The sequence below is a fragment of the Engystomops pustulosus genome, chromosome 4, assembly GCF_040894005.1.
Source record: "Engystomops pustulosus chromosome 4, aEngPut4.maternal, whole genome shotgun sequence".
Taxonomy (NCBI): Eukaryota; Metazoa; Chordata; class Amphibia; order Anura; family Leptodactylidae; genus Engystomops; species Engystomops pustulosus.
In genome coordinates, this window is record NC_092414.1 from 207,631,635 (window position 1) to 207,702,476 (window position 70,842).

The window sequence follows — 70,842 nt, forward strand, 5'->3', positions numbered from 1 at the left end:
CGCAATGAAAACGCGACCAAAACGCAACGTGTGAACGTGCCCTGAGGGTGAAGACACACATGGCGTTTTTGGGCCGTTTTTGGGCCGTTTTTACTAAGTGCGTTTTCAGATCGTAAAAAACGCATGCGTTAAAAAACGCATCCTTTTTTTAAAAACGCATGCGTTTTTTGAAAACGCATGCGTTTTTGTCAGTTTTTCATTGCGCAATTTCGGGAAACGGACAAAAACGCACGGTTTTCAAAAAACGCATGCGTTGTAAAAAAATGGATGCGTTTTTTAACGCATGCATTTTTAACGATCTGAAAACGCACTTAGTAAAAACGGCCCAAAAATGGCCCAAAAACGCGATGTGTGTCTTCACCGTAAGGGTGAAGACACACGTGGCGTTTTTAGGCTGTTTTTAATTAGTGCGTTTTCAGATTGTGAAAAACGCATCCATTTTTTTACGGTTTTCCGAATTTGCGCAATTAAAAGGGACAAAAACGCATGTGTTTTTAACAATCTGAAAGTGCACTAACTAAAAAGATTGATCTCTGCATTATCCCTGTGCCTCTTCTTCTACTGGTATATGTAGCACAGCCGGCTCTCTGCATTATCCCTGTGCCTCTTCTTCTACTGGTATATGTAGCATAGCCGGCTCTCTGCATTATCCCTGTGCCTCTTCTTCTACTGCTATATGTAGCATAGCCGGCTCTCTGCATTATCCCTGTGCCTCCTCTCCTACTGGTATATGTAGCATAGCCGGCTCTCTGCATTATCCCTGTGCCTCTTCTTCTACTGGTATATGTAGCATAGCCGGCTCTCTGCATTATCCCTGTGCCTCTTCTTCTACTGGTATATGTAGCATAGCCGGCTCTCTGCATTATCCCTGTGCCTCTTCTTCTACTGCTATATGTAGCATAGCCGGCTCTCTGCATTATCCCTGTGCCTCCTCTCCTACTGGTATATGTAGCATAGCCGGCTCTCTGCATTATCCCTGTGCCTCTTCTTCTACTGGTGTATGTAGCATAGCCGGCTCTCTGCATTATCCCTTTGCCTCTTCTTCTACTGGTATATGTAGCATAGCCGGCTCTCTGCATTATCCCTGTGCCTCTTCTTCTACTGGTGTATGTAGCATAGCCGGCTCTCTGCATTATCCCTGTGCCTGTTCTCCTACTGGTATATGTAGCATAGCCGGCTCTCTGCATTATCCCTGTGCCTCTTCTTCTACTGGTATATGTAGCATAGCCGGCTCTCTGCATTATCCCTGTGCCTCTTCTTCTACTGGTATATGTAGCATAGCCGGCTCTCTGCATTATCCCTGTGCCTCTTCTTCTACTAGTATATGTAGCATAGCCGGCTCTCTGCATTATCCCTGTGCCTCCTCTCCTACTGGTATATGTAGCATAGCCGGCTCTCTGCATTATCCCTGTGCCTCCTCTCCCACTGGTATATGTAGCATAGCCGGCTCTCTGCATTATCCCTGTGCCTCTTCTTCTACTAGTATATGTAGCATAGCCGGCTCTCTGCATTATCCCTGTGCCTCTTCTTCTACTGGTGTATGTAGCATAGCCGGCTCTCTGCATTATCCCTGTGCCTCCTCTCCCACTGGTATATGTAGCATAGCCGGCTCTCTGCATTATCCCTGTGCCTCCTCTCCTACTGGTATATGTAGCATAGCCGTCTCTCTGCATTATCCCTGTGCCTCCTCTCCTACTGGTATATGTAGCATAGCCGGCTCTCTGCATTATCCCTGTGCCTCTTCTTCTACTAGTGTATGTATCATAGCCGGATCTCTGCATTATCCCTGTGCCTCTTCTTCTAGAGGTATATGTAGCATAGCCGGCTCTCTGCATTATCCCTGTGCCTCTTCTTCTAGTGGTATATGTAGCATAGCCGGCACTCTGCATTATCCCTGTGGGGATAGCCGGCTCTCTGCATTATCCCTGTGCCTCTTCTTCTTCTGGTATATGTAGCATAGCCGGCTCTCTGCATTATCCCTGTGTCTCCTCTCCTACTGGTATATGTAGCATAGCCGGCTCTCTGCATTATCCCTGTGTCTCCTCTCCTACTGGTATATGTAGCATAGCCGGCTCTCTGCATTATCCCTGTGCCTCCTCTCCCACTGGTATATGTAGCATAGCCGGCTCTCTGCATTATCCCTGTGCCTCTTCTTCTACTGGTATATGTAGCATAGCCGGCTCTCTCTCCATAATCCCTGTGCCTGTTCTCCTCCTGGTATATGTATCATAGCCGGCTCTCTGCATTATCCCTGTGCCTCTTCTTCTACTGGTGTATGTAGCATAGCCGGTTCTCTGCATTATCCCTGTGCCTCTTCTTCTACTGGTGTATGTAGCATAGCCGGCTCTCTGCATTATCCCTGTGCCTCTTCTTCTACTGGTATATGTAGCATAGCCGGCTCTCTGCATTATCCCTGTGCCTCTTCTGCTACTGGTATATGTAGCATAGCCGGCTCTCTGCATTATCCCTGTGCCTCCTCTCCTACTAGTATATGTAGCATAGCCGGCTCTCTGCATTATCCCTGTGCCTCCTCTCCCACTGGTATATGTAGCATAGCCGGCTCTCTGCATTATCCCTGTGCCTCTTCTTCTACTGGTATATGTAGCATAGCCGGCTCTCTGCATTATCCCTGTGTCTCCTCTCCTACTGGTATATGTAGCATAGCCGGCTCTCTGCATTATCCCTGTGCCTCTTCTTCTACTGGTGTATGTAGCATAGCCGGCTCTCTGCATTATCCCTGTGCCTCTTCTTCTACTGGTATATGTAGCATAGCCAGCTCTCTGCATTATCCCTGTGCCTCCTCTCCTACTGGTATATGTAGCAGAGCCGGCTCTCTGCATTATCCCTGTGCCTCTTCTTCTACTGGTGTATGTAGCAGAGCCGGCTCTCTGCATTATCCCTGTGCCTGTTCTCCTACTGGTATATGTAGCACAGCCGGCTCTCTGCATTATCCCTGTGCCTCGTCTTCTACTGGTATGTGTAGCAGAGCCGGCTCTCTGCATTATCCCTGTGCCTGTTCTCCTTCTGGTATATGTAGCATAGCCGGCTCTCTGCATTATCCCTGTGCCTGTTCTCCTACTGGTATATGTAGCATAGCCGGCTCTCTGCATTATCCCTGTGCCTCTTCTTCTACTGCTATATGTAGCATAGCCGGCTCTCTGCATTATCCCTGTGCCTCCTCTCCTACTGCTATATGTAGCATAGCCGTCTCTCGGCATTACCCTGTGCCTCTTCTTCTACTGGTATATGTAGCAGAGCCGGCTCTCTGCATTATCCCTGTGCCTGTTCTTCTACTGGTATATGTAGCATAGCCGGCTCTCTGCATTATCCCTTTGCCTCTTCTTCTACTGGTATATGTAGCATAGCCGGCTCTCTGCATTATCCCTGTGCCTCTTCTTCTACTGGTATATGTAGCAGAGCCGGCTCTCTGCATTATCCCTGTGCCTCTTCTTCTATTGGTATATGTAGCATAGCCGGCTCTCTGCCTTATCCCTTTGCCTCTTCTTCTACTGGTATATGTAGCATAGCCGGCTCTCTGCATTATCCCTGTGCCTCTTCTGCTACTGGTATATGTAGCATAGCCGGCTCTCTGCATTATCCCTGTGCCTCTTCTGCTACTGGTATATGTAGCATAGCCGGCTCTCTGCATTATCCCTGTGCCTGTTCTTCTACTGGTATATGTAGCATAGCCGGCTCTCTGCATTATCCCTGTGCCTCTTCTCCTACTGGTATATGTAGCATAGCCGTCTCTCTGCATTATCCCTGTGCCTCCTCTCCTACTGGTATATGTAGCAGAGCCGGCTCTCTGCATTATCCCTGTGCCTCCTCTCCCACTGGTATATGTAGCATAGCCGGCTCTCTGCATTATCCCTGTGCCTCCTCTCCTATTGGTATATATAGCATAGCCGGCACTCTGCATTATCCCTGTGCCTCTTCTTCTACTGGTATATGTAGCATAGCTGGCTCTTTGCATTATCCCTGTGCCTGTTCTCCTACTGGTATATGTAGCATAGCCGGCTCTCTGCATTATCCCTGTGCCTCCTCTCCTATTGGTATATATAGCATAGCCGGCACTCTGCATTATCCCTGTGCCTCTTCTTCTACTGGTATATGTAGCATAGCCGGCTCTTTGCATTATCCCTGTGCCTGTTCTCCTACTGGTATATGTAGCATAGCCGGCTCTCTGCATTATCCCTGTGCCTCTTCTTCTACTGCTATATGTAGCATAGCCGGCTCTCTGCATTATCCCTGTGCCTCCTCTCCTACTGCTATATGTAGCATAGCCGTCTCTCGGCATTACCCTGTGCCTGTTCTTCTACTGGTATATGTAGCATAGCCGGCTCTCTGCATTATCCCTGTGCCTCTTCTCCTACTGGTATATGTAGCATAGCCGTCTCTCTGCATTATCCCTGTGCCTCCTCTCCTACTGGTATATGTAGCAGAGCCGGCTCTCTGCATTATCCCTGTGCCTCCTCTCCCACTGGTATATGTAGCATAGCCGGCTCTCTGCATTATCCCTGTGCCTCCTCTCCTATTGGTATATATAGCATAGCCGGCACTCTGCATTATCCCTGTGCCTCTTCTTCTACTGGTATATGTAGCATAGCCGGCTCTTTGCATTATCCCTGTGCCTGTTCTCCTACTGGTATATGTAGCATAGCCGGCTCTCTGCATTATCCCTGTGCCTCCTCTCCTACTGGTATATGTAGCAGAGCCGGCTCTCTGCATTATCCCTGTGCCTCCTCTCCCACTGGTATATGTAGCATAGCCGGCTCTCTGCATTATCCCTGTGCCTCCTCTCCTATTGGTATATATAGCATAGCCGGCACTCTGCATTATCCCTGTGCCTCTTCTTCTACTGGTATATGTTGCATAGCCGGCTCTTTGCATTATCCCTGTGCCTGTTCTCCTACTGGTATATGTAGCATAGCCGGCTCTCTGCATTATCCCTGTGCCTCTTCTTCTACTGGTATATGTAGCATAGCCGGCTCTCTGCATTATCCCTGTGCTTCCTCTCATCCTGGTATATGTAGCATAGCCGGCTCTCTGCATTATCCCTGTGCTTCCTCTCATCCTGGTATATGTAGCATAGCCGGCTCTCTGCATTATCCCTGTGCCTCTTCTTCACTTGCATACAGCTTTAGGACCTCATTGCTTAGGGTTACAGGCATGTAGAGGGACAATGAAGGGATAGAGGCAATGCTCTCTAATGGCAGGTTATGAAAATATATTTAGTTTAAGGGGTTAATTTGGGGGGTTCCCTTTAAAGCTCTTCTGAACCCCCTTGGATCCCCCTCCCATGAGGACCTGTACAGTAGTGGAAGTAGAATTTAGTAAACTGTTTTTGAACCTTGGACAATAAAACTCCCTTCAAAGTTCTCGTTTTCCGCAATGTTCTTTATACAAGAAACCAAATCAGGACTAAGCAGGGGCGGCCGTGGAGGGGGCAATACTAGGTTTTTAATGAAAACATCCGGCATTGCTGAGCTCCTCTGAGAATTCGTACAAGTTATCGCACCGCGCTGTGTTTTCTGGATCCTGACATTCTCTGTCATTTGGCCACCACTCGATCCAAGTGTCTCTCCCGATCAAATAGGAGAAGCTGAAACATACAATGGAGAAAAGATTAGAAAATGTCATTTACATCATTCAGGCACCTAAAATGTCCCCAAATTTCTGCTTTCCCAATGTTTACACTGAGCTCATTGCATTCTGGGAAGTTTTTTTTTTTTTTTACCAGACGTGTAGGTTTTCTGACATAGGAAACCCTGACTATGCACTGACATTATACGAGCTTACCGGTATATAAGTTATGAGGCACATGTCTTACAACAAACTCATCTGAAACAACCAGTAGAAAGTAACAGTAGTGTGGTTTATGTACACAGTGGGGCCGCATTTTTTGACGTTTTTGGGGATTGCGCCGCCTGGACAGGGATTTAGAAGGCGATTGAATTTTTGCAAAATTGCACCAGCTTTCATGTGACACAAACCGGCGGGGGGGGGGGGGGGGGGGGGGGATAGGGGGCGTAGCGCGACGTATTTGGACAAACCATGGGATTTAACTTAAAAATTGTGTCGCAAGACAAGCACTTACATACACCGGGAGGAAGATGGTGAACTCTCGGGGAAGCGACACATTCAGGAAATAGAGCGCACGATCTAAGTGAATCGCTGCAGAGTTCATTATCGTCGGACATTCCCGATCAGGGATTGAGCAAGGGACAGGTAAGTAAATGTGTCCCAGTGACTGCACCAGCAGCAGAATAGTGAGTGCATTCTCATTCTGCTGTGAGCTGTTGGAGGGTGTGGTTGTGTGCTGCAGAGCTCCTGAACCACCTGGAGCAATCTCCATCCACCCAGGCCTGCTCTCTCCTCCCCAGGGAGGGAGTGGGTTACTGGGATGCAGGGCCGGTTCTAGACAAAGTGGGGCCCTGGGCAAAACTAAAAGTGGGGCCCCAAAATAAAACTATTTTATGACCAGTCACAGTCAGCAAGAGGCTCCTTTAGTATGGTAAAACAAACTGTAATATGGGAGAATTTTATAGGCGATAGATAAATGATAGGGAGATTTATGGGCAGCATGGTGGCTCAGTGGTTAGCACTACAGCCTTGCAGCGCTGGTCAACATCTGCAAAGATTTTGTATGTTCTCTCTGTGTGGGTTTCCTCCGCAATACAGCGGTTTAAACACTAACAAAAATAAGCTCCGGCACCAGCTCACCCTGAGCTGGTGCTCGGTGTTTCCATCTGAAACCTGCCACTTCAAGTGGTAGGTTTCCTTTAAGAACACTCGACTTCTATACGACCCATAGTTACAAACGGACCTCTGAATTATTGTACTTTAGTCCCAGCCTACAAAAATCAGCTTAAACAGTTATCACAGGTTTCTGTAATGAAGCTTTAGTGTTAATATTGATTCTTATGACAACCAAACATTTTTAAAATCAAATTGTCACAGAGACCAAAAAAGTTCTGTCTGGGATTACAATGATAAATATACAGTTCCGACTTACATACAAACTCAACTTAAGAACAAACCTACAGACCCTATCTTGTATGTAACCCGGGGACTGCCTGTATATCCATAAACCTCTCTAATGAGATAATAAAAGTCACTTTTAGATGTGCGCCAATGTATTAGCTGCACAATAACAGAACCCTCCGCGCTTCATAAGAATGAGAGTGAGAACGTCATAACATAGGTGTAAATAATAGAGGATGATGGGAAATAAAAACTTTATTCCAGGACATGTGTGTGTTTTTGGTGTTACATATAACTTTATGGACATGTTCTGGTCGCGGTGTAGTCACATTCGGCGAAGAGGATTGAATGTTCATCGTATCAGTCAATTTTCCCAACAAAAAATAACTATCACAAAATAAAAGGGAATAAGAGAGAATGGGCCACATTTATCACTTTTGTGCGCCTAAGTGTAGTAGTTGCGCCTAAATTCTGGTGCACTGTTTTCCAGAATTATCACAAGCTACAACCATCTGTGATAAGTATATTTTCTGCCTCTTATTAATCACTTTACTTTAACACAGTTTAGGCGCAATTTTGGAGCAGTTTAGGCGCAATGTTAGATTCGGGCACTTACATGTCATCCTGCTACAAGCTCCTCTCTGCTTCTCCCACAGCCCAGAATGAAGATAACACTCACAGCAGCACCCAGGTGTGTGACACCCTGCACCCAGTGACCTCCTCAGCAGGGGCTTCTCCTGGAGGGGATCCCCCAGTGCTGGTCTCCTGCTGGGCCCCTGTAATTCTGCACAGTATCCCCCTCAGACACACTGGTGATACTGTGCAGAATTACTTGGGGGACACTTGTCAGTACTATGTGCAACATTCTGTAACGTTCTCTTCTCTCCTACTCTGAGCTCAGGATTCTGCAGAATGCTTTGTAAATAGAAGGTGATGAACTGTAAATAGAGTCTGCAGCTCCTGTCTGCAGTGTATGTAATGTCTGTATTATCTGTACTAGTGTCTGCAGAGTATCTCATGTCTGTATGATCTGTTCTAGTGTCTGCAGTGTCTTGATGAGCTTTGCTGCTAGAAATGAGCTGTTCTGCACAGGGGCTCAATGCTTTCTTCTCAGATAACGCCACCTTCGGGCTGGAGTGTTTTTGCGCCCGTTTTTGCGCCTAAATTAAAAAAGTCGCAAATGATGAATATCATTAGGCGCAGCAAAACATCTGGATTGGTAAGATAGATGAGGGAAAGCTGGTTATTTTTGCTGCGCGGCTAGTTTGGCGTTTAGTCGCAAAAATGGCACAAAAACAGTGCGCCTGAATGAAAAGGCACAAAAACAACAGAAAAAAACGATTGATACATGTGGCCCAAAGTGTTTTCTTAGATAGTTCTGCATAGAGAAGGGTTAAAAACATGAATATTAGTTGATATTATCCCTTCTCAAAATGCAGTAACATATAAAGTGAATATTTCCATTATCTGTGAGGTGCAGCAGCTCCTGTGTGCAGCAAATTCTCCCTGCAGCCTGATGGCTAAGAATCTGGAGGGGGGGGGGGGTACGCTTCAGGGGGCTGTATCTCTGGCTCTGTGACACATAGAACATCACTTCTTTTTTCTTATGAAAGAAGAGAGTCTCCTCTTTTATATGAATCTAAATGTGTTTCTAAAATGTAGGAAAACGGAGATATTAACTGTTAAACTGCCGTTGGGAGTGATTTTTATATATAAAAATGGCACCTGATATTCTCACTTTAAACCTGAATATCTCTGGATCCAGGGCACCTAGAAACACAATTCAAGATTCATTTGAAAGAAGAGATTCTCCCCTTTCTCCCAGGGGCCCTGGGCAATTGCCACCTTTGCCTACCCATAGCGCCGGCCCTGCTGGGATGAGTGAAGCAGGAAAGTCCCAGGCTCCTGTCTCCCAGACCAGGCCGGCGGGGGGCAGGAGAAGGCAGTTACCGGCCAAAACGGAGGGTGTAAGAAGATCTGCCCGGAGCCAAGGACGCAGCGATGTGACCTCGGCTGCCACCCCCAAGACCCAGGGAAGCTGCAAGGTCTCCGAAACAAAGAAAGCCAAGGCAAGTGACATCAGCCAGACTGCTCCTGGAAAGCTGGGTGTCTGCGCGGGAAAGCTGGGTGATTCAGCTGGAAAGCTGGGTGCTCACGGAGGTGTGGAAAAGGCATGGGGTGATCTTAAGGCCTGGGAGTCTGCTACCATCTATGGCTCCCGGATTGCTGAGCACCTCCGTGAGTACGAGGAAGCTGGCAAAGCGCTGAGGAGGCTCCAGGAGGAGATACGGGAGACCGTGGCCCTAGCGGGGGTGGCCACTAAGAAGAAAAAGTCTGATCTTCTTACCACCATCAACAGGCTTAAAGCCAAGGTTACCGCTCTGCAGGAAAAGCGTCATCTAATCCGTGAGCACAGCGGGCCCTTCCGAGAAAAGCTGGAAAACGACGCCAGATTTGAGGAGATGCGAAAGGAGAAGCTAAGAAAGGTGAAGGGGCTTGAGTTCCAGGCGGATGATGAGGAATATCAGCCGTGTCCGTCTGGTGGCCTGCACCAACACCAGCAGGCCTCGCACGACAGGTTGTCTGCAGAGCAAACGCTATTACCATCAAGCTGCGGCTCTGCCAACCTGGAGGAGGAAAGTGATGACAGCGGCCGAGGGGTGGGGGGGCGCTAATGGCTCAGATCCGACAGCTTGAGTCCCCAGTTCACCTCCAGAACTTCTCCTTTGGTGATGATATCCCAGATGACGACCAGAGGAGGAAGAAGAGACCCAAGAAGACCAAGGCGTCTCAGGAGGTGAGCTTGGTGTTTCGTCCCCTCCCTGTTTCCTCCGGGCGGGCAGCAGTGCCAGCCTGTCGTGTAGGCCCCGTTACCCAGCCCAGCACTAATCCTGCAGTGGACTCGGTGCCAGGGTGCGGGGAGATTGCAAAGCCACGTTCCATCATGGCGCAGAGCACCAGCCTTGTTTGTAGTAGTAAGGATGGTGCAGGGAAGGCATCGGCCGAAAGACCGGACAGTGGGGGCGATGCGACAGGTCCTGGTACTGTGCGCTGCCCCCCAGTGGGAGGGGGGGCGGTGGCTCCTGTGGCCCCTAGTGCTGTGGCTGCTGCTAGCTCCGGTGAGCAGCGGCAGTGTGATGGGGCTGCTGGGGCTTGTGGTGCGGCGCCTCCCAAGCGTCCTGTGCAGCCTGCGGGAAAGGGCGCAGGAAAAATGTTATTTTGTATCGGTGCATCAGACCCTGGAAATGGCGATAAGAGACTCTCCGGAATTAATAAAGATAAGAGACTTCTTGCATCCAGCGAGCAGCGGTGGACAAACATTAAAAGAAAAGCTGGACAACAAGGGGTTAATGCCAATGAGGCAAGGGGCACAAGTAAGATCGGGGTTGGAGCTGCCTCTTCTCAGGTGGCTCTACCCCCAGTGTCCAGTGACGCCGAGACAACCCCAGGTCCTCCTGGCCCAGCTGGTGTGACTGATGCAAGGAAGCGAGGCAGTAATGTACATAGTGTGGTGAATGTGGGGGTGGTGAATGGTGCTGAGGGGGGTGATCCTGGTATGAGTGCTGGACCATCTGCACCCCCAGTGGTGGCTGCTCCCATAAGGAGCTATGCGGTTGTCACCGCTGGGGCAAGTGGGGTTAACTCCTTGTCTCCTGGCTCTGGGAATAGCATTTTGCAAAGGCGTCTTCTGGAGGCTCTCAGGAGAGGGGAAAAGTCAATCAATGTAGAGGGGAGAGAGGTTGATCTGTCCTTCTGGACAGACAGGCATGGCCTGGCAGCCTTCCAAGAGCAAAGGGGGGGAGAGACTGTATGGTCTTTACCCACATCTGGGCCCGGAGCTTCCCGTAGAAATGTGGTTCGTCTTCGCTGGAGGGGCGGTGATGCATGCCCACCCAGGTCATGGGTGGTGGAGCTCCTCCTGAAGATGAACTTCAGGGCTAGTGACATCTTTGCCCTGATACATCCTTATGGTACTCCGGAGTTCGATGTCAGCTTTGTTCGGCCAAAGGGCTTAGAGCTCTTCTGGTCGAATTATGAGCTGGCAAAGAAAGAGCCTGGCTGGCGAGACTTTGCTGTGCAAGCAGTGTCTCGCCAAAACGCAGTCAAGAAAGTGACCGTTTTGGCCCGTAACGAGTCACTTTCTTGCATGGACATCATGACTTGGCTCAATCGTTATGGCGAAGTAGTTCAGGTACCTCAGAAAAACTGTGATGAATTTGGCATTTGGTCTGGGGCCTGGACCTTCATGATTAAGTTGAAGTGTTCAGGCAGCACAGTTGCCCACATTCCCTCTTCAGCCTTTCTTGGGCGGGACAGAATCCTGATTTTCTACTAGGGGCAGCCTAAGGTTTGTTACAGGTGCGGTGACCCCACACACTTTAGCGCCAGCTGCCAAGTGCAGAAGTGCGCTTTGTGTGGTGGGCTAGGTCATCTCGCTGCATCCTGTAAGGACATTAGGTGTAACCTGTGTGATGAGCTCGGTCACCCTTTCAGCCGTTGTCCTCCCTCTTTTGCCAATGCGGTTGTGACCCCAGTGGAGGAGAGCCATGAGGTTGCTTCTGCTGGGGAAGGTACCAGCAGAGGTGGAGGAGCTGAGGGGCCTGTGAAGAAAAGCAAGAATAAGTCACCTTCTCAGTTGAGGCGGTTTGAAGCCAGACAAAAAGGGAGAGACCTGGGGAAGCCTCAGGTTGCTGGGCTGACCCTTGGTCCTTCCTCAGAGGCTGTTCTTGCTACTGAGGCCCTGAGGGATGATGAGTTGGATGAGGAGGTCAGGAGGATGGAGCGCGAGAAAGGTGCCATGTCCTCCACGTTCTCCCATTATGAGAGTATGGATGAGGATAACAGGATTTGGCTAGAAAATAAGCGCAAGCAGAAAAAGAAAAAACGCACCTAGATTTGCGGCCTTTGATTTTCTCGGCCGCGTTGAAGCTGACATTTTATTTTTGCAGGAGCCCAGGCTGCCAGATTTGGCGGCTGTGTTTAAAGCTAAGAGGGAATGGAGACACGGGCCTTCCTATTGGTCTCTTGCGGCCGAGCCGTATAGCGGAGTGGCGGTCCTTTTTACCGCACCGGTAGAATGCCGACGAGTTATTGAGTTAGAAATGGGGAGGTGCCCTATCCTGGATGTCCTCATGAAGGGACAAGAACTTCATCTTATTAACATCTATGGTCCCCAGTCCAAGTGGGACAGGAAGTGTCTCTTTATGAGGATCAAGCCCTACCTTTTTACAAGTCGGCAGGTGGTCTTTGGAGGGGACTTCAATGCTGTCACGAGGTCCCAGGATAGGGGAGGTTCCAGAGACAAGCTGACTTATGATAGCGTCGCTCTTAATAGCATAGCTAGTGAGGCTCGCCTGGTGGATGTCCACATCCGGCACACCCCAGGCCACGCGGGGTTCACCTATTATAGGGGTAGCTGCAGGTCTAGAATAGACAGGTTTTATTTAAAGGAGGAAGCCATTTCTTCAGCAGTGTCCGTTGTTGAGGTGGAGTTCTCCGACCACTGTTTAATTTTGTTTTCTCTGAATGTTACAGAGACCCCCCGGATGGGAAGAGGCTACTGGAAGCTCAATTCGTCTCTCCTGGAAGAAGCGGAGATAAGACAATCCTTTGAGGACTTTCTTCAGAGCCAGGTACCTTTGCTGGGCCTTTGTAGCAGTAAGTCAGAGTGGTGGGAGATGCTGAAGAAAAGGGTGGCGAGATTCTTCCGCCAGCTCTCGAGCCTCAGGAGCCTGGACAGGTACCGCCTGTATCAGGGCCTGAGGAGGAAACTCGAGCATCTCATCTCGACTGGAGGTAGTCGTGAAGACATCTCCAGAGTGAAATCCTTGCTGAAGAGGTGTCAGTACGATAGACACGCATCTTTGGTTTTTGAGAGGGATTACGGGAAATACCGCTCGCCCGACCCTTACAGGAACTGCAAGATGTCAGTGAATGGTAAAGTTGTCACGGGACTGGTTGACAGTAAGGGATCCCTGAAAAGGTCCAGATCAGGGATTCTGGAGGTCGTCAGATCCTTCTACTCACACCTCTTGGGCAGGAAGGATCTAGATCGGGATGTGATGTCGGCTTTCCTGGCTGAAACTGTCCCTGAGCCAGGAGTAGACCCCTCTCTTGATGTTTTGACAGAGATGATCAGTGAAGAGGAAGTCAGCCTGGCGATTGAAGGGCTCGCCCTCAAGAAATCGCCGGGTCCGGATGGCTTAACATCCGAGTTTTATAAGACCTTTAAGGACGCCTTGGTTCCCCTCTTGACCGAGGTATATAATGAGTGTCTTTCCTCAGGCTCTCTGCCGAAGTCAATGAGGAGGTCTGCCCTGATCATTCTGTCAAAGGGTAAGGACCGATCTCGTGTTGAGAACTGGCGTCCCATAGCGCTTCTCAATACGGACAGAAAGGTTTTGGCAAAGGTGCTGTTTAATCGGCTGGTGCAGTTTGCACCCCGGCTCCTTTCGGGGACCCAGCACTGCTCTGTTCCAGGCCGCAGTACATTTAGTGCTGTGCTCTGTGTTCGGGAGGCAGTGGAGCAGGGCAGGGCTGGTACCTGGAAAGGGTACTTGCTGTCCTTGGATCAGGCAAAAGCGTTTGATCGGGTTAACCACGAGTACCTCTGGTCTGTCCTTCTGAGGTATGGCCTGCCGGGGGAGTTTGTCAATTGGCTGAAAGTTTTGTACGCAGGGGCAGAGAGTTTCCCGCTTGTGAACGGTTGGATTGGCCGCTCTTTTGAGGTCGGGTCTGGTGTTCGCCAGGGTTGTCCTCTGAGCCCACTTTTATACGTGTTCGCGATTGACCCATTCCTTAGGAGGGTTGATCGTGGGCCGTTGGTGGGAGTCGGGATGGATCGGGCAGCACCGGAAGCCACTCTTAGAGTGGTAGCGTATGCCGATGATGTCACCGTTTTCGTGTCCTCGGGAGGGGAGGCGCAATCGGTGATGTCAGAGGTTGACCGCTACTCAGATGCTTCTGGGTCCAAGATCAACCGTGATAAGTGTGAGAGTCTCTGGCTGGGAGAGAGAGGTCCAGGCTTTGATCTCCCGGACACTCTTCCAGGGCCCCAGGACTCTGCCAAAGTTCTCGGCATCGAATTTGGCCAGGGGGATTACCCCATGCAAAACTGGGACGGCAGGCTTAAGATCGCCGCTCAGAAGGTGGACCAATGGAAGGGTTGGTCTTTGACCCTCAGAGAAAGGGTTAACCTGATTAAAACTTACCTGCTCCCGTTGCTGATATATCTGGGCAGTGTGTGCATGTTGCCAGAGCCCCTCTGGACTCGGGTGTACAGTCTGTTCTTCCAGCTGTTATGGGGGAATAGGCTGAACCTAATCAAGAGGGAGGTTACTTACCGCACGAGGAGACAAGGAGGGTTGTGTATGGTCAACCCTGTGGTATTCCTAGTGAATACCTTTCTTAAGATCAATGTTGCAAACCTCTGGAAAGAGAGGGCTCCTCCGTGGGTATACTCCTGCAGGGGATGATTTCGGCCTTTCTTCCAGGAATGGGAGACAGGAGGGCAAGTGAAGGAGCTTCGTACACCGCATGGGCATCTTCCGGCTTACGCTACCCCGGTTCTGAAGGTGATTCGCCGGTGGGGTCTGGGAATGTGGGAGATCAGGACCATGTCGAGGAAAATCCTTGACAAGAGGGTTCTGTTGACCCATTTCCAGAAGCCTCTGGCCCTCAGGGATTGCCCAAGTCGGGATCTTGGGGTGGGTTTGAGTTTATTGAATTCCATAAGGATCCCCTTGAAGTTTTGGCGCTGCTTCCATGGAAAGCTGTGTGTGAGGGACAATCTGAAGTGTAGGAGCTCTGAGGAAAGGGGTTGTCCCCGGGAGGAGTGCGGTGGCCTGCTGGAGAGCATGGACCACTTCCTGCTTCATTGTCCCTTTAACATAGAGGTGTACAACCGGGTGGGCGCTTCCATCCATTGGCCCGGGTTGGCCGGTCTCTCCTATGCGGAGTGGGCCTATGGAGCATTCAGAGGCCTGGGTGGCCGGGACCGATGCACGTTATTTCTAGTCAGTCTAGTGGTCAGGTACCACACGTGGAACGCACTGTGTTTAGTATCGACGCAGCGTAAAATCCTCCCGGTGGATGAGGTTGTTAGGAACATTCTGGGTGACCTGGTGAAGGTGCGCTCCCTGGAGTATGAGAGGCGGGGCACGGGGAGGGCCTCTCTCCTTTGGTGGGGGTTCTCCTTTAGTGTCCCTTAGTCTGTCATCTCCTCTCCTGGTGTTGGGCTGATGCTGCACAGTAGATTTTTGTTTTGTGTTCTGGGCATGTAGTGATGTAGGGGCTTGCAGGCGCCGAACCTGGGCTTTATGTGGTTTGTATTGATGTTGTTGAGATTTTATTTGTATTCTGTTTTCTTTATGTTATGTTGTAATCAGTGTATATATTGTATATAGTGGGGTTTGGGACACAGTGTTAGGTTGGGAGGGGGGTGATGGTGGTGGGACTTATGAACTGACCCTGGGCACTGGTCTGGACTACTTAACGCAAACTTTGGACGTTAGACCAGTGTCTGGGGGGAAGGGGAGGGTGCGGGCGAGGGATTTAGTTTAGTGTAGTGTTGTGTGTATTTGTTATTATATATATATATATATATATATATATATATATATTAAAAAAAAAAAAAAAAAAGTTTGTGGGTGGTTTGTTATTAGAGGGTGTGGGGTGGGTTTATGTATATTTATGGTCATTTATGTTTATTTGTGGGTGTGGCTTGTCATTGTTTATTGGTTTGGTTTAGGTTGTGATAATCGGTTGGGTGGGGGTTGGGGTATTTGGTGTTTAATCATTTCGGTGTATTTTAAGTTATTGTTTTTTGCTAGGTGTGAATGGGGCTGGACCAGCAGGTAAGATATTGTATATAGTGTATATTATGTTTTGTTTGTATTGTTATGTTTTTTACTTTTATATAAAATAAAAGATCTACAGGAGGTAACTCAGGATCAGTACAGGATAAGTAATGTCATGTATGTACACAGTGACTGCACCAGCAGCAGAATAGTGAGTGCAGCTCTGGAGTATAATACAGGATGTAACTCAGGATCAGTACAGGATAAGTAATGTCATGTATGTACACAGTGACTGCACCAGCAGCAGAATAGTGAGTGCAGCTCTGGGGTATAATACAGGATGTAACTCAGGATCAGTACAGGATAAGTAATGTCATGTATGTACACAGTGACTGCACCAGCAGAATAGTGAGTGCAGCTCTGGGGTATAATACAGGATGTAACTCAGGATCAGTACAGGATAAGTAATGTCATGTATGTACACAGTGACTGCACCAGCAGCAGAATAGTGAGTGCAGCTATGGAGTATAATACAGGATGTAACTCAGGATCAGTACAGGATAAGTAATGTCATGTATGTACACAGTGACTGCACCAGCAGCAGAATAGTGAGTGCAGCTATGGAGTATAATACAGGATGTAACTCAGGATCAGTACAGGATAAGTAATGCCATGTATGTACACAGTGACTGCACTAGCAGCAGAATAGTGAGTGCAGCTCTGGGGTCTAACACACGATGTAACTCAGGATCTGTATGGGATAAGTAATTTCAGACATTTCAGAATATTGAGCATTAGGGAATATTTATTCAGTATTACTGCTGCTGAATGGTCATCATGTCACTATTGGAATAGCAATATAAGGCATAAGAATGTCAGCTCACTGCTCCATTGTGCCAAGTTCATGACTTTGCATAGTGACTTTCACCAAAAAAGACCAACAGTACAAAAAACGGTCAAGTACTTATGGGAAACCTTCTCCAATAGTTTATTTCTAGATTTTTTAGTATTATAAAAACATCTCAGACGCAATTCACATTGCAGATTGATGCAACTTGGTTTTCTGTAAATATAAATTTCTGTTCTGTTCTGCATTGAATGTCCCCAGGTGAACGCTAAGATAATTGCTACAATTCAGAATATTGTAATGTTAAGGTTAAGTCTTGTACAAATATCAGACTAAAGTCTTCACTATCTATAGGGTAATATATGTAGTAATGTCCATCACTCACCCATCCGGCTGCTGCCACAGGTCACTTTCTAACCCCCAGATCAGGTAGTCGCGTCCTACTGTCAGATTTATGGATTTACGGCATCTGATGTGACTGACAAAGTTCCTCTTCTTGTTCAAAACAACATCATCTGAGCCTAATAACGGGACAATAAAAGCAAATAACATTCAACAAAATAGGGTTATCCAAGAGCCGGGGCCTCCAGGAGAGGTGATGAGTTATAATATATCCCAAAGGGTCCACGCTTATCTGATTCCCAGTTTGGTTGATGATTTCATTTTCATAATAAACAAATTAAATTTAAAAAAAAAAAAAAAAAAAAAAGGTGTAACTAGGGGTTCAGTTTGGGGTGGGGGGGGGCGGTGGCTACATTCAGGTGGGCCCCCAGTTAAGTTATGCCAATTTTGAAGAATTTTAGACCCGGAGGCCTATAGTTCCCTGCTTTACCATTCAATTCAGCTCTATCAGTGTCTTGTAGAGCGTCAGTTAGGGTGCGGTCACACATTACACAAATATAAAGAGGAGACCAGAACTTTACACAAATATAATGATGTATTATGTATTATGTATTTGATGATCGGGGGGAGTAGAAGTCCATGGATGATGGGGAGGGAGTAGACGTTTATAGAGGCTGCTGTGATTTCATATGATCAGATACATACATGGGGTACATTTTGAAAATGTTAGTGGGTAAAGGACCTTAGATGACATCACCCTGGTCACATGACGTGGAGTGGTGAATGGTGAGAAGGAGGCATAGGGCATGGGGAGGAATAGAAGTGAGTGAGGATGGGAGTGGCTTCTGGATTCACACCCTTCCGACTCACTAATGGTTCTGGCCAGATGTCAGGTAAGATAACAAAGCTGATTTTATGTGGATGTCAGGGGAAACAATTCATAGCTAAAAGAAGTGTGGCTCTTAGTTAATAGGACTCTACGGAAACCTGCCACTAGCTGTTTTTGTAAAGGAAAAAGGGGTTGCAGGTTCCCTTTTATACAAATTGTCTATTTGCTCTAAATTAACTTGTCACAATGTAACATAAAATCATATCCTGTGTGCATACATTTTAAAGTGTGCTAGACATATTTGGAGGAGCTCGGTAATGGTTAAAGTCAATGGGACACATTTACTAAGAGTAGTGCAAACTTGGTAAGTGTGGGCCAAGGCTCACTCCCACCAGACTCCAAAAGATGCCGTCTTCAGAATAGTCCTTATTAGTTTATTCACTATTAGTATTCTCTCTTTATCGGGATATTATTTGCAAGGTATATACAGGCATTCCCTGGGTTACGTACAAGATAGGGTCCGGAAACTGATGGAAACCCAATGGAAAACACAGACAGCAAGAGAAGCCAGGGGAACTGTCGTGAAAAACTTTTAGGGCCAACCAGAAGGAGAACTGAATGTTCGACTAATGTGTCTTCTGATTGGTTGAAACGGTGCTATGAATTTTTTGATTTGTTGAAAGTTTACTATGGAATTTTGGAACGCGGCTTTGTATCTTTTGTGAAATTTTTCCTCATTACTTGTTTTACTCTAACTTGCTTTTGTTTTTTACTTGTTCTTATGAAATGGAAGTTTTTAATATATGCCAGGATATGAGAAAAGCATGAACTCTTTAGGTACTTTACAAGTATTTGGGTTTTTTGGTAATAGCTCCATAAAGCTTGGTTTAAGGGGATATTTTCCAGCTAGAGGAGGGAGAATTCTGTAGAAACCATATAGATAATATCCATCCTGTATGACAAGACCTGTCTCCTGTACTTACCTTCCTTGATGACTGTGATTATCTTCATCACGTAGTTATCATAGTTATCATTCTTCTGTATTTCCTCCAGGTGAGCCTTGTAGACTGAAAACACATGAAATTACATAGAAATATTATTCAATGAAAATCAGCACCTGAAATCTCTGCGGTATGAATGTGCATACAAGTTCTGCTCAGTGTCCCTCACCATAGTCCACGCCTGATGTACACGCTCTATCAAATCTCCACACTGCATCAACTTCACCTTCCAGCTGAGACAGCGCGTAACAATTCTCTGAAAGACAATACCCATAAGTAATCAATGATCAGTGATAAGTTATGATGAATGAATGAGTTTATTAATGACACACAAGATCCCAGGAATGTTCCATATCCAAACACCCTGCATCAAAGGTTTTTATTTCTGTAATTCAACAATGTGTTGAGATTTGGATTCTGTTTGTCTTTTCTTTCTGAGCTAATGCATTATTTTGTCTCAGTTTTGATCTAAGTCATGGTGAGGTGTGTGGCAAATGTGACCGTGTAGTGGCATTCTCGGCACTATAAAATGTCTCACGTTTGAGACAGTAAAGGTATCGATATAAGCGCATTCCTGAAATATTTCAGAAATGTAAAAAATAAAATTCTAAAATATACAGTTCCGACTTCCATACAAATTCAACTTAAGAACAAACCTACAGAACCTATCCTGTACGTAGCCCGGGAACTGCCTGTACATGTCTTTGAAAGAGATAACAATTCACTGTGCCCACTTTTTTACATATCGATGATACGGTAATTACTGAGTATCAGAATCATATAATATACGGTATTCTAGAATATTACTATGAACTGACAACTGGACAATACTGCTATATAATGCTACATACTGATCGGAGAAGCTGGTTGATACATTGGGGCAGATTTACTTCGCATTCCCAAGTATATTTAGAACATTTTCTAATGTTTTTAGTGAATTTCTCTGTTTTTTATGAATTTACTTATCTGTGTGTTGTTCAACCTGATATGCGATTAATTTGGATTTACCTACACAAATATCTACATGTCAGATACTTTGTTAAAAAATGTTTTTGCTTAGCGGTAAATTCATCAGCGGTTGAGGACTTACCAGTGGCACACTGGCACATATCATTTAGACAGATTATATCCAATGACTTGCTTCCCATTTCCACGTGGTAGAATTTAGAGCAACGATTTTCTGAAAGGGACCAGACGCAAAAATAAGAAAACAATAATTTGAGATATGAGATCAGTAGAAACCCCTCCATGTTACCCACCAGGGCTGTAGTAGTCGTACACCGTGACAGATCCCTGTTGGATGAGATTGACTTTGAAGATCTGGTGAACATTGAATTTGATGCATTCATCTTTCCTGTGTGAGATCTGTACAAAGTAAGATCAGACAAGGTAAAAGATCATTCAGGAACAAATACAATTTAGCAATGTATACACTGTCAGGCTGAGCCGCTCAATGGGGGAAATACCATTGGAGAACAGTTTTTAACACTACTTCTGTTTGTGAGCAGCTTTTTAGAACTCTATGGGGGACATTTACATAGTGTTGGTGTCTGCACCGACTTGGTTACCGACTTGCTCTCGGGAAGGAGATACATATTTAATATTGTGGATATATTTCTGGTGCTAAGACCATTTTCTGTCCCTGGGACCAAAATCTGTCCCGAGAGGCCAAGGTGAATAGGACTTCAGAGTAGCCTGTATATTGGTATCTGGTGCTTGCAAGGTCACAGATGGGAAGAGTGCACAGAGTTGGTTTTTGAAGAAAGAGTTGAAATTACATGCAGTATGGAGTGTATGGCTTAGTTGGGTATTATTGTGATGGACAAGGGTAGAGCATTCCAGGGAATAGGTACAGCTTGGGAGAAGTCCTTGAGATGTGCATGGGAAGTTTGAATTATAGATAACTATTGCTCAGTAATAATCTAGAGCATCTGGTATCTCTAAACAACCAATTTATGCTTTACTAAGAGGCGCTGTGATAAGAAGGGTGTTTTGTTAGCCCATATGAAGTGCAATATAACAGTTCTATAGAGATAAAGCAGTTTGGGTATCAGCAGCATTTTAATATTCCCTATCCATGAGAGCTCAACCTTTTACAGTGAGGAAATCTCTAGTTAATTTGACAATCCAATATAAATTTCTGGTGCAGAAAGATTCTGGAGGGATGTGAATGGGGAGTGCTTGAGATTTGGAGAAATTTAATTTGTAGAATGAATGTGGAATTTGAGGAAGCGTTCAGGGTGCTAGTGCTGCAGTACATAGTATTTCTTATAATATACAAGGGTCAGAGTCAAAGGAAGGAGACTGTTTGTTAAATGGGATTTTCTGCAGCTACACTTAGGCCCACATTTACTTAGCAGCCTGCTCCAGTATTCTGGCGGAAAGTGCACATGTTTACGTGAGCAGATTGGTTGTACGTGTATTTATGAAGTGTTTCCGCTAGTATTATGTCACGGCTGCACTGTGCACGCTACAACACAATACCGTGCACATAAATGGACGTTCCAGTGCTTATTCGCAGAGTAACTTACCACCAGAAAAAAAACAGGTGAACTCAGTTTAAGGCTACATTCACACTACTGTATGGAGGACGTATATACGGGCAATATACGTCCTCCATAGACAGCAATGGGCGCGCGGCGTCCTACGGGAGCGGTACGGTGCAGCACACGTGCGGCACCGTACCGCTCCGTACCCGGGAAAAAGATAGGACCTGTCCTATCTTTTCCCGTAATACGGCGCCGTGCGTCATGTATCTCTATGGAGAGGGGCGGGGGTGAGCGGCGCTCACCTCCTCCTCTCCCCGTGCACTGCCGTTGCCCGCTACGGTACGGTACGGGCGGGCAACGGCAGTGTGAATGTAGCCTAAGAGCTGTTGGCGCCCGTAGTGTGCACCAGATTCATGAAGAGCGTGCTCCAGTCTTCATTAATTGGGTGCTAAATACTAAGGCAAACTGCACGTAGTACCTCACTGTCTCACTATAAATAACTGTGGGCCTTTATCTCTGTGTTTGAGGACACTGGACTAACAATGGCGTTGGCGGTTTGCATATTTTTCACCACAGATCTTTCATTCCTCTAAAAATTCTTAAATCATTTAGGGACTGTATCGGCAAGGTCTGGAGGACTTTAATCTGACCAAGGTTCCCTCCCAACCCACTTGGGGTGGAGGTGCCATAGGGGGTTGAACAAAACATTTTTTTGGCCTGTATAAGCCATACAAGCTATGATAAGTGCCAGTGGGGCACATGTATCATAAGTCCGGCTTTATCTGTCTGTTTTTTGGGACTTTTTTTGGCTTTTCTGCTGCTCAGTTGTATTTTAGTGGTTTTTCCTTACTCATACATAGGGCTTTAGTCTTTAGTGAATTTGCAACTTTTTAAAACCAAAGTCACAAAAAGTCTCAATTAGTTCCAAGCTATTTTCTACACCTTATGTCATACCTTATCCAGGTAGATGATGAGGGGTCCATTTTTATTGTCTTTATTATTAATCTCAAAGTGGGAGATATATCTGTCCGCTTCTCTTTTTAGCTGTAAGAAGAAAATAAATGAATATACATTTTTATATAGAAGACAATATCATGAAATTTCATTTAATGAATCACCTCACCTTATTAAGGCTGTCAAAATCGGGGGTAAATCCAGTCATCATGGAGACCTCCAGGATAGACAGGGTGGCATCGCGATCCTTAAGATATCTACGAAAGTATAATAAGATGTGTGGCAGATGACATCTGTGGTGGAGGGTTCTGTTATACTCTTGAATTATATTCTCATTGAATTGTGTCACCGGAAAATTTAACTTGCCCCCCCCCCCCCAAAAAAAAGAATTGCTTTCATATTCCCAGGAAAGGGTATCATAATAAATGAATTATTGGGAATACAATAAAAAATGCTGCATGTAGTTGCTAATGACTCTTATTTACATTTTTTTTTTATAAACACAAAACTTTTTATCTTTTGGTAACAGTAAATTGGATAATATGCACATCACAGCATTAAGAAATCCTTGTGTATTTTTAGTATGTGACCACTAGTGGCCGCTGATTTCCTCTGTTGTGCTGAACTTCTACTCCTCACCACTAGAGGCTGCTGTGTTTGCCATCTGATTTCTCTTAGCTCAGACATCTATTGTTGTGGAAGCCATCTTGTTTCTTGTTTTGGCCCATCTTGGAAATTCAGACTTTTGTGTATTGAGTATTGTGACTTGTATTATCTCTTTCCTGTTCTGCACTTCCGATTGAACTTAATTAGCGTTTTCTAATGTTCTTTCTACTGTAATATAACAGTCTAAGAAGAAGTCGCCGCCTCCTTACCTTGTGCATATCTCAACCGATTTTGTTGACAAAACCCCATCAGGTGCCCTCACTGCAAAATACAAAATGCCGATACTTTACAAATGATTGGACCTATTCAGAACTTTACCTATTAGAATCAATTACTAATTTTTACAGAAAGCTAACACAAGTCTACAAACCTACATATAGCAAAACAAGTAACCCCAGACTAGCTATCCCTACAATGACCAAAACCAAAGAATCAGGAGATTTAGCCATCCCAGACCTAAGGGACTATTACATCTCTGCTAAACCTGGACCAGATAACAAAGAAAAATCCTGGATTCATAAAGAGAAATGTTATAACAATAAAACCCCATGATAAATCCCATTATCCCACCTGCTGGAACACAAACCCTCCCAAAACTGATCTTATCCCCCTCCGCTCACCAAGAAAACATTTCACTGTAGCTCAAATCAAGAAGGAGTTATAAAAGTAGAGTTGTTCTTTTTATCTTTGGGATGTGTACCCTTTTTTTTTAATCACTTCTTAGACCTGTTGATCTTTTTTTGAAAGTTTTTTTCTTTTCTTTTTTATGGCTTTCACCGTGCGGTTCCAATAATGGTTTTGTTTTATTATGCAGATTGTTACGGATCTGGTGATACCAAATATGTGGGCTGTTTTTTTTACGTATAGCGTTTTTTACACTTTTATTAGGTTTTTATATGGGATTGTGTCATTTTAGGGACATGTCACCAGGGACCTCATTTTCACTATAAACAGGTTACAGAAGCCCATTACAGCTGCAGTGCACATCTGCCTTTCTGCTTTCTGGAAGCATTTTCATTACAATATAATTGTGTGTTATAACTTACCTTGCACCCTGACAGAATCCTCGGTGTAGTCCCAGAGGTTGGCATTGGTTTGGATGAATTTCAAAAAAACACCACATGACTTGTCTGTGCTTCTGGACAGCTCCTCCCTCCTGCTCCTTCACAGACGTCACAGCCTGGTGAGCTGACATCAGTGGGAGAGGGAGGAGCTGTACAGGAGCACAAAGGTGGGGGCTAAGAGCTGAGGAGTCTGCAGCACAGACAGGTCACATGTTTTTTTTTTAAATGCATCCAAACCAAAGCCCAACCACTGAGATTACACTTTCACTTTTTTCTTAACTTATTTTACTTTATATACATTTGGACTTCAACAAGCGATGCTATGATCACTTGTTCAAGTCCAAGGCACTGTACTGCAATAATAATGCAATGTACTGCAGTGTAAACTGTACAGTTTACAGTCAGACATGGAAGGGGTCCGACTGCAGGACTGATCCAGCACTCCCGAAGCATTCGGCAGACCTTGGTGCTGATCTAAGGAAGATCGGTAAGCGGCATGGGAAGGGGGCAGGGGACCGATCAACAGGGTCATGCAGTGTGTAAGGGTTTAACACCGGTGATCGGAGACATCTCTGATTGTGGGTGTTAGAGTGGAGTGTCAGCTGAAACCCATTGCTTCTGGCATCAGCTCCACTCGTGAGTCAGTGCCAGAAGCTCGACGTAATGTTACGTCTGGTTGCGGGAAGTAGTTTCTCACACAAGCGTACGATTATGTCGATGTGTGCATAGGGGTTAAACAATCACAAACATTAATACACACATTTATGCACTCATACCTATAGTATATACATACCAAATACACACATATATAGTATATACACATCATAACACACAAACAGAATATACACACCATATACACACACATACAGTACCATATACTCTGTATATAATGGTGCACTTCTTCCATTCTTTAGTGTGGCAGGACATGTGGTCAGGCCCCTGACACCGTGGGCCCTCTATCAGCTACTTTGGCTACTAGTCCTGTAGTTAGGCTCCTGCTCCTACGTGACTGACATATCCAGATGACATGCAGTTGGGATGCACAGTGGTGGTGGGGGATTTGTATTTGAGCCATATACTTACCATTAGCTTCTTCCTTTACTGTAACTGAGAGATCAAAGTTTCTACATAACTCTTTTTCTGTTTCAGTAGTGTGGTAAACCGATATAACCTGAGGAGCCAGAGGGAAAAAGAAATAAAGTTGAGAAATAGCCTCCGGTATTAGCGCACTATCCTGATTTCTTCTTGTTGATCTGATTATGTGCCAAGAATTTGCCAAAAAAGTGTCAAGAAGTGCAGGAAAAGTATTGTGGAACTAAGGCCCAGATATGTATCTCTGAAAGCTCTAAAGATCTTCTTTTAAGTGCAAAGTTACATAAAAAAAAAACTGTCGCAGCCAACTCTGCAGGTATAGATTTGCGATTCAAAAGCTGCGCCAAAATTAAGGGATGAAAAAAAAGTTGTGAATTTTAGAAAAGAAGTTAAATTGTGGCGCTGACATATAATAAATATGGCGTACAACAAAAAGTCACATCCACCCTAAAATGCCACCCAGTGTTATGCAATGGTGCAAGAACACATGATTGGTTGGTATCCTGTAAATCCCCAGAACAGAGAGTCTATACAATGGGGTAGATTTACTTACCCGGTCCATTCGTGATCCAGCGGCACGTTTTCTGCACAGGATTCGGGTCCGGACGGGATTTATGATGGTAGTTCCTCCGCCGTCCACCAGGTGGCGCTGCTGCGCTGAAAATCATCTGAACGCGCCGGGATGCACCGAGCTGGACCAGGAGAAGGTAAGCGCTTCCCAAGCGACACTTTTTCGGTTTTTAAATGCGGCGGTTTTTCCGAATACGTCGGGTTTTCGTTCGGCCACGCCCCCCGATTTCCGTCGCGCGCATGCCGGCGCCGATGAGCCACAATCCGATCGCGTGCGCCAAAATCCCGGGGCAATTTAGGTACAATCGGCGCAAATCGGAAATATTCGGCTAACACGTCGGGAAAACGCGAATCGGGCCCTTAGTAAATGACCCCCATTTTCTCTTAATCTGCACTTCTTGGCTCTGTTTCTTTCTCATGAGATTTTAGTCTGGGCTACTGCAGAACGAGCCAGCTCCCCTAGATATAACTGCCGGCCATCTGACTCCAAGGTTCAAGGCTGAGGTATTCCTAAATTACTACTCCACAACAGAATCTTCTATCCACAACCAACCAATCCGACTATCTTGAGGTTCTGCCAGGAAGGATTGTTGCCAGCCAGTTGTTGCTGATGTTCTGGACATCATTGTCTGCCCCGGATCAGTTATCAAACACACAGGGAGTTCCCAAGGGTAGTCACTGCGGTGCGGTCAGGCCCCCACTGGAGTATGGGTATAACTGCATTACTGATAATATTGTTTTGTAGATGTGTCCAGAAGGTTCAGGCTGAATATATAGAATAGCATTTGCACATTCTCTGTTATCCCGTGCTGCCACCTACAAGTTGCCCCCGTCTCTAACTTTGGAGCGGATGTAACCATCTTATAGAAGGAGTAGAATCACTATTTATGTATTTCGTCAGAAGGTGAAGCTTAATGAGGTATTCTGGTTACTTAGCGTTTTTCAAAAAACTAACATAGCAATCACATGTTTGTCTTCTTGTAGATCATTGCATTTTACCATTTCGAAAGTATTTTCTTTGCTTTTATTGCCCTTCGAACTTAGAACTCAGCAGGCTGCTCCAATCTTCAAGATGGCACATCTTCTGTCTCATACTACTCTGCATTTCACATGTGGCCTTGCTACCTGGCGATGTATATGTAGCAGACTACATGGTATACCCCTTTAATAGTAGTGTTACCCAAAGAACTTACCTTCAATGTCGCTTGCCCTTTGCCCCTGGCACTAACAACAAACTCTTTATTCAGTTTTGTCTGTAAAATAGAATCATATGACTACATGTAGATTATTCTTCATAGAACACGATTAGCTCTCAAATCATACATAATCTAAATCTCCTGTCATATCATGCCACAGAATTGGTCTTACTTTCTATGTAATTTATACATAATTTATACATTATACTTATATACTGTACCATCAATCATACAGCATTAGATGTAAGTGTAAGGAAACAAAGGAGAAAGTGTATTGTCCCCAGACTACTTCTTTCTTTCAGACCTATTGACCTAGATTTAAAAATCTGTCTTTTCTAACATATAACTAGATGTAGTACCCAGAATTTCCTGGAATAGTAAATAACTATGATAGTATGGAACTCCAGTCACATCCAGAGCTGCAGTAATCTGGGATGATATAATGATAGATAATTGCAGTTTTGGATGTGTCTGGAGTACTAGACATTATATAACAATAGAAAGATGATTGCAGCTCCGAATGTGACTGGAGTATCAGAGATGAACTAATGGCACATATTAGACTTCTTCTCTGGATGTAACTGGATTATTAGAGATGATATAATGGCATATATAGGACTGCAGCTCTGGATGTGACTTGAGTATCAGAGATGATGCAATGGCAAGTATAAGACCGCAGCTCTTTATGTGACTGGAGTATCAGAGATGATCTGATGCCTCTGCAACAACATTGGTGAAGCATCAGATTCAAAAATCATATTAACTCACACATAAAATGTCTTATACTAAAAATGTCCTTTGTTGCCTATAGCATCCAATCAGAGCTCAGAGCTCATATTAATGACATGTACCATAATGGAAGCTGAGTGGTGCTTTCCAGACCACAACAGCCAACAGACAATGGTTCCTGTAATTTGACATTAGGTTACTAAGTGTATTTTAGAAAGAATGGGGAGATAATTTCAACTCAAGTAGATGGCTGGTTCTAAAGATGTCACTGGCTTGGAGCAGGGTTCTGTAATAAGACCCACCATTATAACTAGTTAGTTTGTGAAATGTGTTCTCTCATAGATTGACGACTAATGGAATCATAAATAATGGAAAAATATATGCACCCCAGCATCTCCAGAACCAAGTGCCCAAACATGTAAAGTGAATGAGAAAAGTTTTCAGTGCTCTGATGACCTCAAACCCTATATACTTGCATCTCTGATCAGCTGCACTAAAGCACAATGCCAGGTGTCAGATGTAGGGTGTAAGCTCAATGCCAGGTGTCAGATGTAGGGTGTAAGCTCAATGCCAGATGTCAGATGTAGGGTGTAAGCTCAATGCCAGGTGTCAGATGTAGGGTGTAAGCTCAATGCCAGGAGTCAGATGTAGGGTGTAAGCTCAATGCCAGGTGTCAGATGTAGGGTGTAAGCTCAATGCCAGGTGTCAGATGTAGGGTGTAAGCTCAATGCCAGGTGTCAGATGTAGAGTGTAAGCTCAATGCCAGATGTCAGATGGAGGGTGTAAGCTCAATGCCAGGTGTCAGATGTAGGGTGTAAGCTCAATGCCAGGTGTCAGATGTAGGGTGTAAGCTCAATGCCAGGTGTCAGATGTAGGGTGTAAGCTCAATGCCAGGTGTCAGATGGGGGGTGTAAGCTCAATGCCAGGTGTCAGATGTAGGGTGTAAGCTCAATGCCAGGAGTCAGATGTAGGGTGTAAGCTCAATGCCAGGTGTCAGATGTAGGGTGTAAGCTCAATGCCAGGTGTCAGATGTAGGGTGTAAGCTCAATGCCAGGTGTCAGATGGGGGGTGTAAGCTCAATGCCAGGTGTCAGATGTAGGGTGTAAGCTCAATGCCAGGTGTCAGATGTAGGGTGTAAGCTCAATGCCAGGTGTCAGATGTAGAGTGTAAGCTCAATGCCAGGTGTCAGATGTAGGGTGTAAGCTCAATGCCAGGTGTCAGATGTAGGGTGTAAGCTCAATGCCAGGTGTCAGATGTAGAGTGTAAGCTCAATGCCAGATGTCAGATGGAGGGTGTAAGCTCAATGCCAGGTGTCAGATGTAGGGTGTAAGCTCAATGCCAGGTGTCAGATGGGGGGTGTAAGCTCAATGCCAGGTGTCAGATGTATGGTGTAAGCACAACGCCAGGTGTCAGATGTAGGGTGTAAGCACAACGCCAGGAGTCAGATGTAGGGTGTAAGCTCAATGCCAGGTGTCAGATGTAGGGTGTAAGCTCAATGCCAGGAGTCAGATGTAGGGTGTAAGCTCAATGCCAGGTGTCAGATGTAGGGTGTAAGCTCAATGCCAGGAGTCAGATGTAGGGTGTAAGCTCAATGCCAGGTGTCAGATGTAGGGTGTAAGCTCAATGCCAGGAGTCAGATGTAGGGTGTAAGCTCAATGCCAGGTGTCAGATGTAGGGTGTAAGCTCAATGCCAGGTGTCAGATGGGGGGTGTAAGCTCAATGCCAGGTGTCAGATGTAGGGTGTAAGCTCAATGCCAGGTGTCAGATGTAGGGTGTAAGCTCAATGCCAGGAGTCAGATGTAGGGTGTAAGCTCAATGCCAGGTGTCAGATGTAGGGTGTAAGCTCAATGCCAGGTGTCAGATGGAGGGTGTAAGCTCAATGCCAGGTGTCAGATGTAGGGTGTAAGCACAACGCCAGGAGTCAGATGGGGGGTGTAAGCTCAATGCCAGGTGTCAGATGTAGGGTGTAAGCACAACGCCAGGAGTCAGATGTAGGGTGTAAGCTCAATGCCAGGTGTCAGATGGAGGGTGTAAGCTCAATGCCAGGTGTCAGATGTAGGGTGTAAGCACAACGCCAGGAGTCAGATGGGGGGTGTAAGCTCAATGCCAGGTGTCAGATGTAGGGTGTAAGCACAACGCCAGGAGTCAGATGTAGGGTGTAAGCTCAATGCCAGATGTCAGATGTAGGGTGTAAGCTCAATGCCAGATGTCAGATGTAGGGTGTAAGCTCAATGCCAGGTGTCAGATGTAGGGTGTAAGCTCAATGCCAGATGTCAGATGGAGGGTGTAAGCTCAATGCCAGGTGTCAGATGTAGGGTGTAAGCTCAATGCCAGATGTCAGATGGAGGGTGTAAGCACAACGCCAGGAGTCAGATGGAGGGTGTAAGCTCAATGCCAGGTGTCAGATGTAGGGTGTAAGCTCAATGCCAGATGTCAGATGGAGGGTGTAAGCTCAATGCCAGGTGTCAGATGTAGGGTGTAAGCTCAATGCCAGATGTCAGATGGAGGGTGTAAGCACAACGCCAGGAGTCAGATGGAGGGTGTAAGCTCAATGCCAGGTGGAGGGTGTAAGCACAATGCCAGATGTCAGATGTATGGTGTAAGCTCAATGCCAGGTGGAGGGTGTAAGCACAATGCCAGATGTCAGATGTATGGTGTAAGCTCAATGCCAGGTGGAGGGTGTAAGCACAATGCCAGATGTCAGATGTATGGTGTAAGCTCAATGCCAGGTGGAGGGTGTATTGTGAAGGCATCTTCATACTATCTGCTTCATACTCCCCCTTATGTATCTTTCTGATTTCCACCAGCATCAGTGTAAATAATAGACTAGTACATGGCTGTAAGGAGAACGTCATGCACATACTCACCACCGCTGTACGTGCCAACATCGCATTCTCTGAAGTGATTAGATACCGCAATGGAATTGGCTTTTCTGGGACAGCAATGGACACATCCAGATGTAACTCATCTACATATGAGTTGTCCCTCTGAGCTAATGCTAAAATAAATACCATGAAAAATTGCTATATATTTAAGGTATATTTATTGCTATATATATACTTAGTTACATACAGGCAGTCCCCAAGTTACATACAAGATAGATTCCATAGGTTTGTTCTTGAGTTGAATTACCGTAATATGTAAATCAAAACTGTATATTTAATAATTGTAGATCAGTGACAATTGGAGTTTCAATATTTTTTGGGAATGGGAAGAAGGATTATCAATAAAGCTTCATTACAGACACTTTACAGCTGATCATTGCAGCCTGCGACTAAAGTAAAGCATCCAGAGGTCACAGGGGGGCTGAGAGGTCCGTCTGTAACTAAGGGTCATCTATTAGTCGGGTGTCCTTAAGTAGGGGACTGCCTGTATTCCAATGCAGGGCACTGTAATATAGTAACATAGTTGTAATACATGTGTGATAAGTAACATGATATACCTTGAATAGTCACAATTGTTTCCACATTTGTCCCCGGTACTAGGTTTTTCTCATCCAAGGCCGGTACCTTCACCTCCTGAACTCCATCTATTGGAGGTAAAGAGCACATCAGACTTTCACTAGTTGTGTGTAGATGACTGGACCATACATCACCTTCTCAGATATCATGTCTGGAAATCATCCCTCGGACATGCCACTGTCCCTGTATTAGAAGTGACAATAAGATGGAAAAGGAAAGGACAGATATGGATAATGAGCCCTAAGGCTCGGCCTAGTGAGCTGTCCCTACCTTCCTGCCAGCAGCTGGTGACAACTGGTCAACATTCCCTTCATAAACCAGAGTCAAAAAGAGGGAAAACAAAGCAGCAGATTGGTCAAACAAGTACGGGTCAAAATCAAGAGGACAATGCAGTACAGAATCATGAGACAAAAGGATGGTCAGAAGACGAGCATGGGTCAGAAGACTTAAAAAAGACTTATAGCAAGCATTAGGAAATGGGCAGACAATCCTCTTATGAGATATCCCTGACATCCAGAAAACAGACTAGCAGGGGAGAAATGTCAATGGAGAAGTCCATCCTAGCTAAATTAACTGTCTGCAGCCAAGTACAAAATCAGCAGGAAAAAGAAGAGTGCGGTGGAAATCAGTGAAAGGAAACCTACCACCAGAGATCTACCTAATAAGTTAATCAGAGAGCATGCATGCAGCTACAGAGATGCAGCCTTGTCTCCGAAGCCGGAGCTACTGTGCATGTACAGAAGTCTGGTCTTAAAAATTATGCAAACGAGCCTGAGGGGCTCCCAGCTCCATAGATGTCAATGGAGCCTGGAACCCCTCAGGCTCATTTGCATAATTTTTCAAACCTTTATTTATTAAAAACCATGGCATAAGAAGCTACAAGAAGAGTGGATCCTGTCAGACACCAGCATGTCAGTGTGCTTGGTTTGAGATCCTTTAAAGGATACCTACCATTTGATTTGATGCATTATGAAGCAAACATACCATTAGAATGCTGTAGCTACACTGATGCAGGATCACATCTTGGTTAATCCCTGAGCTGAGTGGTTTTGCTGATAAAACAGGTATAACATTATGATAATGAAGCTCTGTGGCTTCTATATCTGCTCTGGCGCTTGCTTTCCCGCTTCTCATAGCAGGAGAGTTTCTCTCTGATTGCATCATCATCTCCTGCACTTGTCTTCCTGCCAGGCAGAATAATCAATGGCTGCACCATCCCCCAGCTGCTGTGTATGAGTGATCCAGCTCAGGTTGATTAGTGCTTGACTAGTCATGCTTTACTTTCAGGCATTTGTAATTCCAAGCTCCGTAAGCCAGTCTGTCCCAGCTTTCCTAAGGTCCTGAATGGTATAATTGTTTTTTCTGCAAAACCACTCAGCTCAGGGATTAACCAAGATATGATCCTGCATCAGTGTAGCAACAGCATTCCCAAGGTATGTTTGCTTCCTAATGCATGAAATGAAATGGTAGGTTTCCTTAAAGTGTTTCTATTTCTATGCTCATTACAGGAAAAAAATTCGACAAACACATGGACTGTCATATGTTCTATAAAATGTTCTACCGTTATGATGTTACCCTACTATCTTGTGTGCACACGTATGATGGAGACCTATAAGTCTCCATGGTAACAGACAACAAATAAATTCTGTGTGTAGTCTGATCCTTTGTATCCTCTTCTATTGCTAATCTACAGATATAAGAGGAATCCAAGAAAAATTGTCTCACCTTTTCCTGCAACTTGTGGGTCCAGGGTCACAGATTTGATAATTTTAGAAAGCTGAACACCACTGGGCTGAAAAACAATATATGGATAGATATAAAATGTGGTGAAATAGGTTAAAAAAAACGGATTTGTGTCACTTTCTTGTGGCATGGGGTGATTTTAATTTTTATTTGTTATAATTTTTTAAAAATGTTCACGGTTTTCGGGATTTGCGCAGCTTTGACAGGTATTTAACAGGGGTTTGCGCTGGGATTGTGTTGCAGCTGCGCTGGCTTTCATGCAACAGAAATGGGGGGTCGTGCCATCGGACGATCGGACTGAGCGTGGGATTTAAGATTCACATTGGGGCAGATTTACTTACCCGTTCCATTGGCGATCCAGCGGCGCATTCTCTGTGGTGGATTCGGGTCCGGCTGGGATTCACTAAGGTAGTTCCTCCGCCGTCCACCAGATGTCGCTGCTGCGCTGAAGAGCATCGGAACGCACTGGAATACACCGAGCCGGGCTGAGTGAAGGTAAGTGCAATTTGCGCGACACATTTTTTTTCTTTAAATGCGGCGTTTTTTCCGAATCCGTTGGGTTTTCGTTCGGCCACGCCCCCCGATTTCCGTCGCGTGCATGCCAGCGCCGATGCGCCAAAATCCGATCGCGTGCGCCAAAATCCCGGGGCGATACAGGAAAAATCGGCGCAAATCGGAAATATTCGGGTAACACGTCGGGAAAACGCGAATCGGGCCCTTAGTAAATGACCCCCATTGTGTCACAATGCACGTACATGCACCAGGAAGAAGAAGGTGAACTCTGGCGGACCTGAGTGGGGAAGCGACACATGCAGGATCTCGGGCGCACGATCTTAGTGAATCGCGGCACAGGGCATTATGGTCGGACTATGCACTTTCGTGATCTCCGCAGGACCGGGTAAGTAAATTGTTTCTCCCTGTAACTGGGGCTCTCATACTGCCCCCGCAGTAAGTCCAACCTGCTCTGGTGAAAACCGGATACCACTGAGACTTCGGTCCCAGGTGTCAGCTTACGTCATTGTCTGCGGTGGTTCAGTGAGCCCCCTACCCCTGCAGCCTGACATAGAGGTGACACTGGTAGGAAAGGAGGTGACAGGATTATAAAATAGGTGGGTTTGGCAGTAGCCCGGGACCCATAGCCACCCATACCACTCACTAAATTTTCTACAGTACTGAGACGGATCTTCACCTATGAAATCCTCGTACATCTGTTCCTTATCGCAATACACATGTGCGCAAGAGCCATTTTTGGACCTTTGAAGGTCCTCCAATGGTCCTGAAACTGCAGATTGAAAGCAGCAGAAGGGACACAAGAAGCTGATTGTAGCACCATATATAAGAAGTGATTCTAGTCTTGTAGGGGTCATAATATTCATACAGCCCAGGGCCCATGCAGGCTTTTTCCGCCTCTGAGAGGTGATGGCATTGATAGATGAAATCTCACCATTACATTGTATCTGGATACAGTACATCTGATGAGGAGGATTACATGTGGAAGTTGAAATTAAAAAACACAGCATAGAAAGATTTTTCTTAAATGTAACATATTACATATAGGATCCACGTGTCACTTACCACAACCTTCAGCTTCTTTCTGACTCCATCTGACAAATACTGTCCGAAAACTGCAGCCTTCACCTCCACATCATGAGATCCCAGGCTCAGCGGGATAAGAATAAAGGGAACGGCTACAGAAGACTGAGGTCTAATCTCTACAACCTGACGGAAATTTGACTTTGCTGTAGACAAACTACAGAATTGTGGATTGTGAGTTTGTTCCACTCGCACCTAAGATAAAGACATTAAAGGTGAAGACCTATAAGACAGTAATGTAGGAAATCCTGTCCACTTACAAGATTGAATAGACGCAGCTATGGAGAATGAAGGAATGTGAAATGTATTTATGTAGTATAATGTATGTAAGGTTATGACAATATAACAGGTAACACTGACTGGTGAAAATCATAAAGTCCCTACAAAGTCATGAAACCCCCAGACGTTGTTCCTTACCTTGATCGTTGTACGTCCATAGTTGTAGAGTACGGCTCGAATTTCCACCTGCTCATTTCTCACCACAGAATATGGAAGCTCCAGGTCAATAAAGAATTCCTTCAATACCCGGATCTCATAAGGCTCGGATACACAGATACCTGAATACCATAGACAAAGCTTTTTATATCTAAATGTCTGCATGACCTTACAGTGAATCTTTATCTCAGTCTATAGTTGGCTGTTGGCTGGGAGCCTTGGAAGGCTGTTCCATCATAGCTCGGTGGATGTTGGTGGAAGCCTGTGTCCAGGCTGAAGCTCTGCAAGTGCTACTTGGGCAGGTCAGTTACATAAACTTGAAGAGCTATTTGCTTTCTAGGTTAAGCAGCTTTATTATCGGGCTGTGTAGTAATTTACAGATGAAAGCTACACGGACAGCTTAGGTTTCTTCTTGGTGAGGCATGAACACGGACTATACAGAGGTTGTTTATTTTTGGTTATAATCCGATGATGTGTATTTTTGGATATAGTTTTACCTTTATTTGGAGAGAGACTCACGGCCTGCACCTCCCAAGTAGTGACTGAATCCTTCAAGAAGACGTTAAGCAGCTTGGTGGAAATTCTAAAGAAATGAAAAACTTATCAGTGGTGAAGATATATAAATTTATCTATGTTCACATCTGGTTCGGGAAGAGTAATTCCTCCATGCATGATGGACCTTATTATCCGGTATATGGACCAGTACAATATCAGATACCCGATCGACCCAATTATATTCTTATGCTTTGGGAGTGAATTGGGCACTGTCATGGAGGTGGCTAAATCATTTTTAGGGGCAAGTTGTGCAATAAGATGATTTGCTTGTCTTGGATTTGGGATGGATTTAGCTTTACATTTCTGTAATATTTCTAAATAATATTATATTTTTACATAATAATACATATAGATGAAATGGAAGAATTACCCATTTATATCCGGTCTTTCTTGGATCTTGTCTATTCTCCAGAACCAGGACTCAGGAAACTCTGTACTTGAAATTATTTCCTCAGCTAGGATATATTCTTCATCCTCATCGCCTGCAGAGTAAACCATACATGACCCGTTTAGGGCTGGATATTATGGACACATAGAAGTCACTATAGGTGCAGTGATAGATAGTGACAGTTAGCCCAGCTCTTTGCTTTTAGTCCTAACAATTGTGTCATTATATTTTGTGATGGGCTTAGGATTATCTACTAGTATTCCTGTGCTATCAGACACTATTAGACGCTGCCGGTGCGGTGCTGGTTATATAGTTCTATGTGCAGTTTGTTACAGTTAATGCTATTGATGCTGCCAGCTCCAATAAATGAAAAGGAAACTCCATGAAACTCCAATGAAGAGGAAATCTAAAGAAGTGATGCACAATGGGGCACATTTATCAAGCTGTCTAAAAGTAAGAATGTTCTTAGTTTCCTATGGCAACCAATTACATCTCAACTTTCATTTAACCAGTGGCCATGAATATTTTAAAGGGGAGCTGTAATTGGTTTCCATGGGATTCTTACTTTTAGCCAGCTTGATAAATCTGCCCCAATGTTCCTAACACAATACCACAATAATGTACAGTATAGGGTCTACAATCTACTACGTATGTCACCAGATCCCACTTCTTACTTCTGCGTCTCCGGGAAGCAGTGACTTCATATTGTGATCCTGGCGGGAAAGAAAATAAATAATAAGAATAATTAATGTCACGATTAGAAACCCTTCCCCGTCCCGGTAATTTAGAGGAGGTAAGAAGTATAAGGACACAATGTTGTAGCATCTTATATTGGGTATAACGTGTCCCACTGCTCTGCCACATCCTACCACTTCTCACCTCTGGTCTCTGCATCTGGTTCTGTTGGGTTTCTCTCCTTTTCCTTCTTCTGTCGGATGAATTTGCAGCAGTGCAGGAAAGCGTCCGCACATTCTCTGCCTTCCCAGATGTTTGCTGCTCGTCCTTCACAGTTTTCACCCTTCTCATTCATCCCATCAATGCAGCATCTCCTCACCATCTCCTGGGAGCTGGAAGCTAAAAAACAAGATGAGCAATAGTGGCATTTGTCATCTAGAGCCTTTAGTTTTTTATATACTCAATGGAGATGAATAGTAATCAGTGATAGGAGGTATGAGACAAGATGTCACCAGCTTTTCTGATGAAGTAGAGGACTGAACCCTCTATATGAGAAAATCTACCAGCGGTAGAAGACAAATAGAACAATATTTTTTAGAGTTACACATAACCTTTACATGGAGATAATTAGTAAATAGTAAACTAGTAAATATAAAAATTTACATTGTTGATTTTTAATACGAATTCTAACTTACACACGTGCGGCACCATAATGCTCCATACACAGGGAAAAGAAGGACATGTCTTATCTTCTCCATGTGCACAGCCGTATGCTGTGGACAGGGTCTGCCTGGATCCTCTGGTGGGCCCCAGCATTGGTGGGGCCCCCTCTTGTCACCTTTACCACCATTTTAAATTAACTTTTTAACTAAATTTTTTTCCGTCAGCAATTTTTTTGTGTGGGGGTGCAGGGGATGTGGGGGTGCATTGTTACATGCCGTTAGGTAAGGGTGTAGCGTGACATGGATGTAATGTGGGGGTGCAGGGGATGTGGGGGTGCATGGTTACATGCCTCTAGGTAAGGGTGTAGCGTGACATGGATGTAATGTAGGGGTGCAGGGGGGAGAATGAGGGGTGCATTGTTACATGGCTGTTATGTTAGGGTGTAGCGTGACATGAATGTAATGTGGGGTGCAGGGTGTGTGTGACATGGAGGGATCATGCGGGGAAGGCAATGTGTGATGATGTGTCTGCATGTGCCAGGTCAAAGGCCAATGGGTGGAACTGACCTGTCGCAGGCTGATGTCATCACAGAAGGCACCAAAGCCGAGAGGAGAAAGGTAAGTATGCTTTCTTTTCTATTGACTACTTGGGGGAAAGCACTTTGACTACTTGGGGGCAGAAGTGCTGTGGCTACTTGGGGGGGGGGGCAAGTCTTGTGGCTACATGGGGACATGATCACTGTGGCTACTTGGGGGACAAGCACTGTAGCTTCTTGGGGGCGTAATCGCTGTGGCTTCTTGGGGGCGTAATCGCTGTGGCTTCTTGGGGGGGAAGCATTGTGGCTACTTGGGGGGGGGCAAGCGCTGTAGCTACTTGGGGGGCAAGCGCTGTGGCTACTTGGGAGCGTAATTGCTGTGACTTCTTGGGGGCGTAATCGCTGTAGCTACTTGGGGGGCAAGCGCTGTGGCTACTTGGGGGGCAAGCGCTGTGGCTACTTGGGAGCGTAATTGCTGTGACTTCTTGGGGGCGTAATCGCTGTAGCTACTTGGGGGGCAAGCGCTGTGGCTACTTGGGAGGGCAAGTGCTGTGGCTACTGCCAACTGGAGCATCATTGGCTTTTGGCAGCTACCCTGTGACTACTTGGGGGCTATACTCACTATAGGAGCATAAATGTGATCTCTAGGGGAACAAAATGAGAAACTTAACTTTTGTGTTTCTAAACCTTTACAGCAGAGATCTGGCTGCTAGAAGCTGATATGTCCTCCAGATAGAAGGATAGAGGAAGTACAGAGAATTCCTCAGAACATAGACCTCATGTGTGAGTGCTGGTATTACACATTGGGGGTCATTTACTTACCCGGTCCTGTCGCGATCCAGCAGCGCGTTCTCCGACGAGGATTCGGGTCTTCTGGAGATTCACTAAGGTCGTGCGCCTGATGTCCACCAGGTGTCGCTGCTTCGCTGAAGTCCTCCGAGTTCCGCTGGAGTTCACCATCCTATTCCCGGTGTATGTGAGTGATTGATTTTGCGCCACAATCCGATCGCGTGCACCAAAATCCTGCGGCAATTCAGCGCAAATCCGGCAGAAAAAAGCGATTTGAACCCTTAGTAAATGTGCCCCATTATCACACAATTATCCACTCAGTACACAACACTGAGCTTGGTTTTGGTTCTGTTTTCATGCATTTATACAAGTCTGTGTGTGCTGCGGTGCCCCGGTCCAGCGCTGTGCTCCCGGGCCCGGTATGTATACAGAGATGCAGCAGTGATGTCACAACCACATTGCGCTCCCTGTGCAGCCTCTGCATGTGGCCTGTGTAATGTCACTGCTGTATCTCTGTACACAAACAGACATCCACAGAACTGATGCTATAGTGAACAGTTTTGCTTCCAGCTCAGGAGGACTGTAATAGCTGGTGGGTGCAGAGTCAGGAATAGGACATGAAAGTCCCCGTCCCAGGGATTGGGAAACACCTAGACCTAAACCTAGAATACAGTCATTTCTGACAGACTAAGCAAAGTCCGTAATTCAAGTTAGGATAAACGTAGAAACAACAATAATAAACCATCTGTATCAAGATTTGGTAGCACCCTTAATCTCACCGTTGGTAATTTTCTGGTAAATCTCTTGTGCAGGGGAGCGACGTCTCCGAGAGGCACGGACTTCACATTGTTGTTCTGAAGCAACAAAATACATAAAATGAATCAGTAATGCCTAATATTTATGTAGAACAGACAGACGTCCAACCCTTTGAGCTGTGGATCCTTCAGAGGATATCAGTGTCTACCACAGCTCCAGGTATACTTTTACCAACTTTGAAAAGTGAGTGGAACCATTAAAATTTAATTATAAAAGCAGACAGGTTCCCTTTCCTTACTTTCTCTTTATTAGCTCTCTAACACTGCATTTCTCCTTATTTCTACTAATCCCTTCTTCGTAGACTCCTAAGCTTCATTTACACTGCCGTAGGGGGGGGCGTATATATGGCCGACGTCAGCGCTCACCCCCTGCTCCTCTCCCGGGCTCCAATGTGTGCCTGCCGTGCTACGGTACAGCGGGCACGCGGTCATCTGAATGCAGCCTTACACTTTTCCATGTCTTTACCTTCATTTTCTTGTATCTCTCTCATTTTCTTGTATGACCCTTCTATGCCTCTAACATAGAAGGAATTTCCTTTTTACAGGGCAGATATAATTTTCCTAGTACATATTTGCATTTCAATGCAATCTGAAATTACACTTTTAAAAAAACATTTCCTGATAACAGGAGGCTTCTACGGGGCCCGTGCTGCAACGGGGCCCGGGATGCTCGGCTCCTCTCTCCCTGCTTTCAGCACAGCAGTAACGGGGCTCCGCCTGCTGTGCTGAATTAGGCCACCCACATGTGACGGCCCCGCACTCTTGGACCAAACTCATTGCCTCCCCCCTGCCAACCGGCACAACCTCCCGCCCACCGGCACAACCTCCCGCCCACCGGCACAACCTCCCATGGGGAGGTTATACTGCATATATATGCATATGTATATCGTAAATTTTTGCTTACAGCGATGACTTGCGATTATTTTCCCCAATCCGCTGCCTTTAGGCCAGGTGGGCAAGATTGAAGAGAAGTAGGCCGGCACTGGCCATTCCTGTCCCAGCACCAACACAATCCCTGCAACCCGTGAATTTTCACATGTGAAAATTCACCAGCTGTGTTGATTCCTACGCCAGGCCCTGCCCAGGACCCTGCCTCTTGATGTATCCAGCTGAACCGAATCAGTGGCGGTGCTGTCAAACGCCGAGCACACAGCCTATGATAAATGACCCCCTATGTGTGTATATGGTTTATTTATACTGCATGTATGTGTATAAACAGTGAGTCTATACTGTATGTATTAGTATATGATGTATATATACAATATATACTGGAGACGCCTATCACCTGATCTCTGCTGGGTTGTTGATTGGAGAGTTGATTGTAGGGCCAGTCCGGCATCATAAAACACCCCCATACTATTGGCACCACCTCCAGGTGTACAGCCAGTGTCTGACTTCTCCACGGAGTCCATCATCTAGATGGATACAGCAGACATAGGGATAAGTTTGATCCTCATAACTGGCTATCTGTTTTTGTTTGTGATTTACAATGACTTCCTTACCTTCTTTTGTGAGATCTTATATTTCTTGTTTAACACATGGACCCCTTTGTCTACGACCACCAGACCCACACTCGCCATGTGATCCACTTGCAGCTTTAAACTCATGGAAGAACCAGGTCTTTGGATTGCACTGTCTCTTTTACTGTTTTCCGTCAACGACAACTGTGTCATGGAATAACATAGGTATATTAGGTATTCAGGTGTCTGACCCCAGCTCCATCCCCTGACTTCTGGATCTGTATTCTGCGCTGTGGATGCCCGGCTCGATCTGATGCTGATCTGTATCTGTCTGCCACAACCTCTGGCCTCTACCTGCCTGTATGTTCCCTGCCTCTGACCTATGGCCACTAACCTGTATTCTGCTGGATTGCTGCCTGTCCTGATTATGTGCCTGTCTGGGACTACACCTAGCCTCTTCCATGGTACTTTGTACTGGTGTAAACCAGCTAATGTCTACACCGGGGCTACCACCAGAGCCAACTTTATATTTCTGACCAGCTGGATAAAAGACCTTCCTGCTCAATGCTCCGTATATACCCATTAACCCTTACCTCCCCATTGAGACAAGACACTGCGTGACGTTGGAAATAGTAAGGCCACAGCAGCCCAATTTTAGTAACATAAATATCAGGTAAATTTGCCAGTCGGCCTCTGCCCTGTCAGTGTCACCATGATCCCGGCGACATACTCAAGCGAATCTGATGCTCATCTCTGTCTGGGTTCCCGGCGACACTGCTGGAATCGTTGGAGCATCATTGCCTGATGACAGGACAGCCACAAGCTGAGCCATGAGCCAGTCGGCCCCATGCTCCACTACAGCCGTCCGCAGGAGAACTTGCAGCCACTCAGCCATCTCTTCTGACAACTCCCAACCTGACAACTTCTCCCGGTCACGCTGGTCCAAAGAGGAAGTGGATCCACCATGACGTGCAATTTAAAGGTTAGTGGCTAGCTGTATTCCTCCTCTTCCTCTTTTCCTAGCCTAACCCCACATTAACCCTATGCTTGCTTTTACCGCAGGTCAATGCTACGCCTAACCTCCTGCCCTTATCTATATAGGGATGAAAGCTACCAGAGATGTCCAGGAATAATGTCTGTTGGGGTAGTCCAATGGCAAATCAGTTGGAAAGCACAGTGGGGTCCACTACCTACTGTTTGTTATGGAGCTCCATTCACATGCACTATATTTACCTGCAAATAATATCTATCTATCTATCTATATAAACAGCACATAATATATTGGCAATGCTTTGATATTTGTCATATTTTAGGGCTGGGTTTGTTGGTGGATTGTCTGCTGTCCTATTCAGCAATAACGTTAATTTTTGTTAAATACAGTGAATGACGTTGCATTATCTATTCTTGTGAGTTTTCTCTATCTGCAGTAAAATAAAATCACATGCAGAACATGACCATTATTACACATTGAATTGCTCACCGTTCCCATGCAGGAGTCGGTTACTTCCACCCAGGTAGAGTCCGAGACAATCTCATTTCCAACAATGTAATATGCAATGATACGGAAGGATGGAATGAGATCTCCTGTGATGGGGAGAGACATGGTGACCAGAGACTGAGGTTGTCTGCCCACCTTCACGATCCTGCCCTTGGTTGTGATCTAAATCGGAAGAAATAGGAGATACTGTAGGAAACCCACTATGGATGCCAATGGCCCAGGCATACAAAGCAAGAGACAATACAAAGGGAAACAAGCAATATGTGACAGGTCAAGCACATGAGCAAGTGACATTACAACCATGCTGGGGTGTGGGGGATAATGCTGGGGGCTATCCAAGCACATAGCCCTAGAACCCAGTGCTCTATTGTACAGTTCTATTGATTTGGGGATGAAGGAGTTATGGGAGGCTGGTGGTATCAGTTCCTGTTGATTCTCTGTTGCTGGAGTATTGTCGGTGTTATTTTAGTGAGATCACCTCAAATGTGTGTGTCTTTTTTCCATATTGTGTCGAATGGGCCATGTACCTTCTTGATGATCTTGGCCAATTATTCTGTCTCTTCCATTTATGTTACCTCCCCAGCACTCATTCTCAAGAACTTGTGCACCACACACTCTAGTTTGTTGTCCATGATTACAACCAGTTAATTGTAGGTTCACCTGTTCAATTCCCCTTGATTAGGATTAGGATTGATAGGATTACAGATGGATTGGTTCCTTTGTAAGTCTATGACCATATCCTTTGTTATGTTCTCCCCATTCTATGAATTTTTCAATGGCCTCTTTGTAATGTAAGTTTAAAAATGATGTATATCATGAAAAAGAATGGGGAAAGTACTGTGCCTTGGAGTGCCCCCCTGTACTAATCATTATGTTCAAACGGGCCACCCCCTTTTGGACGAATTGTGACCTATTCCTCAAGTAGTTGAGAATCCAGTTTGTTACCATGGAGCCAATGTTCAGGTTTGTCATTTGATCTCCCATTAGCGCTCGGTCAATAGTGTATAATGAAAAATCAATTGGGTGCCCCTGACAGTGCAGGATGTGTGCGGTGAGGGGTGCAGGGGTAGGTGCACAGGAGTAGGAGAGAAGTAGTTTGGAGCCGATGTACAGGCAGCCACCTGCTATGGCGCTATCTTTGTTTCCACAAGAATAGAGGATATAGATCTCACATTTACTATATAACACATAACTGTATCAGCCATTCACTCACAGGATTTATAATCAAACAATGGCTTCTACAACTCGAATCATTATAATACTGTATAATGTCATAGCCCATACATCGTCACAATCTTCTCCTTGGTGGAAAGGATTATGTAGCCTTAGATTACATTCTAGCTGTATATAACAATGGCTTACCAGGTAGGTGAAGTGTTGTATCTGGTTCTGCAGGGCCGCATTGTTATTACGGGTAAATAAATTTACAGCCAGATTGTCTCCAGGTTTGACCTCCGAGGGGGTGACACCGATGTGCAGGTAGTTCCCTCCTGACTGATGAGCATTGGCCGTCATTGAAGCGGACGCCTGCCGGGCGGGGTGAAGGGCAGGATGTGACGTCCTCACCTGAAAACATAAAAGTTGGGAAGGAAACATCTCTGGGTACAAAAAAGCTTTTCCTAATAGAAAGAGTTAGAGGGGTAATTTATCATTAGGCGGTTCCTTGGGACACTTCTATGTCTGTCTTTGGAGTTTGGATTTATTATGGTATTGGGAATGTTTTTTATGCTAAAGGGGTTGTTTGCCACAGTCGCATAAAAAGTACTATCACAAGTCACAGCCTATAGATCAGGGTGGGGACTGGCATCAATTTCCACCAAAACTTGTGCCTAAATGGAAAGTCCCAATTCAGGAATTCAGTCCTATTGTGAAAATTACTCTATGCAAATAATGAATTTGGTGCAGGCAGGGTCTATGTCAAAGTGACTTTGAACTGTCCTATGCTGATTTGGCGCAAAACATCATTTGCACCACAATAACGTCCCAATTAGACAGAGTAAAGTATGATCAAAAGATTTCCCACTGAATCCCTTACACTGAGCCTCTAGACGTTGGAATAAGCCATAAAGCTTCTGGACCTATGATCAGCAGTAGAACCAGAATAGAAGCCGCTGTCTGCACTATAACTAGTGACGTTCTGGTTTTTGCTCTGTAAGGGCCAGCGCTTCTCTCATTTACTGCATCAGATTTTGCTCCAGTTGTGATTGAAAACCCAGTGCGGAGATTACACAGAACAGAAATGTGAACAGCTCTTTATAAGATACACAATGTTTATTAGCAGAGATACTCACAGTAATGAGAAGGCTTCTGGTATCTGATCCAGTGTTGAGTGTCAGTCGGGCCGTTCCTTCCGGTCCGGTTACACTAATCGCCCTTCCTGGTTCGGCCACCACTGGGACCCTCTGTGCTGGAGAACCATCAGGGTTTGTCACATATACCTTTGTAAATAAGAGAAGAATATAGAACAGTGATTAGGAATGAGGAAGCAAAGGAAAGCAGCACATCCCAAAAGATTTACAGAAGGGCGGTAATAAATGTAAACGTGGTATTTGTTCTTGTTTTATTATTTTTGTGCAATAATAAAGTCTGAATAACAATTCTACTTTTCTTTCAACAGACAGCGCAACCACAACCAGACTCGGCGTCAGCAGTCAGACTGGGAAGTGGTGGCAAACTAACCCTGTGATGTCCCTGTAGGCTATGGCCTTGGTTACAGCAGATAATACTACCCTGATAAGGGCAAATACGCTATCAGGAACCAGCGTGTAGGCTCTAAGAGACCCTGCAAGGTAACAGGGAAAACTTACTTCGCCTGGCAGCTGCTGGATGGTGGGGCAGACAAGCAACAAGAGGTTGGAGACACAAAAAAAGTCAAGAGAAACCAAACACTAGTCAGAGTCAGGAAAAGCGGCGTAACACCGGGAGAGGACATGACACAGAGGGACAAACAAGAAAATAAAACAAAGTCAGACCGGGTCAAATCTATGATGGGAGCTAGGCACAGAAACGTATAAAGAGAAAATGGTTGATCAAACATAGCCGAGGTGGAATACACGGAATAGCAAACAAAGCAATAGCAGTTACATATAATCAAACTGAAATAACCAGCACCCACTGATGGAACCAGTGCAGAATATAAAGGGAGTAATAGACACAGTCCTCAGCACTGACTGGTTCAGCGTCCATCACTCAAGCCACAGCTGCAGACAAAACAAGCTCAAACTCACATCCAGATTTCCATATGGAAAGATCCTGGAAGTGAATTGTCAATCAAGACAGCGCTGGGTGTGGTTTCCAAGCAAGATGCCTGATACCTAATCCATACGGCGAGTGTGACAAGTTCGGTATGAGGGTGTTTTTTTGTGGGGCAGGTTTCATTTTTTGGCATTTTAATATTTAATAGTTTTAATACATTTTAAAATTTTAATATTATTAAAATATTATTTAAAATGTATTAAACATTCTTTAGTGGTGAGATTAAAAGACATCAAATTTAGGGTTCAATTTTTAAAGCGAGAAACTGAGAAAATGTTGTAAAAGTAGAAATAGTTAATTGTAAAATCTGCATAATTAACTTTTAAACAACCCCCATTTCAGCTCCAGCGACTCAATCCCTACTGGTTTGGATGGTGACAAATGGGATCTCATCACTTCCAATCGAAAAAGGGCCAAAAACGGTGGGACCAGAGGTGAAACTGGGGACATTTAAACGATACAGATTTTTTATTTACTTATTTAACTATATTTTTATTGAAAGTTTTTAAAGGTTTAAATAAAAGTAAATATAAACATATAAAAATAAAGAACGTTAATAAATAAACATGTGATCCAAGTCATGTCTGCAGCGGTGGTAGCGGGGGTGGACTTGATTAGGATTGTCTTTTTTTGTGCCTCCAGTTGGGTGACCCTTTATGGTTGTGGTAAGTAGTGGTCTTGTGGATCATCACACATGGCTGAAACATTGGGGCAGATTTACTTACCCTTTCCATTCGCGATCCAGCGGCGCGTTCTCTGCGGTGGATTCGGGTCTTCCGGCGATTCACTAAGGCAGTTCCTCCAACGTTCATCAGGTGTCGCTGCTGCGCTGAAGTCCACCGAGGTCCGCCGGAGTCTATGATCCTATACTTGGTGAAGGTAAGTGCGTGTCCCGCAACACTTTTTTTAAAAAAATGCAGCGGTTTTTCCGAATCCGTCGGGTTTTCATTCGGCCACGCCCCCCGATTTCCGTCGTGTGCATGCCGGCGCCAATGTGCCACAATCCGATCGCGTGTGCCAAAATCCCGGAGCAATACAGGGAAAATCGGTGCAAAACTGAAAAATTTGCGTAACCCGCCGGTAAAACGCTATTCGGGCCCTTAGTAAATGACCCCCATTATATTTTAATAAACAGCATTTGTTAAACAGGACACATACCATGAGATCAAATGGCAATCCAGGCTTGAAATATTTGGAAGTTTTGGTGAATAGAACATTATATGGAGATTTTACAATAGGAATGTCCTCCAGTTTACTTTCCATAAAGCTATTGCCTATAAGAACAAAAGAAATATTTGCAGTCAGTACAGAACAGAAATGCTATCATCACAAAGCATAAGTAGCTTAAAGGGAAGGTGTCACCAGGTTTTATCCCACTAAACCATAATCCCCCGCAGGTCAGGTATGAAACGTCCTTTATAAAACTTCCTCTTTTATGTGAATCCTCTCCCATTTACCTATAAAAAACTCCTCTAAATGCAGGCAGATCTGACTCTTCTTATCTCACTCAGATGAGTCAGATGAGTCACATCCAGAGGTTGCAGGGGTCGTGTCACTTGAGATACCCCTATTTTTGGGTCTATAGTACCTAGTACCAGTGTCATATTAACCTGGCACTGAGCCGATGCTGGCTCGGCTCTGCACCGGAGCTGATCTGGTATCGGGAACACCTATGGTCGGAGTGAGCGCTGATTGTGGGTAATAACCCTCAAACGGCACCCCTCGCAGCACCCTAGGGCGCGCCCGCGGCAGTAGTCAGAGGTTTAAAGGGCCAACGTCCTGGTGATTGGCGCTGGTCACTTCCAGCTCTACTATATAATCTGGCGGCTCCCATCATTCCCAGCCGGATCTTTAGCCATTCCCTGTGAAGTGTGTTCCTGTGTCTCCTGAGTGTTCCCGTGTATGGTTCCTTTGTTCCTGTTCCTTTGTTCCTGTGTTCCTGTTCCGTGTGCCAGTCTGTTCCTGCGTTCCTGTTCCGTGTGCCAGTCTGTTCCTGCGCTCCTGTTCCGTGTGCCGGCTCCTGTGCTCCTGCCGTAAGTTCCAGTGTTCCTTCCAGTGCTGTTCTCCTGATGTCACCCCAGGCCCGGACTGTGTCCTGTATTCCCTGCTTCCCCGGCTGCCACCGCAGGCCTAATCGCACCACCGCGGAACTTTTTTTTATAAATAGACGCAAAACTTATCAACCGTTATCGCTTTGATAAGTAACAGTGTTCAAAAGTTATAACCATATAAAAATGCCTTAAAGGGGTGATTCCATTTCAGCAAATGTTATTGTTTGAATAATGAAATGTTATACAATTTTCCAATATACTTTCCGTATCAATTCCTCACAGTTTTATGGACCTCTTTTTGCTGTCCTTCTATAGAAAGCTTAATTTTTTATTTTCAGTGGTCAAAAATCACCAGTGGGGGCTTGAAGGGAGGTAAGGGTGGGGGTGCGGCCTGCCGAGCGGAGGGTGCGGTCGGTCGTGAGTGGACCGGCGCGGAGCGTCACTGAACCTGGGCCCGCACACTTTCTGCAACCGGTGACCTTTATTTCTGAGCTTGGCGTGGAATAAGATAGGGTGGGCAGCACCCTATCTGATACATGAGGAGGCTGGAGACTCTTGATATATCGCACTGCGAAAATGCAGCGGTGGGGCGTATGATAAATATCCCTCAATGTCTTATTAGAGCACAAATCTGCAATACAGGGAAATTATTGTAATACCGTACTGAGTACAGATGGTACGGTGAGGATGTAGGAATGAAAAACTTTCTACCTCATGGTACTCACCAGAATCAGTGACGAGGGTAACAGACATATATAAGGTGCACTGCAACAAGTCATTTGGATTCGGGAAGCTCTTAACAAGATCTTCTCTCTTCAGTACAACTTGTCCTTCTCCCCCACTAATCTAATGGAGAGAAAATAGTACTAAAGATAGCATTACAGGTCCCTCAAGAATAGATGATTAAAATATTTTTCAAATATAGAAATAAAAACTTCAAAAGATTCTTAAACTGCACAAAGAAAAACATGTTCGTCATGATAGTAAAAAATACTATATTCTTACCGGAATGCGTCTCTGGGTGTCTGGTAGACTGGTCCTTGTACCATCCTTCTTCACCCCAAATAACACAAAGGCCATGCCATCTACAGGCTTCCCATACAGGAACCTGGTACGAAAGGAAAAACCTTTAAGCCTGTTGCCCATGAATCTAGAACCTAGAATCACTGGACTAAACTCAGCGTGCCGGACCAGGTCAATGATCCTAGGTCAGTGGTGGCGAACCTATGACACGGGTGCCACATGTGCTATTTTAAAGTGACAGCTCTACCTGGGACTACTGGAGGAGTGGGAAGATGTAGACAGATCTGGATTATCATTGTAGCCCCTGCTCCGGCCCTTACAATTCTTCCTGTTTATGGGACTCTGAAGGGAAGCTACAATGACCATCCAAATTTCTCCTATTTTCTGCTTTATTGGTGTCCCCAGGTGCTGGTATCAATGAAAGATGTGACAGAGAAGGGAGAATAAATCACAAATTAAATTTCTGCGCTAAATTTTTGCGATAAATAAGTGGGTCTTGATTGTAGTTTGGGCACTCGGTCTCTAAAAGGTTCGCCATCACTGTCTACTTGCTGGCAATGGGCTCTAATCTATAAAAGTACCTGCAGGTGTAAAGCATATAAAGAAGATTTTCATATATGAAATAAGCCATGTGATTAGAGAATCTACTATTTTCCTGACAACGAACTGATTCCAAATTTTTTCTTGTTTGTTTTGGATATAACTTGCAAAATGGAGTCTAGCACTGTTTTCTCAGGTTTTAAAGGGGTTTTCCCCACACTCGGCAATCCCTGCCAGCTCCATAAAGATGAATGGAGCAGAACGGCCATGTACGGCCATCTCCTCCATTACGGGAGTGACAAGGGTCCGACTGAGGTACCTGGGAACCCATCGGACCTCTCGCTATCTCTGGGGATCTCATCACTGAACCCCCCACAATCAGCAAGATAGCATCATGAATGAGACACAGGACAGATCACGTGACTAAGAAAGGCCTTGGATAGTATGAAGGAACCTTTAAATACGTTGCCTGGGTTAGAGGTGGCCACCAGCTATGGACACTGTCGAGGTGTCACCACGTGTTTCTGCTCTCCGGAGAGATGGTAAGTTGTGGTGCACCCCAATAGAAAGTACGTTCAGAGAGTCAAGGTCTGCAGGGAATACTCAGTTTCTTTACTAAAGACATTTAGGATGCAAAACAAAACAAGAAAAGCAAATGGCTGACTTCTCCAAATTATTCCCTGGCAAAAGAATGGTTACCACCAAGAAAAGGCCTGGGCGAGCTGTCCCTCTGTCTGGAGGAAGGGTAGGGAAGGCTGAAACCCCGGACAAAGGCTCGGAGCCCATGGTCTACGGCAGAGTATCCCTGTCTCAGCTTCTTCTTCTGGATACTCCGCCAGCCCGGCAGAGTCTTCTCCTCCAGGCACTGATCCAAGCACAGCTTTTTCTCTACTACCCGGAAAACCTGCAGCAATGTTTGGCAAGCAGTGGCTCGCTGCCTGTGTGCTGTACGGGAGTCCTATTTTTGCCCCCTGGAGAGGATAGGAACTAACTTGTTGCCACCGGACAACCGGACATTTTATTATAGTAACCATCTTTCTTTTCCATTCACACTGGTCTTGTACTTACTGAGCTCTAATATTCACAGCATATTCAGGATCATCAACATAAAAATATTTCTGCTCCGGAATCAGCTGAATCTCAAATCTGGGAAGCACTATATGGGAAAAGAGTGGGAAGTGTTACAGACCCTTATAGATCCGACTATAACTGATAGGCCGTAGTGATATCCTCTTACCATATTCCTTCACCTCGAAGCTTGTGGAGTACATTTTCAGCTGAGATTTTTCAGAATGCACTGATATGGTCCATACCCCCAGACTGAAGAGAAGAGTAACACGGAATAATATCATACGAGATCAGCATTATTCATGTGGTGACATTTATATGTGCACTGTATGTACTGTTACATAGTGTCACGTCAGCACTACATGGCGGGATACATATATCATTATGGTACTGGTGTGCCATGCCCCGATCCTCGCTGTGTGATATCCACTCGCTGCATCCAGTATAGTGCAGGATAATGCTACATGTCGCCATTGGAAGAGTTTCTGTGATGTTCTAATATGAATTCTCCCATAGTAAATGAACCTGGTAAGATAAGATATTTACCTCGATACTTCTGGTAGTTTGTAATAGTAGGAATTTATACCGGAATTTCCAATATTTACAGAATCTCTGCTAACAACAGTATTTTCAGGCGTCTGAAAAATGAAGCGAGATGCAACATAAATGCATTGGGGTAAAGTGATATCATATAGGGACATCCGCCCCATAAACAAGGAAATAATCGGGATATTTGAGCAGTTACATAAATAGTTGGCTTTACACACTTCTGACCTGGCCATTTCCCAAACATATTAAAAAAAGAAGACTCAAGACATGATATTATTGTCCACCATTTGTAACTTACCTCATTTCATATCATAACATCACTTGAAATTCAGGTATAAAATGGGGGGGGGGGGATTGGTAGCAGGAGGGAGGGGGTCATGCTATAGTAAAGGGGAAATGGGAGGAGGGGGATGTTCTACAGTGAAGGGAAATATGGGGGAGGGGGATGTGCTACAGAAAGGGGTAATGGGAGGAGGGGGATGTTCTACAGTGAAGGGGGAGGGGGGAGCCAGCTACAGTAAAAGGGACATGGGAGGGGGACAGCTCCAGGAAAGGGGATATGGCAGGGGGGGGACATGCTCCAGGAAAGGGGATATGGCAGGGGGGACATGCTCCAGGAAAGGGGATATGGCAGGGGGGACATGCTACAGGAAAGGGGGATATGGCAGGGGGGACATGCTACAGGAAAGGGGGATATGGCAGGGGGGACATGCTACAGGAAAGGGGGATATGGCAGGGGGGACATGCTACAGGAAAGGGGGATATGGCAGGGGGGACATGCTACAGGAAAGGGGGATATGGCAGGGGGGGACATGCTACAGGAAAGGGGACAATAGATGCTATACATTTTTGGCTAGACCGCCTGGAAATGTATTTATTCTCACAGGGCCCCTGGGCAAAGATAGGTTGGGGACCACTGCTTTAGTGGACATACACATACATTCAGCTTTATATATTAGTGTATATTATGTATTCTGTGCTATTATATGCATGTAATGAATAATATTTCATTATTATTCAGCTAATGGTGTGGTGCAACAAATTTACAATTTTTTTCCCCTTGAGACACCAAGGTTTGGATCTTGCACCCACTAATCTAGTTCCGTCTTTTGTGTATTAGCGAGCGCTATCCATTTCTATTTTTCAATAAGGAATCTTTGTCTTTCTGCTGAATTCCATTTTTTTTCTACAGTTTGACTTTGACTTTGTGGCCCTGCGTAATCTGTGTGCTCTATAAAAATAAAGGAATTATTTATTATCTACATATTGTTATACGGTATTTGTTGCTGTCACTGACTACAGTATTTAGTTTGGCGAATACATCGGCACCACCTTCTGCTTCTCATCTGTGAGGTTGTGATAATTGTTTACGTTGATTTCTTATAATGTAGGAATTCTATTACCTGAATATAAACGACCAGAGGTGCATCCACAGGAGACATCTTGTCATCTATATTGAAGATACGGTAGAGAACTGCGAAAAGAAGAAACAGAAGATAATTGGGACAGGAACCCTTAAAGAAACCAGTATTTGGAGCTATTGCTTTCCACCAGCTGATTTGCTGAGGGCCTGGTGATGGATCACATTTTGAGTCTGGGCAGGCGTAATAAGTACAGGGGGCTGGAGAGTTCATGGCCATAACCTCATAGTAATACCTGCAGACCCCGGGGTGTAGATGGTCTTGTCAGTCTGAATGAAGGCGTATCCACTTTGATGGCCCAGCAGGACGACCTTCTCCAGGTTGCACACGGGAGACGTCACAGTCACATAGACGTATTGTTTGGTTTTTGGGTCTTTAGCTAAATCTTTAGATGGAATCTGAAAAATAAGAAACGTTCTAGTAAGGATGAGATCCGAGATGGATGGATAACTGTGTGATGTATCTGTCACCTGTGTCCCACCATGACCTTACCCGGACTGTCGCGGTGCCCAGGAAATTGTTACCATTATTCAGGGAGATCTTCTGCTTCGATAATTGTAAATTTCTCCTTGGAAAGTCCTGAATCACAACATCAGCCTCAAAAGCCGTGGTGTGTCCATCTAAGACGATGGTTTCATCACTGTCCCGGTGTAACACGCTGGGTGTAATGAGAGTGCACCTATCACAGAGACAAGAAGGACATCAGCCAAACCCCTCAGGACCACCACCGGTGATGTATTATTGGGGTTACTGCCATCAGCCATACATGTACATTGTATAGATATTCACTGCACAACATACAGCCCTGTCACATTTACTTCTATATATGACATGGCATCTATAAGGTGACATGATCCCAGCTAACTGATGACTATTAACACTTGTACAACTATGCATATTGTAGTTTCTCTGATCTATAGTAGAATTGTGTTTACTTAGTTCTCAGGAATCCCTGATAAATCACGAGCATGAATTTTACCTCCATTTATATAAAACATATACGTTTCATTAGTTTCATGGTTTCTTTCCCACACAAAGGATGTTACGTAATCGAGGCACATGTCCTGTTATTGGTTCATGTATATTTGTAAATTAACTTTGCTTCCAAGGTTTGTTTGGAGAGGACCTTTCACCATCTTACATAGTTCGAGATAAACCTACAATTCATTAGGGACTGATTCACACATTCAGGGTCACTGGGAAGGATGTGGAGCAGAGGAGGGGGAGTGTGGGATTTTAATCTTCTCATTGTCTCATTGTAAACACATTTTCTCTCCTCTGCTCCAGCTCCTCCTCTCTGACAGTACACAGGATTATAACGGTCAGATGCTGATACTGACAACTGTGGGGGCTAGAAAGAATATGAAAAGAAAATGCCCCTGAACCTGAGAGAGAGGACAGGGGGGCACTATATAATAGAGGACAGGGGGACACAATATAAGAGAGGACAGGGGGCCACAATATGAGAGTATGCTACCACAATATAAGAGAGGACAGGGGGACACAATATAATAGAGGACAGGGGGACACAATATGAGAGGATGGGGCCACAATATAATAGAGGACAGGGGGCCACAATATAAGAGGATGGGGCCACAATATAAGAGAGGACAGGGGGCCACAATATGAGAGGATGGGGCCACAATATAATAGAGGACAGGGGGCCACAATATAAGAGGATGGGGCCACAATATAAGAGAGGACAGGAGGGCACTATATAATAGAGGACAGGGGGCCACAATATGACAGGATGGGGCCACAATATAAGAGAGGACAGGGGGCCACAATATGAGAGGATGGGGCCACAATATAAGAGAGGACAGGGGGCCACAATATGAGAGGATGCTACCACAATATAAGAGAGGACATGGGGCCACAATATGAAAGGAGGGGGCCACAATATGAAAGAGGACAGGGGGCGACAATGTGAATGGATGGATGACAGGGGGGCACTATATGAGAGAGGACATGGGGCCACAATATAAGAGAGGACCGGGGGCCACAATATGAGAGAGGAGGGGGCCACAAAATGAAAGAGAGGAGGGGGCCACAATATGAAATAGATGGATGACAGGGGGGCACAATATGAGAGTGCACAGGGGGCCACAATATGAGGGTGGGAGCCACTATATGAGAGAGGACAGGGGGCCACAATATAAGAGAGGACAGGGGGCCACAATATGAAATGGATGGATGACAGGGGGCCACAATATGAAATGGATGGATGACAGGGGGCCACAATATGAAAGAGGATAGGGGGCCACAATGTGAGATGGATGGATGACATGGGGGCACAATATGAGAGTGCACAGGCGCCCACAATATGAGGGTGGGGGCCACAATATGAGAGACTACAAGGGTCCACAATATGATAGATAGGACAGGGGCCCCAATATGAGGGCTTGGAAGACAGAAGTCTACAATATAAGGGAGGATGGGGAACATGAGGACAAAATAAAAGTGGGGGAGCAAAAGTAAAGGGAGGATAAAATTTAAGAGGGGGGGATTATATGTCGCTGAGTTGCATTATGGGGTATTATGTGGGTCTATAGGGGGGTGGCTCCAGGGGGCCATTAAGGACTATATTATACTATGTTTGGGAGTGGGGCTAGGGATGGGACAATGGGTATTGTTTAGGAAAATAACCAAAAGTTGGGAGGTATGCATGTATGAGACGGTGTATGTATTCAGCCGCTATGCAGCGAATGTCCCAATCCTATTCCATTGTCTGTGTATCAGCTGCTGAGACCACATGATGTGTGGGGGTGAGGGGTGCTGCACCCTACCAATCTTATATTGATGATCTATCCTTAGGATAAATCATAACTACTTTTAGTCGGGAAACTGTAGAATGAAAGTACTGCAGTCACAAACACTCAATAATATAAAGGAATAGAAAATCTCTGTACTCACGGTTGTCCATAGCACCTAGCCAGCAGGGCGAGCAGGGTGACACACAGAAGTCTGCACCCCATGCTGTGTCCAGGATACTATGCAGGTGTTTTAGGCAGAAGGACTTTATATCATCTATTGGGACAGACACAGCAAACAGTCCGTCATTTACTGGAGATAACAGGAGGGGTCAGCAGAATACACACAGATTGTGTCATTCACATTGTCGGTTAAGAATGGAGGGTCAGGGTCCATGACCTCCATATACACTATGATAGACTGCAAGGTAACTAAAATGTGAGACAAGATCTGTGCACATTGCCCCTCCTAAGAAAGGAACTGTAAGTTGCTCAAGATCTCCATTTTTTGTGTGTCTCTGATCCGTGACCAGGCCAAGGCTGAGGCCGAGGGGTAGAAAACAGACCTTCTTACCAAACCATAACTAAATAAATACACTCACAACTTCTGAAATCACTTTTGTCTATTGGATAAGCAACATCTAAGTCCGGTATAATTAGTAATCAAAATTGGGAAAAAACCCTGCTCATAATAAATCACGCTCAGCCTGCAAGCCACACCTACCATATCCACAAGCCACTAACCTCCTGGCAAGTCCCGAGAGCAGATGTGGCTACCAACCAACCATATTTACCAAACCATCCGCTGAGGGTCACCCCCGCAAGCAGTCTATGATGAACCTTTCTTAAATAAAATCGGACTTTACCAAAATCATCACCACCAATTTACCTTATTTCCGGATATCTGTTGCCAAGCACGAGCCCACCTTACAAAACACTTACACATCTCCCTAACATAAACCGCCCTACACAAAAGGATCTTAAACTAAATGTATCCCTCCTCCCCAGAAACACACAATGTGACCCTAAGGCCGGTTCCACACCTGCGAGTGTGATGAGATGAACTTGCATCACACTCGCAACACGTGCTGCCCGGATCTCCCGGCCCGAACGTTGCAAACCGGAACTGAACTGACATTCGATGAACTTGCATCACACTCGCTAGGGTGGAACGGGCCTAATACAGAGTTAACTAATGGGAAGGGAGGGTTGGGTCAATTTTGCTTGGCCAACAAAAGATGGCAGGCCCTTCCTGTGGCCCCTTAAAATCCCCCTACTGGCTCCTCTCCCCAAATCAAATCCCCCTATCATCTGTCACTAAAATCCAACCCCCAAGATTGCCCCTGCCGCCATTTTTTCCACCCTCCCAGCTCGTCCTGTCATGGCCGCTGTTAAGGAGATCGCACAGGTTTCGGACGCCATCTTGACTACTGTCCGCCATCTTAGATACAGCGGCCATGTTCCCTAACCATTGTCAAGTTAATGTCATGATTCAAACTTCATTTTATGTAACATGTTTGCTCGCCTGTCAGCTAATACCCTTTGACATTTAATGAGAAGCCAGTCTGTCCTCCATGCTGCATGATATTAGGATTCTGGAGCCACTTATCATATCCTTCTCAGCAAACTAGTATAAACAATATCTGTGTACAAGGTCTCTGAGAACTGAGCACAATTAATTAACTTTTTTCCCAGAATGTGCTGATGACCAATAGTTTTGGAGTATACTATTCACGCCCCTTTGATGACTCTTCTGTCTGTTATATATTATGCATTTTGATTATTAAAGGGTAGAAGATCTTGACTAAGAAATTGACGTGTGTCTTGGTCTTTATGTTCAATCATGGGTTAATTAGGACTCACCTTACAAAAGTCAAGAGGGCTGTTGGGGCCCTGCATAAAATATCCCTAACAGTATTTGGCGTCCTTTTCTGGGTGGGCTTAGGAGTAAGCAACAACAACACCGAGACAGCCTCCGTGAAGGGTCCCCGCCGGCTTGGTGAACAGAACTGACCAGAGCGCTCTCAGGGTAAGATATTAATTTTTCTTGTCTGCCTTGATATGTCACTTCTGGTTCACTAATTGGACGGACCGGGTAAGACTGTCTCTGTGTTATGTATTTGCCACTGTTGTTCACTGTAACCTAAGCTCATAGTTTTTGGCAAAGAACCACTTTGTAAGGTGATGGACAGAGACTGGACAGAGACTGGACAGTGACGGATGGTCAGACAGTCTGTGATGTTAGCTGAAACTGTGGGACGGGAGGGAGTAGCCCTTAGAGGTCCGCACTGCTAAAGTAGGAGATACTTTGTTGTGATTGTCAGATTATCATAGTGTCTATAGTACTGTTTGACTAGTGTCAATAGGGTTGCCCATAGAGGTAGAGAGCTCAATTTGTGCACGTGCAGCGGAGACCCACTCTGATCAAGTGTGCGTTTAGCTTCATTTTGGAGTCTGAACGACTTTGTGGATGACTGTAAGAACTAGTAGTGACTTGGTAAAGAGTCAGTAAGAGAGTTGACTTGGTAAAGAGTCAAGGAGAGAGTAGTTCAGTAAAGAGAGTTGACTTGGTTAAGAGTCAATAAGGGAGACTTGGTAAAGAGTCCTCTGTGGAATTCTGGTATCTAGTTTCTTTGGGGTCGGTCACACAAGGTGTCGGATTCGTTGTATCTGTGGGGGACAGGTTTGGCAGTGTTGCAGTTGTAGACATTTGTGATGGGAAGTAAGCAAAGTAAAGTAAGCCAAGGGTGCGGACCTAGAAAAGCTACTCAGATTGTGTCCCATATGGAGGGGAAAGATGCACAGAGACAGAAGGTTGTTGAGTTAAGTAGGTCTGATGGAAAAGTGCAAGTTGACATGATTGGACATAGTTTTGTGTTTTGTGAAATGAAAGGTCATAGTGAAGGTTTGAAAGTTTTTTGGGATGTGTTAGAGGATTTGTTTGCAAACAGACACTTAGAGCCTCTGACTGACGGACGGACCAGGACAGAGTGACAGGGATTCTTCTGAGTGCCCATTGAAGAAAGAGACAGGCGATAAGGGACATTTCAAAGTTTTTGATGTGGAAAGAATTTGAGAAAAAGAGATTTTATTATATTTTCCTTGGAGTGAAAAATGGCCCCTGTAATCCAGACTCCACCCCTGTATCTGGTGGTTAGAGAAGATGACACGCCCTACCATTCTTCAGTGGCGGCCATCTTAAGTTATATTCCCTTCAAGTCCCTGAAAGTTGATTGCTGTTGGCAGCCATAAAAGCTGTTGTGGGGCTTTGTAGGATAACAGCTGACCATGCTTGGGGCGTCCTGCCAGACGTTTGAAAAAATGCCGGCTGGTGATTTTTTTTCACCTTTTCGAGCGTCTGCTAGGGGTCTTGAAGTGAGGGATGTTGTTTGTTTGAGTATTATTAAAATTTATTGATCCCGACAATTAGAGAAAAATTACTTTGAAAAAGTGTTACAATGTCTCTGGTACCTGCTTTCTGGCATTTAAGGGGTTAACAAAAGGGTGGGGGCTGTTGGAGCTGCGTTTTGTTTTGTGAAGAACTGACATGTCTAAGGCTTTGCCTGAATGCCGTGTCTGTCTTATCTACGAGAGAGACGATAGTGACCTTGATGTTCACAGAAAACTGAATTTCTCCATATTGAGTTGCTCGGAATCTGTGTTCTGTTATCTTGTGTTTCACAGGCTAGTAAATTGTTTTTCGATTGGGAGGGGTAGATCGCTGCGTTAAGAGTTCTCCCTGACAATCTAAAAAAGACTTGAAGGAATTTATTTGATTGTGGAACAGGGATACAGTATGATGTGATGTCCTCCTGTGTACACCCATGAACAGACTAAGCAAGAATGATCCCCCCAACTGTATTACAGAGCCTATGACTGACTTTTGTTCCTTTTTGATTAACAACCAACACAAGTGTACCTGGATTTTATTGAGACGTTGGAGTCTGGCCAGAACTTTATAGGTAGCATAGAACACTGGGCTGGAGATGTGGTGGAGGGACTCTGACACATTGACGTACAGAAGGAATAGAGGATGTTTCACAGACCACGCCGAAGTGAGATTGACAACATCTCCGGAAGTCTCAACCGACCGACCCAAGTGGGCGTTGCGGGGAGGCGACATTACTGTAGTGAGTGGCGGAGACGGCCCCCACAGGGCAAGACAAGGGGGGGTGGTTACGGACAAGGATGTCAGCGAGAACAGCCCCCCCAAACAGAGTTATCGCCTTTCATTGTAGAACTCTCCCCTGCTAGTCCGATGATGATTTTAGCCCATTCCCGGTCAAGAAAAGACTCAGAAAGAACAGCCGGATACATGTAGCATGGTCCATGACCTCCAAGCTGCCAATGAGTGTACTGAAGCCCAGTGGTCCCTAGCCCAGACTGGCAGCAGTCACTGAGAGTGACATATTATTCACTGTTATTGATTTGGCAAATGTTTTCCTCTCTGTGCCCCTACATGAAGATTGCCAGTACCTATTTGCCTTTACCAGTTCAGTATTCCAGTATATCTGATGTAGACTCCCACAAGGGGGGTAAAACTCACCCAGCCAATACCCCACGGCCCTACAGGGAGTAGACTGGCAGACTAGCTCCTTACTGGATGTTCTCCTTTCCAGTATGCGGATGACCTACTGTTTTTGTTTGCCAGGATGCATTTATTGACCTTATGTGTTTTCTGTTCCAGAAGGGTTGCAAAGCTCCCAGAGACAAACTCCGGTACTGCCAGGAGAAGGTGGTCTTCCTAGGCCACTGCTTCTCAGCCACAGGCAGATACCTGACAGAGGGAAGAAAGCTGGCAGTCCAGAATGTGCCCCTGCCCTGAGGCCCTAAGCCTCTTTACATGTTTCTAGGACTGGCCAGCTCCTGCAGGCCTGGGATAAGGTCTGCTGCCTCCAGCCCAATGCTGCCCCTTTCTGACTGAATTGCCTCTTCCCCATTTGCCCTTAGTCAGGAGGCAATTGATGCATTCCATAGCCTTAAGCTGGCGAATCCTGTCTGCCCCGGCCCTAGGCACATCCTACTGGATAAGACCTTTTGTTTTATTTTGCACTGGGTATCTAGGAGACAGGTGTCTTAGCCCAGGAACGTGGTGGCCTCCCCAGTGGCCCACTATTAGGCCCAGTTAGACTCAGTTGTGAGGGGAGTCCCGCATGTGTCAGTAGCTGCAGCCAGCAATCTGCTCAGCAAGGCCAGTGAGCTGATCCGAGACCCTAGATCACTCAGTTACTGTGCAAACCCCACATACCTTGCACAGTGTCCTCACCCAAGTACAGCCCAAGCATGTGAGCCAAGGCCAGACAGCTCAGACTCCAGTGTGCATTCCTGATGCCTCAGGATACACTCATAAGGTGCACAGCTCTGAATCCTTCATTCTATCGCCAGTCTGCCAGGATTCAGAGAGGGGGGAGCGAAGGGTGATTAACCCAGATGTTGAGTTTTTTCTCATAGATGGCTCCAGGTCTGCAGGAGAAGACAGACGGTTCTACACTGGATATACAGTGGTCAGTGGCGCACATGAGGTAGTACAAGCAGAACCACTCCCTCCACACAGGTCAGCGCAGGAGGTGAAGTCACGACACTCAGGGAAGCGCTACAGCTGGTAGAAGGTAAAAGGGCGAACATCTATACTCAAGGTATAGTTCTGGGGAACTATATGGGGAAGGTATAGTTCTGGGGAACGACTATGAACCCATATGGAAGGCTAGACATTTCCTCACCTCTGCAGGGATCCCCGTTAAGCATGGCACGCTGGTTAAAGAGCTCATGGATGCTCTCCTACTTCCAAAAGAGGTGAGGATAGTAAAAGTTAAACCACACACAATTTGGTTACTCCACAAGCCAAGGGCAAGTATGTGGCTGACGGGATGGCAAAGGCAGCTGCACAGATGGAGCCCGGAGACTGTCCTGAAGTCTCAGCGGTGAGTTCAGAGCTAAAAGTTTGATCCACAGGTGTTCCAGTCCCTGGTGGCCCGAGAGTCATCAGAAGTGAAGGAAGTGTGGAGGAGAGCTGGAGCCCAGATGCCGATGGGACCTGGATGCTGGGAGAGAGGGTGTGCCTTCCAGGAGCCCTGCACCCGACAGTAAGTCAAGTAGGCCATGGACACACACATTTCCAAAATGGCCATGCTAGTGCACATAAACCACCAGTGGTTTGCCCCGGGCATTACTTCCCCTGTCACTAGACTAGTGAAAGCCTTTATAGTTTGTGCCCGCCACAACCACAAATTCTAATCTATCCTGGGTTTTTATACTTCTAAATTTATTCCAATAGGTAACAAGTATAGACGGGCTAGATTACACCCCTCGTGGCTTACAGCTACAGTTAAAAGGGCAATTAATGAGAAAAAGAGGGCATTTAAAAAATATAAATCTGACGGGTCACCTGAGGCTTTCAATACTTACAAAAAACTTACCAAAATCTGTAAAAAGGAAATCAAATCAGCTAAAATACAAAATGAAAGACAGGTGGCTAAAGATAGCAAAACAAATCCCAATAAATTTTTTAGGTATATCAATGCAAAAAAAAAAGGGTCACAACAGGTTGGACCCCTTTATTCTGAAAATGGGGCATCGGTGACTGGAGACCAAGAGAAGGCGGAGATACTTAATATGTTTTTTAGCTCCGTTTATACAATAGAAGAGAGAACTTCTGACTTGGGTGGTGCTAATGCGGGTCATGCACCCTGTAATATAGTAGACTGGCTGAATGTAGGCATTATCCAATCTAAGCTCAATAAAATCAATGTGTACAAAGCTCCTGGACCAGATGGGTTACACCCCAGAGTTCTTAAAGAACTCAGTTCTGTTATTGCTGTACCGCTGTCTAAAATCTTCAGGGATTCCGTAATGTCTGGTGTGGTGCCAAGTGACTGGCACAAGGCAAATGTGGTGCCAATATATAAAAAGGGCTCTAGAACTTCGCCAGGCAATTACAGGCCTGTAAGCTTAACTTCCATTGTGGGGAAAGTATTGGAAGGGTTAGTAAAAGACTATATACTGGAGTATGTGACATCAAATAGAATAAGTGATAACCAGCATGGGTTTACTAAGAATAGAAGTTGTCAAACTAACCTTATCTGCTTCTATGAAGAGGTGAGCAGGTGCCTGGATGGAGGAGCAGCTGTGGATATTGTGTTCTTGGACTTTGCAAAGGCATTTGACACTGTCCCTCATAGACGCCTGATGGGTAAAATTAGGGCTATTGGTTTGGCAGAAATCATTTGCAATTGGATTGAAAACTGGCTGAAGGATCGTATCCAGAGAGTTGTGGTCAATGATTCCTACTCGGAATGGTCACCAGTTATGAGTGGTGTACCTCAGGGTTCTGTGCTTGGCCCACTACTATTTAATATATTTATTAATGATATAGAGGTAGGAATTAATAGCACTATGTCTATTTTTGCAGATGACACCAAACTGTGTAGTGTAATACAGTCTATGGAGGATGTTCATAGGCTGCAGGGTGACTTGGACATACTGATTGTTTGGTCATCCACTTAGCAAATGAGGTTTAATGTGGATAAATGTAATGTTATGCACCTGGGGGCCAATAATCCAAAGGCAAAATATGTCCTTGGGGGAGTAAATCTGGGAGAGTCCCTTGTTGAGAAGGACCTGGGGGTACTAGTAGATCATGAATTGAATAACAGCATGCAATGTCAATCAGCTGCCTCTAAAGCTAGTAGGATCATGTCATGTATCAAAAGTGGAATGGACTCTCGTGATAGGGATGTAATATTACCACTATACAAGGCACTGGTTCGGCCACACCTGGAATATGCTGTCCAGTTCTGGGCACCGGTCCATAAAAAGGATGCCCTGGAGCTGGAGAGGGTTCAACGTAGAGCCACAAAAATGATAAGGGGTATGGAGGGTCTTAGTTATGAGGAAAGATTAAAACAACTAGATTTATTTAGTCTGGAAAAGAGACGACTACGAGGGGACATGATTAATTTATATAAATATATGAGTGGTCCATACAAAAAATATGGTGGTAAGTTGTTCCAGATTAAATCAAATCAAAAGACGAGGGGGCACTGTCTCCGTTTGGAGAAAACAAGGTTTAATCACCGGAGGCGACAGGGCTTTTTTTCTTTGAGAACTGTCAATCTGTGGAATAGCCTGCCTCAGGCGCTGGTCACAGCAGGGACAGCGGAGAGCTTCAAGAAGGGTCTAGATGCCTTTTTACACCTAAATAACATTGATTGTTATGCTATATAGGATTGTTTCCCATAAATCCTTTCCTCATCCAATCCCTACCCTTCCTCGGTTGAACTTGATGGACAAGTGTCTTTTTTCAACCGTATAAACTATCAAACTATGAAACCCGGGTAAGGTGGAAAAGACCCCACAGAAGGTGACACCCAAGCTGCTGTATCCCTTCCAGAGACTGCAGATGGATTTTATCCAGCTACCAAAAAGTGGTACGTAGGAATACGTGCCTGTGTGCATTGATCTCTTTCCAGGGTGGCCAGAAGCTTTTCTCAGCTACTGCCAGAGCTGAGGCAAAGAAGTTGGTGAGTGAGATTTTTCTGCAGGTTTGGACTTCCAGAGACCATAGAGTCCAGTCGCAGAACCCACTTCACTGGACAGGTAAAGACCTGAAACCTTGTCCCTCCTGGGTGTAGAACAAGCCCTGCACACCCCTTACCCCTTAGTGGTGGGATTGAAAAACTAAACGGCACTCTTAAGTTAGAGATCCAGGAGGCCATGGAAGTAACAGGGAAGCCATGGCGCGGGTGCTTTCCTGCTGCCCACTATTCAGTTAGGACCACACCCAACAGAAAGATGGTATTGTCCCCCTTTGAAGTACTTTTTGGCTTTGCACCCAGACTAGGCCCCTACTTCCCACAGATCCTATAGCTGACGGTAGGAAACAAGGTGGAACATGCCACACATTTGAGCCAGGCCTTGAAAAAGGTCGGCAAAAGTGTTTCTGATTCCTTTTTCAGATGCAGACAGAGACCTCAGGACACATAACCTGAAGCCTGGAGACTACGTGGTGGTAAAGAGACACCAGAGAGAGAGTCTGGAGCCTCGCTAAGATGGTCCTTTCCAAGTCCTGCTGACCAGTGCCACGTCTGTGAAGCTAGAGGGAAGTCAGCATGCTGCCACGCTTTCTATTCCATGCTTACTTATTCTTCTTGTTAGCTGGTCCCTTCTGACTGACTGTATGCTCAGAGACACCCCAACCATAACTATCACTGTAACTATAGGGCTGACCAGGATGTCCCCAGGGTAGGAGACTTTACCTACAGTTGGTGCAACAAGACAATGACCTTCTTTAACATTGACAGCACAGGTAACCCTGTATTAGCAGTGTCTGATGTGTACTGGATTTGTGGGGATAGGAGAGTCAGGTCAGGCCTAGAGGCTGGGAAGGTGAGTGTACGGTGATAACACTTGTGCATTCCTTCCTCATGATCCCCAGGGATAAGGTTGATCAGACACATAAGAAAAGGTAGAGAATCCCAAAGGATTCTGAAGGTCTGAGAGAGAAGCACCTAGATGACAACGTTTATATGGATACAGTGGGAGCACCAAGGGGGGGGGGGGTCCCAGATGAGTACAAGGCCCACAATCAGATATGGGCAGGTATTCCCCATGACAGATCATTATTCCCCAGAGAGCTATGAACAAAGATGTTGGTTGGGTTAACTGTTTTTTATCGTAATCAACAGAGATTTGTGAATTATACCGGAGATGCTTCCCAGAACCGCATGGCTTTGGACATGACCCTTGCTGAGAAGGGAGGAGTCTGTAAGATGGTGGGAGTGGCTTGTCGCATATACATCCCAGATCACATCGCCCCCTATGGATCCATTACCCATGCTCGTGAAAAGATTGAAGGACTGTCCAGGTACCTCAAGAGAAACTCTGGGGTGGACACTTTGTCCTTCACTTTGTGGTTGGGGGATTGGAAGGGTTTCCTGTAAGTGGGGGTGATATTGGGGATTGTGATTTTGCTCTTGTCACTTATTGCGTGTTGTGTGGTCCCCCTAATCAAGGCCACCATGTCCCAGATGACTGTCAGGAGAAGTGCCCGGAGCGGAGGGTGATGCTGCCTGTTGGAGGATGATGCTGCCTGTTTACAAACCTATGGACTATGGGGACTCAGTGATGTGATTTGAGTGTGCAGGCCTGTAACCCCTGAGTGACTGGCCTCCAGGGGATCTGGTGAAGAGGTAACAAGTCCAGCAGGTGAGGGGTTAGCCTTCCTGTGGGTACCTGGAGCTTGAGGAGGTTGCTCAGGACGGAGTTACAGGCCAGCAAAGCTCAAAGGGGGGAATGTTAAGGAGATCGCACAGGTTTCGGACGCCATCTTGACTACTGTCCGCCATCTTAGATACAGCGGCCATGTTCCCTGACCATTGTCAAGTTAATGTCATGATTCAAACTTCATTTTATGTAACCTGTTTACTGGCCTGTCAACTAATACCCTGTGACATGTAATGAGAAGCCAGTCTGTCCTCGAAGCTGCATAATATTATGATTCTGGAGCCACTTATCATATCCTTCTCAGCAAACTAGTATAAACAATATCTGTGTACAAGGTCTCTGAGAACTGAGCACAATTAATTCACTTTTTTCCCAGAATATGCTGATGTCCAATAGGTTTGCAGTATACTATTCACACCCCTTTGATGACTCTTCTGTCTGTTATATATTATGCATTTTGATTATTAAAGGGTAGAAGATCTTGACTAAGAGATTGACGGGTGTCTTGGTCTTTATGTTCAATCATGGGTTAATTAGGACTCACCTTACAAAAGTCAAGAGGGCTGTTGGGGCCCTGCATAAAATATCCCTAACAGCCGCGTTCCGCCAGGCTGTGGCCAGCTCCATTCTCATATCACCATTGTGCGCCTCACTCATACTAACTGTTGGAGATGTGTCAAACACACCAGGAGTCACCTAGTCTCCCCCTCTTATTGCTTCACTTTGCCGGCCAGAACGGTTGCGGATGCGACCTACATTAGGACTATGGCTCCCAAGACAACTACAGCCTAGCCACCATCAAGCCAGGTACTCCGGTCCTAGCCTCCAGCTGCCGCTGGGAGAGGTATTGAACAGGGGATTGTTTCGTACGCAATCAGATTTTGGTGCAGCTGAGCCGGATTTCATGCAGCAGGTATCGGAGAGGGGGAGGGGGGAGATGTGGGCCGTCGGATGATCCAACTGATTCCGACTCAGTGTGCGATTTAACATTCAAATCGTGTCGCATACAATGCACTTGCATGCACTTGAAGAAGAATGTGAACTCTGTCGGACCTGAGCGGGGAAGCGACACATGCAGGATATCGGGCGCCCAATCTTAGTGAATCACGGCAGAGTTCATTCTCGTCGGACAATGCACATCGCGGGAACACGCCAGGGACGGGTAAGTAAATGTGGCCCATTGTGTTTAATCCACATTTATTAAAAAAAAAGAAAACAGCACATACATACATAAAATAGTTTCCAAAGTATGAAGGGTGGTCTCGCAGGACCCCAAATATACATATACATTATAATGGATTGTAACAAATCACACAGAAACACTCATACAAGGAGCTTTATCAGACGTGCCTGAGAGCAGAAATGTTCTAGGTGCCCATCGCATCCAATCAGAGCTCAGCTTTCATTTCCCCAGGGCTGAGTATAAATTTGGCCACTGCCATTACTTAGACTTTGGTTTGTCCTCACAAAACATAATTGTTTGCATAGGTTTGGTGTGTTTGTAAAGACTCGGTTTACTAGAATTAGCTAAAAAGTTGATTAGGAAAAGGATCAGAGTTCGTCAATGTGCAGTCGCTGGCAGCGTGACCTCAGCTAAAATATTCTGTAGAATTTCCATGGAATATTACACAACTCTTGTGATCAGTGTATAGATAAGTTTTCTCTTATAGATAAATATTCTGTGAGCCTTGAGATTCTTGTGCAGAGAACAGCTGAGGGACAATGCCGGGTCATGTCATTTCCATAAAAGCATGAAACTTAGAATCGGGGCCCCCAAATACCTACTCCCCCACTGTGCACACATATGTATAAACATATCACACACACACACACATATATATATAAGCACATGACCGTGTATACTTATACACAATGGGGCACATTTACTAAGGGTCTGTCGGACGCATTTCCATCGGGTTTCCTGGATATTTCCGCATCTTCCACATTGCGGAATTTAACCCCTTAACGACTTTTTTAGTTTTTTCACTTCCATTTTTCACTCACCAACTTCAAAAATCTATAACTTTTTTATTTTTCCACATAAAGAGCTGTTTGATGGCTTATTTTCTGCGTAACAAATTGCACTTCATAGTGACCGTATTTAATATTCCATGGCGTGTACTGGGAAGCGGAAATTTTTTTTTAAATGCAGTGAAAATGGTGAAAAAACACATTTGCAACGTCTTCTTGTGGGCTTGGATTTTACAGCTTTCACTGAGCGTCCCAAATGATATATCTACTTTATTCTTTGGGTCAGTACGATCACGTGGATACCAAATTTGTATAGGTTTTATAATGTTTTCATACATTTAAAAAAATTAAGACAACCTGTACAAATTTTTTTTTTGATTTTGCCATCTTCTGGCGCCAATAACTTTTTCATAATTTTTCATAGCTGTGGGTGGTGTCATTTTTTGCGAATTTTGATGGCGTTTTCATTGCTATAATTTTTGGGACTGTGCGACCTTTTGATCACTTTTTATACATTTTTTTATATTTTTCAAAATGGCAAAAAAATTCAATTTTCGACTCTGGATGCCATTTTCCGTTACATTATATTTTGATAGATCGGACATTTTCGGACGCGGCGATACCTAATGTGTTTATGATTTTTACTGTTTATTTATATTTATATCAGTTCTAGGGAAAGGGGGGTAATTTGAATTTTTAGTTTTTTTTATTATAATTTTTTTTTTAACTTTTTTTATTTTTACTTTTACTATTTTTCAGACTCCCTAGGGTACTCTAACCCTAGGTAGTCTGATTCATCCTATCATATACTGCCATACTACATTATGGCAGTATTTGTGGATTTTACTCCCCATTCATTACAATGTGCAATTAGCACATTGTAATGCATGGGTTAAAACGAAGTAGCCTCGGGTATTTGGAACACCTGAGGCTACCATGGCGACGGATCGCCGCTCCCCGTGACGTCATCGGGGGCTTCTTTTTGAAGCCGCCAGCAGCATTGCTAGCATCGATCGTGGGTGTTACCGGTAAGCCTTTGCTGCAATCCCAATATCCATGGCATTCATATGGGCTCCCGTCACTGCAAGGCAGCATTATATGCTGATGACTTATTATTATACGTGTCACAACCGAGGATCTCCTTTCCATCCCTTATCCAGGAATACAAGAGATGTAGCACACTCAGTAATTTTAAAATTAATTACTCCAAATCAGAAGCTTTAAACATCTCCCTCCCTCAGACAGAGGTGCAACATATAATGGATAGTTTCCCTTTTCAGTGGCAGCAGACCTCCATCCGATACCTGGGCATTTCGGTTCCTACGGAATTGTCTAAGTTATATACCCTCAATTTCCTACCACTTCTGGAACGCACCATGGGGGACCTACAGCACTATTATAGAAAAAAACTGTCGTGGTTTGGTAGGATTAACGCCCTCAAAATGGACATCCTCCCTCGGTTCCTGTACGTCTTTCAGGGTGTGCCCATCAGCCCCCCAGCTACATTTTTCAGAAAACTGCGCTCTGCCATGTTAAAATTTATATGGGGCTCTAGTAGGCCCAGGGTGGGTTGGAATGTTCTTGTCCGTCCCAAATCCAGAGGGGGCGCTGGTCTCCCCGACTTAAAAATGTACCACCAGGCCTCAATGATCATGAGACTCTTAGACTGGCATTTCCACTCCACAACTAAACAATGGGTGTCCTTGGAACAAACTTACTCTCTGGTCTTACTTAAACTCCTCCCGTGGATCTCTCCGGAGTCTGTTTCTCCCCTTCCTCCCCAGGCTACCCTTTTGAAAGACACATAAACTGTCCTCTGCTTGTGCTGCTCAGGAAAAGGGTTACAAGATTGTGTCCAGGTGGTACCGGGTGCCAACAGTGCTCCACTTGGCTTTTCCCACCGTTTCAGACTCTTGTTGGCACTATGGAAAGGAAAAGGGCGACATGCTGCACGTTTGGTGGACCTGCGATGCTCTCCGAAACTTCTGGGACCCGGTATTCGCTGCATACGGGCAGATGACAGGTACACAAGCGATAACTTCCCCAGAGGTAGCACTGCTGTCGATGCTCCTGGGACCCATCGGCCTACAGAAAAAAAACATAATGAGGATTTGTCTCATTGCGTCCAGGGCAGTGATCCCCAGGCATTGGCATTCCACAGTCTGGCCATCATTGGCTGAATGGGCCAGTGAGATATTGGAGCTATCTCGCACGGAGGAACTAGCAGCAGTTATGCCAGAGGCTTATGCAAAATATTCTCTTGTTTGACGGCCGTGGTTAGAATTTAAAGACTCCGGGAATTTTAAGGACCTGCTCAGGGGCTAGGTAATTATGCAGTTAGGAAACCAGGCCTTCTTTTTCTCTGAACATTTGTGCCTCATACAATTTTACCCACACTTATCTGCTCGCTTGTTTTCCTCCTCCTAGATGCATTCTCTTCTCTCTCTTTCTCTCATTGTCCCCTCTCCCGTCGGCTATGCCTCTCTATTTCGCTATCCAATACTCCCTTAATTCAGAGTTAGGGGACACTAGTAAACGGCTGAAGAGGAACTGGTATATGCTATGTTGCGGTTACCAACCACTGCCCTACTCAGCTCTCTTAGATACAGGAGTGGTTAACCATCATTCTGAGAAATTTCTAAATCAATAGCATCTGAGGCTTCTGAGAGAAGAGGATGAAGAGAAATAAAAAAATTAAGAAATAGCTTGTAAGTCTCCACACACCTACACGGCGGGCTTAATTGGCAAAGTCTCCATAAGGAGAACTCTTTCTCCTTGAACCCAGTCTCACTCAGCTAAACCAGTTACCCACACTCTACTGAAGAGACCCAACCAGGTCGAAACAGCGCTGTCTATAGTTGGGAGTCTGTTCCTTCTGGAATAGATATACTGGTTTAGCTTTACAGGGAACCTATCACCAGAGGGGTATTTTTCATTGGTGACAGGTTCCTATAGACACTATAAGTAGATAGCAAGTAGTAGACAGGTCAGAGCTATGTTGGCTGGTGGAGAAGTGGCTGGTGAAGGGGGGTTAATGCAGTGAAGATCTATGTACCTACGAAATTACTCTAAATAATATTATAAAAATGTATGCAGAAAATGAAAGGATAATTAAAAAAATGACAGAAGTATCGCAGGCAAAAGTGATGTGGATCTGGTGTGTGTGGTGCCGGTCTAAAAGATCTGGTGTGTGTGTGGTGCCGTTGCTGAGGATCTGGTGTGTGTGGTGCCAGTGCTGAGGATCTGGTGTGTGGTGTCGGTGCTGAGGATCTGGTGTGTGTGGTGCCAGTGCAGAGGATCAGGTGTGTGGTGTCGGTGCTGAGGATCTGGTGTGTGTGGTGCCAGTGCTGAGGATCAGGTGTGTGTGGTGCCAGTGCTGAGGATCAGGTGTGTGTGGTGCCAGTGCTGAGGATCTGGTGTGTGGTGTCGGTGCTGAGGATCTGGTGTGTGTGGTGCCGGTGCTGAGGATCTGGTGTGTGTGGTGCTGAGGATGTGGTTTGTATGGTGCCGTGATGAGGATCTGAGGTGTGTGGTGCTGAGGATCTGGTGTGTGTATGGTCCCGGTGCTGAGGATCTGGTGTGTGTATGGTCCCGGTGCTGAGGATCTTGTGTGTGTGGTGGCAGTGCTTAGGATCTGGTGTGTGTGTGGTGCCGGTGCTGAGGACCTGGTGTGTGTGGTGGGAGTGCTGAGGATTTAGTGTGTGTGGTGCTGGTGCTGAGGATTCGGTGTGTGTTGTGCCAGTGCTGAGGATCTGGTGTGTGTGTGGTCCTGGTACTGAGGATCTGGTGTGTGTGATTCCATTGCTGAGGATCTGGCGTGTG

The 70,842-nt window shown here is 45.4% G+C and overlaps 1 protein-coding gene across 2 annotated transcripts; it reads right to left on the reverse strand.

The window, feature by feature from the left end:
• Nucleotides 1–5,387: 5,387 nt before the first annotated feature.
• On the reverse strand, nt 5,388–55,103 carry LOC140128229 (venom factor-like). 2 transcript variants are annotated; one of them, XM_072149781.1, is made up of 36 exons: nt 54,992–55,103; nt 52,571–52,757; nt 52,314–52,476; nt 52,061–52,131; nt 50,655–50,746; nt 50,278–50,360; nt 50,109–50,196; nt 48,483–48,585; nt 48,203–48,323; nt 46,585–46,700; nt 44,463–44,609; nt 43,534–43,737; nt 42,154–42,333; nt 40,716–40,877; nt 40,499–40,628; nt 39,178–39,252; nt 36,616–36,810; nt 36,411–36,449; nt 35,719–35,830; nt 35,291–35,376; nt 34,776–34,915; nt 34,341–34,553; nt 32,748–32,814; nt 31,004–31,090; nt 30,429–30,553; nt 26,830–26,889; nt 25,058–25,145; nt 23,120–23,171; nt 22,414–22,501; nt 22,245–22,334; nt 20,061–20,166; nt 19,892–19,981; nt 18,971–19,057; nt 18,784–18,867; nt 17,015–17,150; nt 5,388–5,602 (listed from the first exon to the last, which is right to left on the reverse strand). In XM_072149781.1, exons 1-36 carry the CDS (start codon nt 55,051–55,053, stop codon nt 5,461–5,463), a joined length of 4,071 nt encoding a protein of 1,356 aa, XP_072005882.1. In that variant the 5' UTR covers nt 55,054–55,103; the 3' UTR covers nt 5,388–5,460. The 2 variants fall into 2 exon arrangements, with proteins under 2 accessions (XP_072005882.1, XP_072005881.1); XM_072149780.1 differs by having other exon boundaries at nt 30,429–30,559.
• Between the last annotated feature and the right edge of the window lie 15,739 nt (nt 55,104–70,842).

Excerpts from the sequence above, each read along its gene's own strand:
- LOC140128229 (XM_072149780.1), bottom strand. The coding sequence starts at position 55,053 with ATGGGGTGCAGACTTCTGTGTGTCACCCTGCTCGCCCTGCTGGCTAGG. Across the intron at positions 50,361-50,654 it reads AAACTACCAGAAGTATCGAG|TCTGGGGGTATGGACCATAT; the intron begins GTAAATATCTTA and ends TCTTCTCTTCAG. Across the intron at positions 5,603-17,014 it reads CTGTGGCAGCAGCCGGATGG|CTTCTCCTATTTGATCGGGA; the intron begins GTGAGTGATGGA and ends TGTATGTTTCAG.